This window comes from Amblyomma mixtum, chromosome 8 (assembly GCF_055824585.1).
Source record: "Amblyomma mixtum isolate Tamu chromosome 8, ASM5582458v1, whole genome shotgun sequence".
NCBI classification, from domain to species: domain Eukaryota; kingdom Metazoa; phylum Arthropoda; class Arachnida; order Ixodida; family Ixodidae; genus Amblyomma; species Amblyomma mixtum.
In genome coordinates, this window is record NC_143019.1 from 84,611,104 (window position 1) to 84,683,192 (window position 72,089).

General features: G+C 45.9%; 1 protein-coding gene across 1 annotated transcript; it reads right to left on the minus strand.

Annotated features, from left to right (window-relative positions):
* Positions 1 to 3,510: 3,510 nt before the first annotated feature.
* On the minus strand, positions 3,511 to 31,739 carry LOC149333259 (epoxide hydrolase 4-like). The gene is made up of 7 exons (XM_089558623.1): positions 31,496 to 31,739; positions 20,547 to 21,202; positions 17,078 to 17,202; positions 13,996 to 14,108; positions 8,482 to 8,650; positions 5,682 to 5,818; positions 3,511 to 3,916 (listed from the first exon to the last, which is right to left on the minus strand). Exons 2-7 carry the CDS (start codon positions 20,751 to 20,753, stop codon positions 3,648 to 3,650), a joined length of 1,020 nt encoding a protein of 339 aa, XP_089414749.1. The 5' UTR covers positions 20,754 to 21,202; positions 31,496 to 31,739; the 3' UTR covers positions 3,511 to 3,647.
* Positions 31,740 to 72,089: the final 40,350 nt, after the last annotated feature.

A 72,089-nucleotide genomic window follows, 5' to 3' on the forward strand; every position in this document is an offset into this window, starting at 1 on the left:
CTATTGTCCTCATTGTCCTATTGGCCTTCTGCTACGCCAAGATTGTTTTAGTGCCGAAGCGCTGCTTAGCAAGGTTGGACCCAACCAATAATATTCTGGCTTACGTGACCTTCAGGGTGCTCTTGACCAAGCCTAGCCTATCAACATCTCATGCAGAAAGAACATAAATATTGCCGCGACAGGATTTCAAACATGCGGCGGAGCGAGCAGATCAGATTCACTGGCCCCTGCACGATAGCACTGGCCTATCGCTGGAGCCGATCATGCCTCGTGCTAAGCTAACACACTATCAAGCTTTGAATTGCACATCGTCGTCTTGATCAACTTCCTTCCGTGGCGCGATCAGATCAGATCAGCTTTACCTCCATCAGAGCTTAACCTGAGTCTAACCCGACGATCCAGAAAAACAAAACCATTAGCCAACCAGCCTAAACACGTGTTTTCGCACGTCTAGTCGGTTTAAAGTCGTTAAAAGTGTTTCTTTTTGTTCAGCGCCGCCTGGCGCTGCTGGTGCTGAAGTCACGGCTGGGGCTGTCGGGTGCCCAGTTCTGACAAACAATCTAACCGTTGTGCGCGCACGCAGTCCTTCTATGGAAGGGAAGCGAAGAGACGCATGGAGCCTCGTGCGTCCATGGCTGCGGATCACGGCGCAGTAGAACAGCCTCCCGAAGGCGAAGCCAATGCGCTCCCCTCTCTCACGGTTCATCGCGCTTACGTTGTTATCGATAAAATTTACTTAAATGCAATGAAAAAGACAAAACCGCGTTCTTTAACAGTAAGATGTTTCGTGAATGCCATCTTGCTTCAGATTAGCGTATGTATGTAAAGCTAATGCATGCCGTCAATCAATCAATCAATCAATCAATCAGTGACTCAGTCAGTCAGTCAGTCAGTCAGTCAGTCAGTCAGTCAGTCAGTCAGTCAGTCAGTCAGTCAGTCAGTCAGTCAGTCACCCAGGTAGGCAGTCAAGTACAGGGTACATGATACATGTGTCCAGAAGAAAGTCCCAAAGTCGGTGACTCTAGGGAGGACCTCTGAGGCGGGGAATATTACATATCAAAATATACATGCACGTAATTTGAAAAAGAACAATCAAATGCATCTTGTCGCACAATGAAAGCTACAACAAAAACATTGTTAATGATTTTCTGAGTGTTTCACTTGAAATGTTCTGCAATTTACAAAAATAGGCTTTTTCAGCTGTCAGCGTTGTCAGCGGTGCAGTGCATCAGAATACAGCTAAGGCATGCTAAGCAGTAGGATGGTTCACAAACAATTTGTGTCTAACTTTTTAACTATTACTGCACGTTAGTCTCTTTGCTAATTGATACGCGTGTAAGACAGTAAGAAGATTTTATTGCAGAGAGAGCGACTGTCGTTTCGGAGAGGTATTTGGTCAGTGCTGGTAAGAAAAACTATTTATACGAAAAATCGTTCTCAATTAATTTGGGAACAGGTAGAATGTTGGGTGATTGAAGCAAAGAAAGGGAATTTCTGTGCTGGGACTGTGGTTTATGATGCGTGCCGGTTGATTTTCAATGACTTGCAGGGAATATAAAGATGAAGGGTTGTGTATTTCCCCAAGATGCATAAAATAATAAATGTGGCTGTGAATAAACGAGCAACAGAGATAAATGAGCGTGAGAACAATAAAATGCGGACGAACATTCATTAACACCTGAACGTTACAAAATGACTTCATAGTTTTACAAAAAACGGTCATTTTTCCCATAGTAGTGAATGAGTTATTCGCATGCGTGCAAGCATTTTTTTAACATCTTGTGAGGTATTGTGGCCTCAGTCTTAATTTTATACAGATGCCGAAGTCACGTATTGTCGGCCAACACGACAGATATATTAATCTGGGTGCAAACGCATACTCCTTTTGAGCTGTCACCGTACTTACTTGAAATAAAGCCACGTACCGGAAAGGGCTCCTTTCTCTGTGGGTGAACCCTTTCCCTGTGGGTGGGAGTACCAGCTGTAAATGACGAGCGAGTGGCTGTGCTAAAAATTGCAACTCGCGTGTGAATAGGAAGAGAAACTGGTTGTGCTGTCGGATTCAGGTTTTACTGCTGAGGAAGACGATTGAAGTTGCCTGCGGACTTTTTTTTGTTTTTCTTGCCAATACTTAATTCGTAGAGAGAACCTGTACCTTGAAAATAATGCCTTCCATAGAGCGGCGAGTATAGGATCTGGCAGTTCGAACATTTTCCGCCCCTCTATGTAGAGATTTAGAGCATTTTGTGGTGGGCTTTTTGTGCACAGGAAGAACTTCTATATTCAGGGTTGATAACGAGACTTCCCTGCAACCCTCGGTGATGAAACATAGTCCTTAAGGAAGACAATGAAGACTATCCCCTCGCCTCATTGCTGAAGAATCCGCTCTTCAAATGCGATTGAAGAGCAGAAATCCAAAACTTTTGCTTATCTGTGGTACAAAGAGCATCCATTTATAGAAGATACATTTTAAATAGTACTGGTAATAAAGAACCATTCTGAAAATGAACAGGATTCTTTATAGATTTCTCTCTGTAGCATTTCACTGCGCCTACCCATGCATCCGCCTCGTATGCTGTGGTGCTTAGTAGGGGCGCTGGAATAGGACGCGCAGGTTTGCCGGCGTGTCCCTGGAGGTCGACTAGCGGACGCCAACGGCTCAAAACTGAGGAGTGCTCTGATAACACCTAACGCTGTGAAACACGTTCTATACTAAACTTCCTAGAACGTAAAATGGTTTGCGCGCAATAAACGAAAGCTATTCATTCCAGAGCCTAACTACGTCAAACAAGATCACCTGTGTATTCAAGGATTTAAAGGATTGCGGACATTCGGATCTATCCGCAATTAATTTTCTGCGCATGCCCATGATTATACGCTATAAAGAAACAAATACAAATGAAAGATCATATATTTGTGACAACATCAAATTCCACCCCTCTATAGCTGTTTTCTCCATATCCCATGACACCCGTGATAACCAAGAATTCTCTGGAGGCGCACACGTTTCATATTTGGATTGGACATTTTTTGGCCTAAACAAGAAAGAACTGTTAGTACTAGCTTTACTGCCAAAAGCTGCTTTCAGTAACCATACCTAGCAGTACCCAATGGAAGACTTGCCCAGGACCCAAACAAAGAAAAGTGTACATATAGTAAGATACAACTTGAAAGGGAGCATTTGGTAGCAATGCGGCCCACTGGGTTCTGTTCAACTACACTGGCTAGTAAAAACAGTAACGTAATCAACGTTCTAATACTTGATTTTGTGAAACAAGGCCGAGGCATTACAATGCTTGATGTTATAATTTCTTCTTGCATTAAGCTTCTTGTTTAGGTAAAAAAAGCTGCAAAAAAAAGTAGACAAATATTTTTCCGCGACGGATTTTAGTGTTACGGTCAGTTCTGTGGGCGGAGCTTCACTTTTGAGTTCTACTGTAGCCGGCAATAGTGTGTCTAAGGAACTGGCCATTGTGGTATTGAAACCGTAAACAAAAGAAGACGCAGGTACACTGGTAATATAATAAATTATTTTTTGCTCTTTATTCAGCAATCATTGCAGCGGGAAATGGTGACTCAAATCCGAAAGTGACAGTTTCTTCCTGAGTGGCAATTAAGTAAACAAAGGCGAGGGTCGGTGACATGTATTATTTCTCCTCAAGCAGGAAATGCTTGATCTGCTGGTTAACGTACTTAGGTCTTTCGCGGTGCGCCCAGTGTCCGGCGTCGGCAATGTACTCTACCCTCCCCCCCTTCGCGTAGTCCAGGCTAAGTGCGGCAAGAGCCTCCGTCAGTGCGAAGTCTCGGCGGCCCCACACCACCAGGGCGGGCACGCCCAGTCGGCGAAGCTTAGGGGCACCACTCGACCGCTTCCCGAAGGAGGCACGGTAGTAGTTGACAGGACCGGTCAGGGCACCTGCAAGCCGGTTTCAAAGGCAGAACCAAGATAATCTTTCTCAAAAGACTGACGACTGCATCCCGATTCTGTTTAGAAAGAGATCCAATGGTTGCAAATAAATCGAAAAGATGTCTTTTTGGTTTCCCAGTTATGACTAGAAACGCCCATGCACAAAATGACCGATAAACATAAGAGAGCGTACTAGCAATAAAGTGAGCTGGCGTTGCTGGGAAGCTGGTGCATTGACATGCGAAGACTGAAGCGCTAATAAATGTTACACTGAAGATAGTAAACATGGCCGCAGATCTATCGTTATCTCTCTTCATTGAGATATTACACAGCAAGAATGATCACTGTCGTGTTCATCTATCCTTCCAATAAGTCGCTTAAGCAGCTTTATGTAATAGACTCCCGCTCAGCGTATGCAATCTGGAATATGTAATCTATGAGTTCTCTACGGACAACAGATAAGGAAACAGACCCGATGTGACGTCATAAACATCACGCGAAAATAATTCGAAAAGCAGGTGGAAACCATGCGGGTTACCAAAAGATTTCTGTATACAGTCTAGCCCGGTTATAACGAAGTCGGCGGGAATCAGAAATCACTTCGCTATATCCGCTATTTCGTTATATGCGGACTACGTAGGATCTCACTAGCGTTCGCCGTGCTCCCAACCTGGAACAGTGCGACACTACGCTCAGTTGTCCGTTCACCAGCTAGACCAAGTCGAATAACTCTGTCCTTATAAACAGCATACAACGATCCGCGATAACGATAAAAATAAGCCACGCTTCCAACATACCCAATGCTGCCGCGCTTTCTCCCTGCCTTGCGCACCGCGGCACCGACATAAAACAAAGCGCGCGCTGCCATACCTCCTGCAGACTGCAGTCCAGCCGTGGTGCCGACTGCCTGGGAGAAATAGAGAACCGCGATTGGCCAAGACGGCCGCTCTCTGCGACGTCATCGAAAAAAAAAAATCGTCTCTGTTCTTTTTTTACATTTTTCCCCTGCGCGGCGTGCTCTACCGCTCTACGTCGTGACGCCGTTCAAGGACGGCGCAACACGAGACCGGCGTGCCATGCGATGCTGTGAAGCAACCTTTCGCTCCGCAGGAGAGCAGACGACGCCACGAAAGGACGCCGTCAGCCGAATTTTGCTCTTATTTTCGCGGAAAAAATCGCCTCAAGCACGCAAAATTGTGTTGATTGGAAGATTATTTTTCGGTTGGTATTAAATCTCTTCGTTATATCCGCTAACGCGCTCTTATTTACTTCGTTAAAACCGGACCCAAAATGTATTGAAAATGCAAAAATGGGAATGGGAAATTGAAATCCCTTCGTTATAACCACTAATTCGCTATAAGTGGCTTCGTTATAAACGGGCTAGACTGTATTTCTCCTCATCTCGTGTGCTCTGTATTGCAATAATTCTGTTTGCGCAACTCATAGCCAACCGGCGGTGAGTACGCGCTGATTGGTTGAGACGCTGCGGGCGAGAGCACAGCTGTCAGGAATGTGGCGCCATCTGGCACCGTCAAGGCAATTTGCGCATGCGCATTGGCTGCTCGCAGGCTCCCGGCATTCGGTAACGGTAAAATGGTACACGGTATGCTAGAGGTGTCTAATATATCTGCACGTCGTATATCGACTCTGTTCCCGTAGCGTGTACGGGCCTGCGTAGAGCGACTCTACCCTGCCACTGCATGTAGGCAATTTTCTAATGAGCAACGCAAACTTCCAGTTGACCGCTGCGGCACTGTTTAAAGTGAGTGCGTACCTGGTTTTCCGAAGATGTACTTGAAGGCCTCCCTCTCCTCCTCGTCGTAGCACGAGTGCACCCTGTCCAGAGCCTGCAGGTCGTTGGCGCTTAAGAAGGCCTCGGGTAGCCAGGACACTTGGAAAAACACGAAGTACCTGCGCCGGGAAAGGAATTTCGGGATGGGAAAATATTTGCAGATATTCTACTTCCAAAACGTTAATACTATGACGTTAATCGTTGCACAAGCACCGGAAAATGTGGCACTGTCATTTAATGTTGATAGCCCGGCGAGCGACAGTTTCACGCTAGATTGCCTCATACAGCTACAGGGAACATGGACACAAGGACAGGGTGGCACAAAGGTTGACAGTGAATTTAATAACAAATTAGGCCCCTGAAATGATTCTCAAAAACCTGCGAAAGAACACGAATTTACACAGCTGTGTGCTGAGAAATGCGCGGGAAACGTTTGTAATTTCTAATATTTAAGAATTTTTTTCACGATGAGTCAAAGGTGCGACTTCAGACAACCATTATTAGCGCCATGGTTATCTTAGGAGGAGGCAGGTGACACCTGCTAGATTTCCGCCACTCCAACCAGGGTGCAACAAAAAGGGGAGGTGATATATACGGTTGCCGCTGAGTAGCATGGGCTCCTTGGCAGGGTTACGCTAGATTGTCTGAACCTAATTTTCATTTAAGACACCAAGGAAAACTACCTTCGTCTCATAGTGCGGAGGGGGTAATCCTGTTTATGAAATTGATTGAACTGATACGGCTCTTACGCACGGAAAGCTACAGATGTAATTACAATTAGCATGCGAGTTTTGATTGATACACAAACTCTTAGTAATTAGTGCCTCGACTGTTTCTTGTTTGCCGTCATTCAATTTACTATGACGATTGAACGATCTTTATAGCTTGCAAAAACCTACCGTTAAAATTGCCTCGAATTTTCTTCGCGTGTCATGTATATGCATGGCATGATCTAGCGGCAGCATTCACCGCCGTTCTCTGCAACCATCTCCACCGGAGATTTCAATTGCTTTTGAACGCTGTTTGAATGTGCTTTAGAAGCCGGCGGCGTGTCTGCAACTTTCTCTGGGTAGAAATAAATTCGTTAAACTAGCAACGCTTTGTGGAATGAAGTACGCTTATAAAGGCATAAAGCATAACTTTCATCATGACTACTTCTCGGCACACAGCCATGAGTTGATAAGCACTAGTGTTTACCAGCTGCGTTCTTACCAAACGCAACAATTCTGGATCAAAAAATTTTTCAACGGAAAAGAGTTTATGAAAGCAGTTTCTTCATAAATTCTATGATTTCACTATAACAATTATTATACATGCAGATCTCCTCTCGGCGGGCTTCCATTTTTTTCCCTATTAAGGTTTTGCTACCCGCAGAAACCTTGCCTATTGATTTTACATGGCAATCTTAAACTGCTCGATGCGAGCAAAGGAAAAACTTTAAAAGAATTGTGTTGCAACTCACTGCAAGAATGGACCATTGCTTTCTATATTTACATAACTGTACCTTGCATTATTAAAACATTCAAAACATTTGCCCTATAATGTTGGACATGACCAAAGGAAAAGAACCTTATTTGTCAGTACAACTGCGTGCGGTAGTGCGTTCACAAATACGCTCGGTTCATGTCATGGTGTCTTTCGTGATTTCTATTTACGAAGTAAGCTGTTTTCTCCGCACCTACAAAACGCAGAAATGTGCAAACCGGTTCGTAAGAGAGGCACAGTGGCGCGTTGTTCCGTTTCAAATTCATTCCGCAGTGATACAGCATTGTGGAGATAGAAATCCGTCTGCTTGAGAACATTCTCTGCAGCCGCTTTCATGAGAGTTCACGGCTCCCGGCGGCGACGATGGCAATGCCCCCCAGTTTGTTCGGAGAGACGAAGTTCTGCTCTCTAGCTCGGCCACGAGCGAATGCGAGTGTGCTTATAAGCAACGCGCTATGGCGCCGGCGCATTCAGACGTATGCAGAAGCGTATCGTTATCCGCTAGGATGAAGCTCTTCATCCGCATTCCTTTCCCACGGAGCCCTTCGGCGCGAAGACAATAACTCCGTTGGCAGGGCACGGTGTCTGACCTTGGTTGACGCCCGCACCTCCACCCGGGCCTGTGTGTCTGTGACATCCCTTGAGGTCGAAGAAGAGATAGTGGGGGAATTGGTACTGGTTCATTGTGAAACAAAAGCGCGAAGAAGACGGGGACAGCGGGGAAGACAACAAAACGAGCGCAATAGAGCGCTCGTTTTGTCGTCTTCACTGTTCTCCTCGTCTTATTCGCGCTGTTGTTTCATAATGTCTCTTGTAGGCGGTTCCCGAAGACTGGGCAGGCGACCAAACCGAAGTGATTGGACCGTATTAAAAGAAATATATTCCTCAGCTATCGACATGAGGACCGATCACCCCTTCAAAAAGGCCAAAGTGCTAAATTTTGGCGCCTTCCTCGTTCTTGTAACCACGCATATCAAGCATTTTTTAGCTCTCTCTTAAACTCGGCCCGTCTCTGCCTCCGCGACAGCCTCCCGATGTTCGAGTACCTGCAGCTCAGTGTGTGACTTGGCCCGTTGCTACCTTTTTGGTCGCTACCGCAGAGGAGCCAACGCCACACCATGAATCATTCCGTGGAATCCCTTCTCGCATATGTCCTTGTTTGCGAAAAGTCGGGAAGAAGGTTACACGAACAGTTCTTGGAACCATTCAGGCACAATGCTGTGGTCCACGGGTAGTTGACTGCGCGGGCATGTTTAGCAGCAGGCAACAATCTAAGCGATACGCCTGACGCACTCACCATGACTTCTTAATCTGGTCAAGACTGTGCTGAAGCTGATGCTGCATGGCCAGAGGATGGGGTCCGTTGATTACAACGAGCTTGTCCACCATTTCCCCGTGCTTGTTAGCGAAGGTCCAGGCTATCACAGCGCCCCAGTCGTGGCCGACGATCATGACTTTGTCTCGTCCTGTGAAGATATCAAACAGCCATCAGGAAGTAGTCTTTGCGTCATACTGCTTCCAACGCCACTCTTGTGGCTTAATGGCTCCGTGTTAACAATTTAACATATCCCCAGTAAACCCCCTTGCTAACTTAACGGCAGTAACATCTCACAAAGAGTCGCACAGCCCCACATCAGCGGTACCGTGTTGATCGCGTTGACAGTGTTTTTGTGTTCGCTCCCTTTCATCATGATATGATTTAGTTAAACTGGTAATGTGCAGTGCTCTTTAATTCTGACTATGGGTATAGAGCACCTATCAGTGTTGTAACGCAGGTATGATATGACTACACTCAAGTAGGATTCCACCTCCCTTCACTTAGCAAGGCGAGGGAGGTGCACAGGGCTTGTCATCTATAACTTCTTGGTTGAATCAAGAACATAACCTGAGAGTAAAATGTAATCTACTTTACCATCAGCATAACTACTCCCACTGCAGTACGAAAGCGTCTCCTATATCTGTCGAATTAACAAGGTCCTGCGCCAGCTGTGGCTACGTTACCCCCGCGAACTTTCCTGTCTCATGCGCTCACCTGACTTTGCGGCCCACCCTACTAAGCTTGCCGTTTCTTGAAATACCTTGTGTTACCCTTAAAGAACATCGATTACCTCGCCTTCGCATACATGTCCTGCCCATGCCCATTTCTTTTTCTCTATGTGGCCGATGATATTTTTAACTCACGTTCCTTTCTTCCTCTGTCTAAACGGTCCACATATAATATTAATTTAATAGCTCGCTGCGTTGTCTTCATTTTAAGTTCACCTGTATTCGTTAGGATCTACGTTTCTTCCCCATAATCAAATGCCGGTGTATTATAAAGCTGTTATACTTGGCTCTTTACGAATACTGCCATTCAGGATCCGAGAGTACCTGCCAAATACACTCTATCTCATTCCCCCATTTAATTGATTCTCGTGGTCCGGATATGAGGTCACTACCTGTCCAAAGTAGATGTACTCGTATTTTCTTAGCACTCCCAAAGCTTGCCTACCTATCGAAACTTTTATTCCCTCTCCAGAGTGTTGAATGTAATTTAGTTCTCTCCATATTATTTTTAGGCAGATTGTTTATACATATCGTTGTTCATGCTTAGTAGTTTTGTTGGCTGACTTACTAACAAGACACTGGTCATCATCGAATCGCAGATTTAAAAGGCATTCTTAATGCATCCCCGCTCTTCCCAATTGAGATCTGGTATTACCGCCATTAAACACTAGGTGACTAGTACGGGAGAGATCATGTCTCTCTACCAGAGGCTCTTCCTTATAAGGTTTTTATTGCTTTATTTAGGGAGGTATACAGTGGCTCTGCAGTCGCTATGGATCGTTTCTGTCATTTTTACATATTAATCTCCTACATCCTCTTTCCGTAAGGCCTGAGTGAATATGGACTATTGTCGAATAGCCTTTGCGAAAGTCAGCCGGGTGCTTCGGTTCATTCTCTAGAGCTGCTCAGATTCTATTGCTTACTTCAGTAAATGTTTTAATATAATCTTGGCGTTCTTCTAACATTACTGAACACACGATGTCACCAAGCAATGCTTATACAGTGTTGACAGTTTTTGGACACAATCTCCCCACTCTCCTTCAGTGACGACATTGAATTTACTGAAGGAATAAGGCAGCTTTATCCAAAGAGTGCTATGCCACATGTTATTTTTCGGTTCCGCAAGGAGGTTCAGAGACCAATTTTCTAAGCATTTCGCACGAGACCAGGAGAACACCAAGCCAGAAGAAAGCTTCTGCACATTGTATCACAGGTGAGTACCCGGAGGCAGTGAGGATCGAACTGCCAACCTACCGTATCTCTAGTCTGTATATCTGTAGTTTCCTGACTCTCAACCGCTACTTTCCCTTTTGCATTGCTGCTAACGCTTTTTTTTACTTCCTGTTTCATTATCGATTGGATGTCGAATTTCTGTACGCTGCTGGCTCGGTAATTATTCTGCTGGAAACGCCTTCATACGCGCGCCCTACCGCGATAGACAGAGCCGATCGACGACCGCAGGAGTCACATTATCTTGTACTGTCTGTGTGTGTCATATGACCCTGCGGAGAAAAATATGAAGAAAATCTTCCTCGCTGATATAAGCAAACATTTGGTCTCGTGTACATACGCCGTGCGTGTTGATGCACGGTGTCGGGCGGCGTCAGGTGAACGGTGCCCGAGGGCCGCCATGACTACGACATGGTGTCAGTAATACGCCTATTGTCCGCAAAAGCGAGTGCTCTGAATGAAAAACTAAAACGCCTTTTTGCGCGCCATTCGTACTGAAACTTTCTATATGAGCCGCTCGTATAGAATTATGGGAATATGTGTCCATAGGGTATCAAAATGTATATAGAAATCCATATCTTATCTGGGTATGGAGTTTATAAGCAATCCACATAACTTCTACGCGGTTTCCATACAATGTACTCTCGGGGACAGAAGTGGTATACTCCACGCGGCGAGAGCCGGAGCAACGGAAAACTGCGGCATTTCGGCGAACTAAAGCACGAAACATTGAAACGAGCCAAGCGACATCCCTCCTGATAGTAAAGGTCCCACATTGGCTGTCTCGATTCCAGATGCCGCCTGTAGATGGTGTTGGAACGCAGTTTTGCGTTGCTCCGGCTTCCGCCGCGTGGAGTATACCACTTTTGTCCCCGATAGTATATAATGTCATACGCAGTCCGTAAGCTTCCATAATTGTTTCCATATAGTCCACACCGACTCCATATGCTCCTACTGACTCCATAAATTTCTATGGGATCATGTAACTCGTCATATGGAAACTTTTAGTAGGGGTGGTATCCCTGGGTGTATGGCATCAGATAATGGTCCACATTTTGCACGCATTTGGTATGAGATTTCATTACAAAATCTTTGGCTTGCTCCATGTCACAGTGAGTTGGCGGCACCCTCAAGGCAACGGAGAGTTCTTAACTATGGCACATACGGGTAAACCAATTGAGCAGGAATCCGAGGACCCGCACCTCACTCTTTTGTTCTAGAGAGCAAACGCCTAGAATTCCCGGACAGTCACGCTGAAAGCGTTATGGGGAGGCACGTTGAGAAACGACTACCATGCTGCGCCTAAAGTTCGAAATTACGGACATGCGCAGCTGTAAAAGAGTCGCTCTAAACGAAAACACAGACGTGTCACTTCATCAAACGCCACCTAGCTAGTGCTCTTTCAAAGTTGAAGCCTGGCAATCTAGTTTGGCTATCAGACCTTATCCTCAAGGATACAGTCGTCAGAGCTGCACCAAATCCCATATCACACTTAACAGAAACAGCTGATGGGGTCATCTTCCGGACGAATCGCAGGATGCTGAACCGTCTGCGTGAAAAGATCTCGACATCGGTTCAAGTAATTTTTCCTTCAGCTGGATAGTATCAGATCCGGCCGGATAACAAGGGAATACAGAAAGGCTGATGCCTCGGTACAAAAGCAACGCAAAGTGTAGACTACTAACGAGGATAACAGATAGGCATGGCATCGATTACAGAAACATGAATTATTCCTGTTATTCTCTGGTCGACTGAATTGTGTCACGAAATGTTGGTGCTGTTTTCTCGCAGCAGAAATTATCGCTTGCAGTTCGAAGCGTTGTAGTCATGGATGCTAGACAAGGGCGGATGTGCTCAGAATCCGATCATACGCGTTGCAATACGCAGAAGCCGCACAAGTCACGTGACTTTGTAATTGCTATGTCTTTCAAATATACTTGAGGGAGCAAAATATAACGGGTCTTCTTTCCTCGCCGTCGCGAGGAGATGGACTACCGGACTAGGCGGCCCACCCACATGTTCTGAGAATATCGAACAAATGAAGATGTTTTTAATCAATCAATCAATCGCCTCCTTTCTCCGCCGAGCGAAGCATTGCACTGTGACGGACAGTTTCGGGACAACAGCCCCTATGCGCGCTACGACTGCTCCAATTACGGCTCCGATTACTTCGGTTACTGGATAGATCTATGTAAAACTATTCAAAAATTGTAACTCAGCCATGTTTATCATGACACAGACTTCATTGTTTGTTAAGGCGCAAGTAAAATGTTTGCCAATAACAAATTTCTTCTCGATTTTTCTCTCCGTTTTTTTAAACCAAACTAGGTTTTCTGTACTATCAGCAAGAAATTAAACGCGAACAATACAACTTGATCCACGAACAGCAAAACAACAAATTTTTATGCAGGGGAGCTCTGCACTACAGGAGTGTAATATCGCTTCGAAAGCGCGAAGACTCTTCTACAGAAGTGTTAATCAACCCGGCTTGTATTTTGTCTCTAGGGGCTAATATTTTGGTGTATTTGTGTTGGTGCCTCAGTTTTCTTGTTCGCGTTTCATTCGTTGCTGATAGTACATTGTAGCTTCTTACATCGTTTACCTTGCGCATAGTGATTGCGCAGCTCTGCCCGTTCTTTTGTATCTGCGGGGTTAGTGGCTTTCATGCTTTGGTGTTGCTCAATCAAATCTTTCGTCTTCTGAGAAAGCCTACGAGTATAATGTGTATTTACTCTACCGCCTACTTGTATTGCGCACCCTCTAATGATACCTGTGAGATTATTATTCATTTCTTCAACACAAAAGTATCACTTGCGGTTTTTACAGCGAGAGCTGTAATAGCTGATTGCAAGCCATTCAGTAGAAGGAATTTAGGCGGTACAACGGCAGCCATATAACGCGTTACGCGTTTTTTTTTATTGGCTGGTTATCAGGAAATGAAAGGCGCGGTAAGTCTCATATCTCGGTGGACACCGTCTACCGCGCCGCGAGGTAACGGAAGAAGTTGGGAATGAAAGAAGTAAGACAGAAAGAGGTGCCGTATTGAAAGGCTCCGGAATAATTCCGACCACCTGGGGATCGTTTAAAGTGCACTGACATCGCACAGCACAAGGGAGCCTTTTGCGTTCCGCCTTCAAAAAAACGCGACCGCCACGGTCACGTTTGAACCCAGGTACTCGGGCACAGTAACCGAGCGTGCTAACCATTGAGCCATCCTGGCGAGTATTCGCTGTCAAAACCCTCCACTGGTTTTAATAAAAGAAAGGCGTATAGTATCCTCACTTTCTATGAAATAGTGCCGTGATAAAAACGTGATAAAAAGTGATAACGACGAGTGGCGATGGCTGCGAGCATGAACAAACAAACGTTACAAAGCTTCGCGACCATTGAAAGTTGCATACCGAGAGTAGGTATTTTCGGGAAGCTTACCGCGGCGCTCATTCGCAGCGAACTCGCTAAATTTAAAGTCGTGGTAGTCGGTAGTTTAAGTTGAGGTGAAGAGACAGTTCTGGTCTCGACGATGTTCATGTCTCACCTAGGGACTTAATGAGTCCATGAACGTCTTCGATGAGCTTGGAGACGCGGTAGTCCTCGACGCGAGTCGGCTTCGAGGACTGCCCATATCCGCGCAGGTCGGGAACCACGAGCCTGCAAGTAGGAAGGCGAAACGCTCGAAGTATGCCACACTCAAACACGCAAGCAGAAGGAAGTAAACCGGGTTTCCTTCCTTAACGCCGACCATGGTACAGGGCTTGACCGTTCTGCATGCCCACGTTTGCACCCCTTTGCTCCAAGCTGTGCGTATTATCCTGACTTCGACTCTATGGCGACGTCTCTCACTCACATCGTCGCCTGTTCACTCTAATCCGCTGTTGTCAGGAGTCCATGGGCATTAGATATGTGTTCTTTTAGTTTTTGTACTACGACCTCTTCACCTGCACAACACTTTACTTTGGATGTCTTATCGGCCCACTTTCTTGGTCGTGGAATGTTTACTCTGAGATATATTCACTTCCTATGTGTCACTTGGTACAAAATCGCAGGCCATAAAAAGAACATCGTGTGACATAATTCCATTATATTTTGGCCATGAGATAGCATTCCAAGCTGCTCATACCTTTGCCTAAAGTGAATGGCAGGGACAGTGAATCCCAGGTTGCTCGGCCCGAACTTTCCCTGTACGCCACCTCATATGGTTCGCAGGCGGAGGCTTTTGCACGTACGAACCTGGTCTGTTGACGTTACTCCCCGCCTTGTGGCATCACTACCAGCCTGGTGATTTCACTTCCCTCCAGTCAATGAGCATTTTCTAGTCTGCTGACATTGCTAATGATGTCACTGTACTCCTAGCGAAACAGCATTTTTCTGAACAATGCCGGACTGTCGTCGAGGGCTTTTTGCCCCAGTGAGGCTTCTATGACATCGCTTAATTAAGTGAACAGGTGCCTTTTCCCCCCGCATCTCAGTGGAACTAGCTGAGCAGGACCAAATGGAGAAGGTTTTTCTTCAACAAAAACCCCTCTTATTAATTAAACGGGAACTAAGGAAAACTCTGTTCAATTTCAGTTCCACGTAAAAAGCGATTCGTTGGCTCTTTGCACATTCTGATGCTTGTTCGGCACCAACAGACGCATTAATTGCTGAGAGAAATTGCGTTTAAATATTTTCACGCCCCTAAATTCAAACTCGTGGAGTATACACCCAAAAGGACTTCCCGATTGCTGTTGTCAACTGACTGACATTGTTCCTCTAGAATCCATGCTCAAAAAAAAACTCCCAATGTATACAATGTACTTGCGAAATCGCCCAGTGCTCAGACAGCTGTACAGAACTGTTCGGCCTTCTCTATCTCATAAAATCTAACCTAAATGCCTTTAAAAAGTGAAAGTACCACATCTGCCGTTGGAATGCTAATTTATAAATATATAGATAGAGGCAACAGTCAGCCTGCCCTCAGTGTCCCTTTTGAAAAATACGAACACACCCATAAATGTGCCACCTGAACAATGCGTGTTTTGAGAATTTTTATGTTGCCACATTTCAAATGCTTAATAATACAGCACATTTTTTATTCATGTACGTTGGCGCCTAAAGTTCATATTTTCTGTCTTCAGGGACGATAGATCGTGGCGTGCCTAAAACGCACATGCTTAGAAAGGATCCGAGGCTGTGCTTTCTAATGCCGACGTTTTGAAGCTTGCAATATATTATTTCCTCAAAACGGGCTATCAGCAGTGTGTAAGAATGTTACGTTTTGTGTGTTTAACCCGGCATTTTAATAATGGGAACAACTGCATCGATAATATAACAAAAATTCTTGCGAGTGACTATCCGTATGTTAGTGTGTTTTCATCAAATAAGTGTGTTTCGAAAGCCACAGCTTCCTTCGATGCAGTACCGAAAAAACGTCCCATCTGTTCAGCATTGCAGCCTTCATTGTACTCACAGTACCCTGACCATGCATGCTTGAGGCCCTTGAAGCTTGCTTCTTGTTACGCTGTCTGAGCGTTACGTGCAACGGAAGCCCAGGCGAGTTTCATAGGTTGCGAATATCCAGCTTGTGTACGGACAAGCGAGTGCTTTTTGCATCTGTCTTCCTTCATCTTTGCTATGCTAGCATCGGATATCTTGACAGTTTGAGCACACGGCTGAAATCTCCAGCAGCCATTGAAAAGTTCATCTCGTTCCCCGCCTCAAGCATTACCTCTACTCTGAAATGGTGCGTCAGCTTTGATGCGCATAAACGCTGCCCATGAGAACTGTGAATGCGCAACGTAACGCCATTTCCGGTATACTACTCACACCCTATGTGCAGTCAACCGGACTTACTTTTAGCTAAAACCACTTTTTTTTTACTATTTGCTCCCCATGCAGTGCACACTTTGCACCAGGGGCAGTATTCTTTAAGCCGTCGAGTTTTCGATGCCCATTTCGCGTGCATTCGGTCTCCTGTTAAATGGACACTCAGATATACGAGCGGCTTTGAAGGATCTATGGCAAGCGACCCGGCCATTAGGTGGTTGGCGATCAAATCTCACCATTGGCAGCATATCGCAGCCAAAACCAGCCAGTAGTCAGGTCAGGTCGCTTGCTTTTGACAAAGCGTCTCGACGTACCTTACCTTTGGCTGCATATTGCATTCAATTTAAGCTAGTGGTGAGGTACGGTCGCCAACCCCCCAAAGTCCGAGTCGCTTTCCACAGAAGCTTGAAAGGCGTGCGTAAATCTGGGTGACAATTGACAGGGGACCGTAGAGAGGCGAAGTGGGCCACGGAAAACGGATAGCTTGTGCAATACGGCCCCTGGCATGCATAATCGCTTTGGGCATTTCATGCTATACGCGGCGATACTGAAAGGAAAACACTGTACAGTTCGCACTGACAGATATTCGCAACGCGAGAAATATTTTATGGTTTGTCACGTACAGCCCATGGGCAGTATATTGAAATTTAGTCCAGCTAAGGGAGGACGGACAGCAGCAAAGAGTGCTTTAAGTTCTCGTTCGTACAGTAACAATAAAAGAACCCATTGCTCACGACAGGAACGTCGCTAACCTACACTGCTGGCTGGGGAAATATCGGATGAAGGTAGGGCAAGGGAATAGACGTAGGCCTTACCAGAAGTCGTTCTTGAGGCCGAGTATCTGGTGCTTCCATGAGAACCAGCAGTCCGGAAAACCATGCAGCAGAAGGACCAAGGGCTTGTCCCGCCTTCCCGCCGACACGTAGTGCAGAGTCACATCCTGGGATGCAAATAAATGCTTTTGCTGGTGGAGCGTAGCTTAGCAGCTTAGCAGATTAATCCGTGTGAGCCGATTAGCATTAGCGGTTGAAAAGTCTAGAGTGGTAGGAGGGCCGGGTGCGGAAACCTCTTCTTTGTCCGCAGCTAGGCCGGCAACGCAGACTAGTGCACTGCACGGGCTCGTGCCGGCCCGAAAGCCCGGGCCCGGCCCGGCCCGCGGGCCGGGCCGGGCCGAGACATGATTAGTTTAGCCGGGCCTGGGCCGGGCCCGGGCCTGAAGTTGCGGGCCCGGGCCGGGCTCGGGCTTAAAGCTGCGGACCCGAGCCGGGCTTGGGTCTATATAGAAATGGCTGGTGTCCGACTATTCATTCACTATGCAGAGTGAAGTACACAACTGTGGCATTGGAGCAGCGATGCGGATGAGCTCTGGGTTATAGTACGGGCTGAGAAAAAACGAAGCTTTATTCTTTGACTTATTTATTTCCTTATTTCCACGCCGTGGTGGCTTAGTGGTGAAGGCGCTTGATTACTGAGCCAGGGAACCAGGGTTTGCTCCTAGCCTCGGCGGCCGCATTTCTATTCAGGCGACCAGCGTAACAGCCATGTACCATCTTTCTCAAAAGTAACCAGGCTAGCTTGTGTAGTCGAGCCCTTGCCACTTTACGATCCTAAAGACCAAAAGTTGTTGAAAGGTAAGAAGACCCCCAGTCCTTGCCTTTAACGACCATTACAGCTTCAAGGAAGTTGTAAGGGCTCCACTGTACGAGCTAGAAGCAAACCATGCAGCCTGGTGACTTTTGACAAAGACTGTACTTTGTAGTATCATTGCTCGTTGAAGAAACCCAGGTGGGCGAAATGATCCGGAGCCCTCTGCTTCGGTGTCTCTCACAGCCTGACTCCCCTTGGGCTCTTAAGCCCCAAAAACATAGCTTTTATTTTATAGCTATATTTTTCTCATGTGAGAAAATTCACAAACTAAAGCACGTTTGGTTTTCTTTTTGATCATCTGACCGGAACGTCTCATAAATGAAATAGCCACAAAATCTCATGAGAGTTTGTAAATCTCATCTCATAACCACATCTATCCCTCCTCGCTTCTTCAGCCTGGTTGACATGACAAATGTTTTGCCCTGTAAGTTATCACGAGGTTCGTGCGTTATCTTCTGCTCCACCAGCCAGAGAAAAATTTAACCGGTCTTAATTGGCCACTGATCGTTCGTCATCCCAAAACATACCTGTACACTATCAAAAATGCATTCATGAAGGACATATTAGTTTAGGACGCTTATAGTCTTCAAACCACGAACCGTGAAATACTCAAGCCTTTTAGCTTTTCGTTTCTGCTGTAAGGAGACCAGTTCGGCTATGAGTTCAGCCTGCGAGATCGCATTCACTAAAAAAAAATGTCATTCCACTGCTTGCTAGGCAGCTTTAATGTTTATACTTCGCGGGCGCCAAAATATAACTGATTAAAATCATGGGGGAATGCAAAGTAGTCTATTACGCGTGTATGCAGCCCTTTTTATTTGGCTCTCGGAACTTCCGAGTTTATCTTTGCGCACCTACACGAGATCACTGTCCAAAAGAGGGCCTGGCGAGCATTACTCGTAATCACTTTCTTCTGAGTTAAAAAGAACCAATTTCTGCAAGCGAAACTGTGGTTTCATAACCTCTGTCGGCCAGTTTCTTATCGGTCTAGTAGCAGTCTACTTGCTCAGAGTGAGCAGTATACCTCAAGCGTTACTCTGAAACGGGCCGGGCCGGGCCCGAGCTGGGCTTCACTCCGGGATTCACGGGTCGGGCCGGGCTCGCTAGAGCGATAATTTAGCGGGCCTGGGCCGGGCCCGGGCTTGAAGCCACGGGCCTGGGCCGGGCTCGGGCTTCAGATCTCGGGCCCGGGCCGGGCTTGGGCCTCAGATTGAGGCCCGTGCAGTGCTCTAACGCAGACGTCCTCGCAACAAGAAAATAGATACTGATATCAACCTGTATATTGGCTCTAATAACATAGACATAGCGTCACAAGTAAAGAGCCTGGGCGTCATTTTCCACAAGAATATGTGTTGGAACTCGCAGGTCACCCATATTTGTTCTAAACTCGCTCGCACAGTCGGCTTGTTGTCGCGGATACGGTTTCTTTTGCCTCAAAACATTAAATTGCTACTTTATAATTCATTGCTTTTTTTCCCACGCTGAGCTACTGTTTTCTGATCTGAGGCACTACCACACCAACTAATAATAACATTCTTTTTAGGTTACAGAAAAAAGCAATACGTATCATTAAAAATGCCAACTTGAACACCCACACAAAACAAATCTTTGATGAATTGCAGCTTTTACCTGTCACCGCATTGCAAAACTCAATGCTTAGTTCACGCTACCGCCGCGGCATATCCAAAAATGACACATACCTCAAAGATCTTGCTTCATTAACATTGCGAACCAATGTGTATAACACACGTAGCACTGACCGCTGGGCAGTTCCTCGAACCCGAAGAAATTACGGGCGTCAAATGTTAAAATACTGTTTGCCAACTACTATTATCTCGGAATGTATCTCCTCACTCTGAATGAAGATTTAAAGTCATTCGTTTTCTCTTTTGTTTCTTTTGTGTTCTTCAGAATTTTTCCTATTGCTTTGTGCTCCTTCCTAATATAGTGATCACCACAGCTGTTTCTGCCAAGTGTTTGTTAGTAGGGTGTAGGTCTCGTCAAGTCCCCTGAGGGCTTTTTGCCTGCACCCGCAGCGTTGCAATGTACGTTGTGATGTTGAAATAAATTTGGTTTGATTTGAAGGTAACACGTAACTGTGCTTGCGTCTACTGTATATAATACTAGAGGCAAGTGTGGAGGCGAAAATTAGAAGCCCTAAGGCCAACTGACACATAGGTAAGCTGTTCTAGCTGTACGGCATAAGGTCACGTGCATGGGCGCTTTTACCTGTGAACTGCGTTATTTCTTCTGAGGGGATTAGTGCTTACCATTTTTCCCAGCCGTCCACCACTGCGCGAGGAATGGTATGATGACTGCTAGGGATCTACGAGTGTAAAGTCGACAACGACCGATTCCGCATATATTGGCATTGATTAACCCCTTTGCGCAATAGCGTAATACCTTTACGGTGCAGCGTAAGTGTCCCCGCCAATTGTTTTGCTTTTCTTTTACGTCTGCCTGGATCTTACATTGTCGAATAAGCGGTGGGTTTTTTCGCTGCAAGGACTTTGCCGACATTGCATAAAGGAGGATAGAGGAGCTCCCGAAGTGGATAAGCTGATGTCAGATAACCGCTTTCAAAATATTTACAACTGCCGGGAGTTGGTGCCTCGAACACCATGCAAGCGGACTTACCTCAAGGGTGACAAACTCATGAGTGCCCAAAGCAGGGTCTCGGAGACACTCGGGTTCTTCGTTGCGTTCCATTGGTTTCAGGATGTCCTTTCCGCTCATCAGGATTTCAAAGGCCAGGCTCACAAACAGAAGCACGGTGCGAATGGCTCCGATGGAGAGGAAAAGAAAGGCACTAGCGATGCGACGTAACGTCCCAGCCGACGCCATCACTGTCCACTGTTTTCAAGTCTGTCTAGGAGGCTGAAACTAGAACTGCGCGCAGAAATGACACACTAGACTAACAACTGTACAAGTTCACGGCGATCAGATGTGACGACTGTGAACCGCAGAACAATTTCAAGGTTTCAAATTTATAGTTTGTCCAAAGTCCTTGGGCAACCACACAAATAGTTCGGCGTAGTCCTTTGCTGCCGTCTACGTCAAACACTGTTTCTCTTCTGTTCAGGATTGTGAATCAAATCCGATTGTAGGGCACTGGTGTACGCCGCACGAAGTGAATCACACGCACTGTCCCTCACAGATAGGAACGCGCGCACACGTTGCACTATCTTCGTTTTTTGTCCTCTTGCGAGCCGGTCGACGCCACTCGAACGTAGTCCAACGCAGCGACAATCTCTTTGATTACGCCATGCAACGTGCGGGCTTCAGTTACTCCCCTGGAACAAAGAAAAACGATGTGATTAGACTCCAGCCCAGCCCGTACGGTGCGTTCGTACTACACAGGGGTTGCACAGCGTGCAATGGTCGCGTTACGCCCCAAGGCCGCTTTGGCGTCCTCCTCGCCGTTTTGTCGACGGGAGGTTCGAGTGTACTCATTGGTTTCGTGTCTTGGTAACAGCAGATAAGGGAGCAGTTATTGCGTTCGGGGCGCTCCCCCACCTCCAGAGGGCGCTCCTTCAGTGCTGGCAGTCTATCTCCTTCGGTACCTTCTAATCTCTCCTAGGTCACTGCAGTTGAAAGTAGCTAGCAAATGCACGTGTGCGATAAGATGTGACCTTTATCTACTGCCATTGTCAGCTGCACACGCTTCGGCAGGACTCGCAGAGCTGCCCGTCAAGAAGAGTAAATGGAGAGCTCAGGGGCAGCAGAAGGCAGTGCATAGCTGAAGTTAAGATAAACCGTTAAACATGAAGGGCACAAGTGGGTAAAAAATGTTCTGTCTTATTTATAAACATTATACAACGAAGAAGTCCCGAAAACAAGATAAAATTTTTGTTTATCTTATAAGACCGTCGAAGCGTGCACAATAAAAATAATGCGAAGACACGAGGACTCCCTTACACCCAGCACTAAACATCCTGCGCCTAAAGCATCCAGGGGTGCTCTTACTGTAGCGCAGTAAAAGCGCGAAACCATCGCGAATGCGTGTTATTCGCCACCTTGCTCTACTTACAGGAAAGTGGCCGCAAATAAATACCACTGCGAGAAAGGGCAAAAGCTTCAAGTTTAGGCACAATACGACACTATTATATTTTTGTACTTGGTAAACATTGAAACCACGCTTCTTTCTGGGCATCTTGTCTAACCGGCAGAAGAAGACGCATTCATAGCCACCAAAATCAGATTTCAGCAATTTTCGTCTCTCGATTCAAATCTACACCGAAAAGGAGACTCCAACCAATATTATTTTTTAAATCAATTGCGGTATACCCAAGCCTCCGGGATCCTCGTAACAGAAATAATTTGCATAATACCTATGTCTAACATCATCCATGCAGTATATGCACACAGGAGTGCGTCTACTCTTGGTCAGTTGCTTTTTTCACTTTACGTCAATGACTTGCCTTCGATATTAACGTTCACTTATGCGTGGCGCCACCGCTACAAAGGAAAGCTAAAGAGAAAGGAAAGGTCTCCGTACCAAGACAAATCCTTCAAATGCGAACCTTCTAGGAAAGAATTGCGCTCTTGTGGACTTTAATAAATAATTACTGCCTTATTTCGAAGTACTATTTGACATAGGGGGATTGCTAGAAACACGTTTCATGGTTTAAATGTACTTAATAAGCGAATTATTTTCGTAAGTATCGCTTAAATCCCTGTACGGATACCAATATAGATGCAGAAGCAGCACGAATAGAAAGAGACAGGATTGCCGTTTTATTTGGCTTCCAACAAACCGAAAGGCAAACTGTGGGGAAACGGTGCCCCGAAGAGACGCATCGGTTGTAAAGCATGAATTCTCCGTCCTTTGCAGGCACCACCCACAGCGTTGCTTCATTGACAGCAATAAAGCAATCGCGACAGCCGCGCAGCCGAGGAGCACCTGTTGCAAATGCCGAATAGCAGGTCGATCACTTCTAGATTGCTGTCTCTTCCCGCTGTTATTGCAGCGGCATTTTTTGCAGGTGTGCTAGGAGCTTGCGAAAATACGGCCGTTTTGCTCTTATTATTTTGTTTCATGCTCTTAAATCTACGTTTTGTACGATGTTCGAACTTAGTTTGATCTTCATCTTATTTCTGTTATTGTTTTGCGGAGCCATTTATTACCTTAGTAGGGCTCTACCAGCCCTGCTGGCGCTGATTTTGACGTCGGTACTATACGACACTCCAGACGGAAAAAAACATTCTGAAAATGCTTTTAAAAGCGGCTGGGCAGCACGATGAAGTCTGCAGCTTTCTAAACGTTATGACAGCCAGATTATGGAGAAACAGAAGAAAAACATTTTAAATGCGCAACGCAAGCTGATGTACAAAAATTCAATGTCTAATTAAAAAAAGAATAAGAATCTTTGAGCCGGTTAGTTTAAGAAATCGGTACGTTAAAAATTCGAGACAATGGACTATTGCTCCATATTGTGCAATTAGTCACTGTTGTCTGAAAAACAAGTTATCAGGCTTTCGTTCCTAATTCTGTATGATGCTACAAAATATTGTTATCGCTTAGAAAAAACGTGCAGATTACAGCTGTAGTGACAATATTGTATTTTCAGCCTCAAATGAAACGCGAACAATTAAACTGAAACGTGACCTGCTCAACTTTAAGATCCAAACTGTCCACAAATATTTTTTAATCCTTTTTCTCCCGTTTCAGTTGTTTTGCTCGCATTTCATTTGACGCTGATGGCCCCTCGCCGTTGTAGTGCAGTCGCCTGCATCCTTTAGTTTGCAATGAAATGTGTTTATAGGAGAGCGCAGGAGCCTCATTGCTGCGGAAAGCCAGTGTCTTCTGATGAACGGTGTCACACATGTGAAGAAACTAGCCGAGGATAGGGATTCCAAACCGCGGCGGAGCGAGCCGATCAGTTTAGCCGCCCGGTGCTTCAGACCACTACTCACAGTGAATATCCCGCTTGTAAAACTGCCAGTCTTTCACGCTGTGGTTTTTAAGGTGTTGTATTCATCATTTTCAACCTGTGCGCGTAGAAGCACAACAATACGAGCATGCAACAAGCCACACGAAGCAATGGGATATTTGAAGCAGCGAAAGTCAGATAAAATATCCAGGGCTGATGCAATGTCACGGATAGTGGTAATTGAACGACTTAAAAATGTTTACGCCTCTGTGTTCTTTAATTCCACGTATTCTTTCCTACCGCACCGCGTAAAAAACTCAGTGTGCCATTGGCTCCTGCCGCTGTCCTCCACTGCATCATCGCTCCTATGTTCTACAACTGATCTCTTTCTTAAACATAGAGCAAAAGTAGGTAGAGTAGTCGCGGTCACTCGCGCAACAGCTGATGGTAACGAGAGCTTCGAAGATGCGGGGGGTTCAGCCTAAGCGCGATGATCAAGATTTCGACAAAAGAAATGTCTGCGTCCGAATAATTGCTACAATCTTCAGTTATTACTGCATTGCACCTGCACGAGAGGAGGAAGGGCCTGAGTATGCTGGGGAAAACAGAAGGGTGCCGTAGGAAAAGAGAGAGACAGAGCGGTCTACGCTGTCTTCGAACACATTCTTTTCTGCGAAAATGTTGGCGATTTGTTGAACGAAATGTGCAAGCTTTTTTAGTGCGTATATAAGAAACCTCTATTTCACAAAAGCACCTGAAAACTTTTACATTGAGCTCATGCCACACACTTCAACGGTCGCAGAACAGCAGCCTCATCTGCTATGAAAGACATTTATGCGTGATTAATTAGTGTCTTTTTCAGCTGAAGCTCTTTCATCAACAAAAGTTCCGCTGCAAGGCCCCTTAATAAAACAAGAGGAATTAGAAGTGACCGCATCAGGCAATACTTCCGAGGGCCACCGTAGATGTTCGCGATGTTAATCTTTACTTAATGAACTCGAAATGATTGTGTTTTTCGGGCCTCGAAGTGACCTTGCCATTCTGTCGAGTAGGAATTTTAAATGTAACCGGTATCACTGCCTTCGGGAAGACCGAGCTAGACGAGTCGTAAAAGCATATTGTCACGTCACATGCACGATCATGGACTACCGTGTTGGAAAGGTCTGAGACGCTGTCAAGGTGCGTATTTCTTCATGCTGGTGAAGGGAAGAACATAAACCACGTTCTCCTTTCCTCGCATACTACAAAGAGCTGGTTAAGACAAACTTCAGCGTCTCGAGAAAAATAAACGATTCCGTTTTTCTTCTCTAAAATATACATGGCGTTGCCAGCTATCTGCTAAGATTATCTGCGTATTTCACCATGACCGGCCATTCCTTTTACCACTTGATCGCGAGGTCTCTTCCTTGCCGTTCCGGCAGTAAGCAAAGGGCTCATAGAAGAGAAGTACAGTGGCTTAAAAAGAAATATAGGTTATCAACAGGTGGAATCTCTTTGTTGTCGATCTATTGTACAAAATATAGATACAAATAAAGGCAAGGCTTTTGAGATTAACGTTACGCAGTTAAACAATTCATTCATACTTCAGAGTTCCCTCGGACTGTGCAACCAACACCGACATCTGGACTTATTTCAGTGCAAGCGCCTCCGTGATATCAAAAGACGCCGAGTTACTGCGGAAAGCGTTCAAGGTAACTGTCATATCTTTCAGATATTAAAAAAGTGCAACATTTTTGTGAGGTCAGCGAGCCATTTGTCACTCAGCTGTGATACAATCTTTCGCTTATTTTAAGTGATGAGCACCACGCGTACTTGCGAGGTCACATTTTTTTTTTCGGAGATAGCTTTGTTTGCACAGAAGTATTCATTAGTGTGCTTGTGCATGAAATAAGTGTGGCCCAGTGAGAAGTTGTTTCCCGAATTTACTTTAAAAGTGGTACATCGATGGTACACTCCTAATTTCTTTTTCACCTTATGGGTTTTTCAGGTGAAAGGGATACATAGAAGCGCATGCATGAGTAATTCCCCAGTACAAGACCTGCAAATTCCAACAGGCGGTTATTTGCGATCCCGTTAGAATAAAACCTCCATAAGTAGTGTCTGTGCGGAACCTGGAGAGTTCTAAAAAACAGGCGAATATTTGCGCACAAAACCTTTCAATTCTGTGCCATTTGTGACGCGAGTTGATAAAGATGCCACTCCCATGGGAGTTGTTTCAGCAGGATGCAGTCTCTCGACTGGCGCGTTTATAGAGCATAACGCCAAGCGGGCCGCTTCATTTCGATGGCGGCACCAACTGGACGCAAAGACGGAAACATTTCTACTTCTCCACATGTCACCTGTTATATTGTCCTTGTCAAAGTCCACCTCACCCAGTTCATTCACTCAACGAGGCTGCGCTTTCTACCGTTATAATGTATCCGTTCGAGCCGAGTCAGCGCAGAGGCAGTAAATATTTCAGTGGGAAAAGGCAATAACGGCGGCAGAAAAATCACATCTCTGTGTGCAAGCGGATGTGTGTTATCACTGAACTCATCGGAATCATGCCACACCACTCAAGCTTAGGACAGCTTTAGCAACAAAACGGACTTTAATTAGATCGCGCACTCTAGAGCTTCGTGGAATTCTTAAACTTAAAAGCATAAAAAACTATCACGATGGAAACAAACGCAAACAACGTGTTACCTACGTGCTGCGCTGTTCAATTTTTTTTTCCGCCTTTAAGGGGTGTTAAAAAAAAAAAGACATTAGAGCCGTCCTAGAATGAGTCACGGACAACTGTAGCCCGTTTCTGCTGCCACTGAAGCAGAAACGTGTTTGAAAGGAATACGAACAGCGGAGAACCTAGGCTTCGCTCTGTTAGCGTTTCTTTCCATCGTGATAGTACGTATCGTCCTTTATCTTTCATAATCAGTCCTGAAGACAATCTGCGTTCCAACGACACGCAATTACAGGCTTCCGCATAGAAAATCAGAGGACCAGAGAGAACGAATTGAAGTTGGCCTTGAACCAAAGATTGTATCGCAATCTGACGGAAAATATGTTAGTTTCACCAGTAACGTGGCTTTCACAAGCTAGAAAAAGAAACAAATTGGAACAGAGTTGTCACCTCCACGTGCCGGTAGATAGATACATAGAGAAAGGGTCGAATTTGCAGTTAAACTGCGGTGAGCCGACACAGTTTTGGCGCGGGATCTCAGAGGCTCGGCTACATCACTATTCAGTTGAAAACGGTAATCACGGTGTCCTCGGTTCACTTATTATGCTCTTGATAGAATTGCGGGAAAGTATATAAACATCAATTTTCCAAAAATACTTTCGCAACTCTCTTTCAATTCTGTTTCATCGCCAATACTGACACACTGTATTTATTTTGGCAGTAAAAGAGATATATTATCAGCGCAAGCGAATGACACACACACCTGGGGAGGGGGGGGTGGAGTGGGGGGGGACAAATGTGAGACCTGCTGCCAATGACGAGGCGCCTTCGAGTGCAGAATGAAAGTATATATTGGTTTGGTTAATGGGGTTTAACGTCCCAAAAGCGACCAAGGCTATGAGAGACGCCGTAGTGGAGGGCTCCGGAAATTTCGACCACCTGGGGTTCTTTAATGTGCACTGACATCGCACAGTACACGGGCCTCTAGAATTTCTCCTACAAAGAAATTCTAGCGCCGCGGCCGGGATCGAACCCGCGTCTTTTGGGTCAGCAGCCGAGCACCATAACCGCTGAGCCACCACGGTGGGGTAGAAAGTATATATGTAATGTGAGTGAAAGTAAACTTAGTCTAGCGAATGTCCTGTCGCGATATATGTAGTAGTGTGCGCCTGTGTTCGTAGTGTGGTGTCTGCAAGTTTATTAGAAAAGGCAATTTAGGAAGCCATTACAACTCCCCCAACTAAATGTATTAACGAGACTGGAAGAATAAGGGCTGGGGTCGGTGACTCAAGAACAAGACAATAACTGGACTGTATTCCGGGATTACTGGAAGATGGACTAACGGCTACCAGGAAAGAGCACCTTTCCTTGTGGATAACGAACAACTCTAAGAGCGGGATTTTGCTGTGGTTTTTGGAAGAGAACAGCCTCCATGAGCTACTGTAGATTAGCTTATTGACAGCCTCTTTCTAAGCCACATGACAAGTCTTCGAACTAAAATTAAAACAGAGAGATGATTACGCTAGTGGCTAACAGGAACTTTGAGCGCAGCTCTTCAGGCGCGGCAGCTACTACCTGCAATGGCTGGCAGGTGGCGTGTTACGCCGACTACCCAAGCCGACGACGAGGGAGAACGCATGAACAGGCGCCTAGTAGCTAAGCTCTAAAGATATAAGACAGCATAGATCGCGTTATGATTCCGCAAACAATATTTGCGCATTGTGAGAGAGAAACCAGCGTGCTCCATGAGAAGTGTGACCTCAGACTCGAAGTCTAATATTTTAAACTTTACCGCACGCAACAGTTAGTGCGTTTGCCTAGTGTCCTAGATTGTAGAACTGTTCAAATGTCGGCGCTGAGAAAAATATATCCATCAATAAGAGAGTGACTCTGAATTCTGAGCTGCAATAAACTTTTTGAATCACAAAATATCTTAATATCTTTACTTTCTTAGGCTTAGGCACGTGTCGGTTATTGTCCTCTAAAGCAGAAGCAATTAATCGCAGGTAATGAATGTTGGCTTCATCCTGTTCTCGAAAGCTAACCTTGTCATGAAAAACATTCTGCGCACCTGTAGAATACAGAGGTTCGAGGTTTGCAGCGTTTTCTCTACAACTCCGGATACGATCACCTGTGCGCTCCTTATCGGAGTTTACAGCCAGGGTTGGCGGAAAGCTAAGCAGCAGTGCGCTGAATTAATCTTTTATCAAAATACCACATCTCATCCAAGTTGTTGACGCCGACTGTCTAGTTTCTCTGTCCTATAAGCGGCCTCACAAAACCTTTTTAAGCTTCACAGCCGTGTTTGTGGCTCCTTAAGGATATCGACATGTTTCTTTCCTCGTCGAATGCGACCCCAAATGGCCTTGCGAGTCTGAGCACATTAAATGGCTGCTTTCGCTCGGAAGGGTTCCGGCGACCACTAATTTTGCTCGGGAATTTCCGCGATGTGTTCGCGCAAAAAAGCACCCATGGAAGTTTCTCTGCCGAAGGTGTATTGCTGCCCGCGATCAGGAAAGGCGGCATGTGATTCTCCTTTTGTCTTCTTTTTGTTGGTTTCTGTCCCGCGCACGATAAACCGAGAACAGGAAGCGCTACGTCCGGTGTCCTTATCCGTGTGCACGTACTGGCATAAATGCTACTTTATGGCTGCCACAGCCCGGTAAGAATAGCGCAAGAAGGATGAAAAACCTATACACGTGGCGCTAGCACAACAGATGTTGTGTTTTAACTTTCCAAGCGATTTCCTTCAGTCTGAGACAATCTAAACAGCCCAGAACAACCTCCCTCTAAAGGACCTGCACTTCGGCTGTCATTTCAAGGTCTTAAAATTCAGTACCTTAGTTTTAACGCATCATTTTAGGCACAGTTTTGAAATAATCGGAGCACGTACAATTTTTGAGATTTTCAAAACTCCTATCTGTTAAATGCTCTAATGGTCCGATACAGTGCCTTTGAAATAAAATACCATATGCCAATAGAAAATTGCCACTCACTAGCATTAGAACGTTATTAAAATAAGAAATCTGGGGCTATTTTGCAGAAATTGTCTGTTAGGTTTCAAAACTATATTTAATAGAGTATATTGCTCAACAACAAGTGCGTGAATAACTTCTAAGAATTTTCCCGCTACATAAGCTTTTAAGATAACCATTTATCTACTCTATACAACGAAATCATCTTTCTCACAGTGAAATGGTAAAGAAATGCCTGATTGAATGCTTTAGGAGCATACAGGGACGCGCACATGTCAGTACCGGATGTCAGTATCGTATTCCTAGCAATCTTAGCAAATGAAAAATGATTTTGTGCGCAAATTGGGCATGCTGTTTCTATACGAATGGTATGAACACTAAAGACAAGTTCACTCAAGAAATATACTTTTTTTTTTACTGATAGAGTGATTGCTATTTCCTCGAAGATGCTGAGTCCTGCATCGAACCAGCTTCTGCACTCAGTGTTTAATAGAGGCTCTCTGCACCACCATCCGTCTGTACAATAATAACATTAATAAAAAGAATAAGGCCAGTTGTCGATGCATGGTATTAAATATAGTACATATATGCATCACGTTATCTTCGTCATTAAATCTCTTCTCTACGTGCAAACCTACGACTTAGAATCTTTTGATTTTATGCGATTTAATGTTCCAAAGCGACTCGGGCTATGCGGGACGCCATAGCGCATGGCTCAGAGTAGTTTCGACCACCTGGGGTTCTTTAACGTCCTCTGGCATCGCACAGCACATGAGCCTCTGGCATTTCTTCTCCATCGAAATGCGACCGCCACGGCCGGAATCGAACCCGCGTCTTTTGGGTCAGCAGCCGAGCATCATAACCACTGAGCCAGAGCCGCTCTGTGCGTTCATGTTCCAAAATGACAGGAGGCAAAGAACAGTTTGGTTCGCTTTTGCAACTCAAATTGGGACACAAAATTTGAAATTCAAAAAGTGTAAGATACTTTTACGGAAATATTGAAGTTAATCGTCCGTTCTTCTGGTATGCAGCAGAATCTTTCTTTTGAACTGTTTCCATCAATCGCATCGAACAGCTAAGACTCGAATAGAAAAGCGATAGGAAACGCTTTTGAGGCTAGCAAAAAGGTTAATGAAAAAAAAAATTCAAGACTGCTGTCAGGTGACCGACGGGTCTATTGATGGTTGTAATGAAATCTTGCGTTATCTGAAATAATTGCATTCATAAAAGATTTCTACCTCAAAAATTCTTTTGTCCAGAATTGTTGGGTTTCGTTATCTTGGACGGGATACCATTCAACTGAGATGGTTTGTTTGGTCTTTTATGCACATAATGCTTGCTTTAGTTTGAATTGAAAATATACAATCGCGAGGTACCGAAGTTATGTTACATTTGTTTCCGTCATACCTCTTCATTTTCTACTCCTGCAAATTTACCAGCGGCAGTGGAATTTAAAATCTCCAGTAACGGTAACATTACTGACGGAACAACACCTTTTAACTCCGAAAATGGTGACGAAACGTATTATTCGAAGCGAAGGTTTACGGGATGCGTCTTCTGTAAAAAAAAGAACTATTCTGTCGCTACCACGCGGCCCTGACGCCTTGCAGTATTACGAGCAAATCAAAAGTAGGTCCCCTATACATTCAGGCAATTCAGGGTACTGTCTCCCGTAACTCCATCAGAACAGTTTTTTTTTTCGTGAACCCTCATTACGTAAACATTTCCTGGTGACAGTGCATACTACATCCGCAAACTGGCTTTTTATCTCTGCACACGTGATCTCGTAAGGGAAGAGTCTGTCATCAAATTTAAGACCAACTCATAGCGTGCGCTGGAAAGGCTAGCACTGCTCTTTCGGTATTCCGCATGGTTCGATTAAACATCATTAAGAACGAAAAACTTTCTCGTTTGACAGGCCGGAGTATAGGCGAGAATTAATGCTCTTGATCCCGATTATGCAGCCCGTGCTCTTCGCACTTAAAAATAGGCGTGAGGCTAGCGTAAGCGTCAATGCAAAAAAAAAAAATTAACTCCGATTAGCTCAGAAACGAATTGCGTAACGGAACGTGTACTCACTACGTCCGGTGAATCCGTTCTATTCCGAACAGGCGAACCGCGTCAACCGCGGCGGTCCGTAATGTGCACATCGGCGGAATGCGCCGCTCTCACACGTGCGTCGGCGAACCCCTGCGCTGGATTTGTTTTCGTTCAGCGCCTCCTGACGCTGCCAGCTGGAGAGAGGGACAGCGGGGGCTGTCGGACGCGCGCATTTGGCGCGGAATCAAGCTGTGCCGCGCGCGCGTGGACATTTTCGAGCAGTGGAGCGAAGCGACCAGCGCACACACGCGCGCTTTCGTCGCTGTGAATCACTTTATACGGACGAACCGGTTCCCAAAGGCGTACCCGAGTCCGCTCACTCGCTCACGTCGTTATCGATAGAAGGAAATGAAAACAAACCGAGAGGGACGAAAACAAGGTCGTTTTTGCAGGAAGGCTTTTCCTGAACTGGATATTGCTCTGGGCAGTTTGGGAGGAGCACACGGGGTCGCCGGGTAACGTTTCATCTGTTTTCGTCCTGTCTTTCGCGCAAGTACGTACCCCTTTCAAAATATATTTATAGGCTTTGTGGGATATTGATTTGATTTGATTTATTTGAGTTTAACTCATTTAACTCGGACTATGAGGGACGCCGTAGCGAAGGGCTCCGAAAATTTCGATCACCTGGGTTTCTTTAAAGTGCACTGACATCGCACAATACGCGGGCCTCCAGAATTTCGCCTCCATCGAAGTTCAGCCGCCGCGGCCGGGATCGAGTAAAGCGTCCGTTTGCAACGTTTGTACACCATGTGAACGAAGAAATGGTTGTACTCGACAGGTAGCCCCCCTCCAACCTCCTCCCGCCCCTCCACCCTCAATCGAATTTGGTTCAAGATGGTTTACCTAAAAATTGTAAGCCGTGGAGCGGATTCGAACAGATCCTAGAACCATGAAATAATATAAATATATCAAGCGGAAAAATTCCCGAAGGTTCCTGGCGTACAAACTAATGATAGTATTTAAGCATTATGGAGCTTTAGCCTCTTTACGGTTTTTTCACGCGTACAGGATCTCATACTTAGCGTTGCGACGTACCATACTTGCGTTCTAAACACATTTTATATTGCCTTCCCTGTCGCGCTGGTATTGCAGTAACGTGCTTTCATTGCATTAACTAAATTGAAGTAGCAGTTACACGTGCTGCAAAATTCAAGGTTCGGTTTTGCCTAACAGTCATTCCACGCCAAACGTCCCAGACCGCGAAAGCGACCACCACCGATTCTTTATAAAAAAAAAATAAAAAGTTTGTAGTTGGCGATAACGAGAGTGGAGTTTCAGCTAAGTGCTTTTCTCGAAAAAAAATTTAAAAAAAAACAATTCCCTGCATGAGCGCTGCTAGAACTTTCCGCGAAGAAACAAAAGTTGGTTGGACTAAAAAAATTTGATCAAGCGTGGAGCAGGGTACCATGACAAATTTTTGCAAATAATTTCACTTGCTTTTTTTGTTTTACTGACTTCATTAATGAATCGATGTAGGAATTTTTCCTGTTTTCTTCGGTAAGTGAAAAAGCAAAAAAAGCGGCGTTTTAAGAAATTATTTGCATAAATGTCGCTAACGTTTCAGCGAGAATAATTTTCATCTGCTTTGACTGGTTCCTGTACTTTATGCTAAAAATAAATAAAAATTCTTAAACCGATAACCCTTTAGAAAAATTACTTCCAAAGCTCGCGAAAAGCGACTTTCTTTTAAAGTCAGGCCCAAGTTAAGGATCAAGACTCTCCAGATAAAAATACGTGAGATGACTCATAACACACATCAACTTCATTGCATGTATTTTAAAAATTTTATTTCGAGTGAATTTTGCTTCAGGTGAGAAAAAAAAATTGAAGCTTGCAATCAGCCTCCTCGGTAGGTACTGCCGAACTGTGGATTGACTGCGAAACGCGTACAACTATGCTCAATACGAACTGCCACGCACAAGATGTGGCACAACTTTTTCATTTGACAGAGCGCCACAGTGCTAATTAGTGGCATAAAAATAGGTAGCGGCAAGTGCTATTGCCCTCATTATAGCTTTCAACGCGCCCGATGGGAACCAACTGTGATTTCTGCTTTATGCTAAATCAGTTCCCCATGTCAAAGAGCAACTTACTAACACAAATATTCAGTGTACTTTGTTTGCATCGGCAGCTAACTTCAACGATTTCCATCAGTTTTGTTCGAACTACTTCGATAACTGAGCTACTATCACATCTTGTGCGTTTCAGTTAATACGGAGCCCAATAGTGCGTGTTCTGCAGTGAAGATACAGTTCGACAGAATCTGGATTGTGGATTAAAAAATTTTTTTCTCGCCTCAAAGAAAATTTACTCCATTTAAGATTTCGAGATAAGCAACGAAGTTGGTGCCTATTGTGAGCCATCTCACGTATTTTTATCTGGAGGGCCTTGATCCTTAATTTTGCCTGAATCTCAGGAAAAAGGCACTTTTTGCGAACTTTGAAAAATAATATTCCTACAAATTGCTCTGTTGGACAATTTTGATTTATCTTTAGTAAAAGCTACAGCAACTGCTGAAAGGAAAAGGAAATTATTTTGGCTCAGACGTTAACGGCGGTCATGTAAAAAAAATCTTTAATCGCGACATTTTTTTTTTCACTGAATGAAGAAAACGCGGAAAATTCCTACATGGCTTCAATAACAAAATCAGTTGAATGAACAAAGCAAGTGAAATATTTTAAAATAAAATTTGTCATTTCCCTGGACTACATTGCATTATAAAAATTTTCCCTCCAATTAACTTTTGCCTATTCGCGGAAACTTCATACAGCGCTCACGTGAGCAAAATATTTTTTCGAGTAATATACTTCCCTGAAACGGCGCTCATATAATCGCCAACTCCCCAATTTTTTTCAGTGGAATCGGCGGTGGTTGCTTTTGCGGCCTGGAGTGATCCCCGTTCAAAGACCGCTAAGCAAAACATCAAATTCACAAATTTTCGGGTTAGTTCAATACAGTGGTACAAAGTGTTGAAAAACGGAAGGACAAAAAGTAACGGTTGTTCACTTTTCCGCAACTCAGGATTAGAAGTTTTGAATTTATACGGCAGTTATGCATTCAAGTGCCGCTGAAATATGAGGGAGAGCCATTTTGGCGTAGTTACAAAACACGTACTGTTGTGGAAAGAAGTCTAAGACTCCTAAGCAGGGAAAGAAGCGCATAATGCTATTATTAGCCGCCGAATGAAGACCCGCACATGTGGATGTGAATGTCATGCTCACGTTGTTTAATCAGTGGTACTTAAATCACGTGACCGCTGAAAAATATAGCACCCATGAGCCCAACTTCCTTTCCAAGCGTCCTAGAGACTTTTGTCCTATGCATTACACATTGAGGAACCATTTGGTGTTCCATCTCCAGGAACGCAGCTTTTACTAGAGTGGAGTGATCTGTAGCTTGAATTTATCAGCTTGCCAAAATTTCAGTGCAATCTTCTCCAGCGCTGGAGTCCCGGTGAGCTCACTGTGCTGCCACATGCGTGTGCGTGGGTGTGTGTTTCTTTGTTTGTTGGTATTTGTGTGCGTGTGGGCCGGCATACATTTCAATACGGCTGCAAACAGGTACTATAGTCATAACGCATATTCCAATAGCTTACTGAGCTAAGGCCAGTCCTGAGAGCTCAGTTCATTCTGCCCATTGAAGGAAGCTGATCCACTGGCAAGCGCCCTCCGAAGGGAGGCGGTATTGAGGAGGCGGTAATTCTGCGTGTTTTTAATAAGCCCTAGGTGTTCTTGGAGACCCCATAAAAATTTAGGAACAGGTTTTGTCTCGATGACTTCGAAACGCGTGGCACACGCGCACACTATACACCAAGTGCGTATATCGGAGCTGGGCTGCGGAAGCGGCCGTTGTGGCACGGCTTTGCGTGTTGCTTAATATTTTCTCGGCATAAAAGCAGTGCTCCTAGATCCGTCTCTCCTGCTTCCTCGTTCTAGTCAGCGGTACGAACGCAGAATGTCTAAAGGCAAGTCACCGCATAATAAGCTTTAAGTTGCAAGTTAGAGCTTCACCGTGTGTATGTGTGTCGTCCTTACGTGTAGTCCAGTGAAGTGCAGTGTCTCGTGTCTTCTCGTTGCCACAACCGATTTAGATCTTCGTTTCTGGGTAGGTGCACAAGAGCTGCCGGTGTTTTTGTCTGCACGTGCTGATCTTAGCCACGATGCAGTGCCACCCTGGCCGCCCAAGTCGTATCATCGGTTTCTTTCATGTTTTCGGCGTTCTTCATCGCAATGACTAGCAGCTGCCGGAGCCCCAATTTCTAAATCCTGGAGTAGCAATCATTAAACATCCAATACGGTTGCTTCTGCGTCCAGCAGCAGTTGTTTTTTAGATCTTAGCGTGCTCCCTTCCGACCTTCGGGGGCTGTAAATACATATCTAGTAAATTACCGTTCTGTAGACCTTGGGGCGATGGTCGCCACAGTCCTGCGCTTCATCGATTATGGCCGTTGGCGTGTCGTACCGATGAGAATATTTACCATATCTTCCTGCATCCGTGAGAGCACCTCTCCTCCTTCTTTGTGGACGCGTTGCGAGCGTCATCCTGGCGGGGATGTGTCTTGCCGGACGCTGAGGGGCTCACATGTTTGGCATTTCCCCTTGACTGGTGCGACATTGCATCTACGTTAGTACTGCACACAGTCGCCGTACAGTGGATAAAGATGACATTTCCTGCGCTATCTAGGTTGACGAAACCGCAGGCCGTCACCTCTGAGTTACTTGGCAGTGCAGGCCGCCATGACTCAATGGCTATGGCGTTCAGCGGCTGAGCCTACACTCTTAGAAAAAAGGTAGTAGTACGTACTAACTTTTGGTGTAGTAACTGGTTGTCACATATTTTACTACTCTGTTAGCAACTGCAGGTAGTAACAGGAAGGTAGTAACGACTGCTACCTGCAGTTACTAACGGGAAGCTTGTAGTATTTGCTAAGAAAATGAATAGAAACTCGCATACGTTGCTAGATTCATCGTAAGGTGTGCTGGCGCGGCTTGTCAAATTTACGCGTACTCGAAAAATAAAAAAAAGCTTCACACTCAATTTTACTAATTCCGGAACCCAGACAGAGCTATGAGAACGTGCTGGCCGTAAATCACACACTTAGGTTTAAGCTTATCGCTCATTACATGTAGAAATTACGCAAGGGGATGGCATCAAAAACCTTACCGTGCGCACTCAAAGGTTCAGAATGCAGGAAAAGCACAAATCAGAAAGAGTCACAGTCGCGCATTGCACGTGCACATGGAGGGAAATCTTTTCAGTTTAATGTACTCTGTAAATCAGACTCTCAATTACGGGTTAGTGGCTCTTAGCGGTTGAGCTAAGATACCAGCGTTAATTATGAAGTTGAGATTGTAGAACCAGCTTAGTCTACCTAATCATATGCCCCTGCAGAAATGTTTAATTATAAAACCAATTTATTAGCACGCCAATCTTTGCCAGTTTATATTCTTTTACTTTATTTTAGGGTTAAAGGAACGTTTACTAACTAGGTGGTAACTAGCGTCCATAGGTAGTAAAAAGGTAGCAAGGGCTACTTTTACTAGCTACACGTGGAAGAGCGTAGTAAATAGCTGATAAAATGTAGTAAAACGAAGTCAGAGTTAGTAAATGCTGCACTTACTACCTTTTTAGTATCTTTTTTTAAGTGTAAGACCACGGATCGAAGCCGGGCAGCAGCAACTACCATACCATACATACCAATTCACCATATGATACATACCATACCATACCAAACCATACCATACCATACCATACCATACCATACCATACCATACCATACCATACCATACCATACCATACCATACCATACCATTTGACCGCTCCCTGAACAAGATATTTTCTCACTGATTGTCCATTATGGGAATACTTTTAAAGGATGTCGTAAGTACAGCCCTGCACGGGCGCGGGCTACGCCGGGAGGGAAGATGATCTGATGCGCCTGCCCTGGGACAAGCCTGATTGAATTTGTGGGCCCGGACCCGAACATAGAGGGCATTTGTCCGTCTGTGGATTGATTATTTCAGGACTAAGTACAGGTGGGCCGCTCCAGTAGTGGCAGTAATGAGACTGTGCCATCATATGGTCCAAGAAAAAAAGATTTCTATACCATTATTTCCTTCTTTTCTGCTGTCTGCTACAGCTGAATTTTCCTCAGGCAAGAAAACGGTGCATTTTTTTAGCCTGCTGCACGGAACGTCTAGAAAGTGAAAGAGGTCCGTAAGAAAAAAATAAACAGGAGAAAACCGCGAGAACACTGAAACACCTTAAATTTCTTATGCGATAGTGTTACTAAAAGGTGCATTTTAAAGAAACACGTAAAAAGCTGGAATAGTAAAAATTTCGCGGTAACTAGAGGAGGGCTTGATGGAACGCTTCTACTCGCACAACTAAAAGGCAGGGCGCAAAGAAAATGACGCATTAAAAAGGCAGCCAGAAGGAAATGCAATGTTTAATCAGTTCACGTTTGCAAAAGATGTACCCTAAGGTGCCTAAGGCAGAAGTGACGAGAGAAATGGTGAAGGACTCGAAAGAAGCTTATAGCCAGAGAAAATAATACACAAAACAGACAGAATAGCTAATGCAGTGCGGTTTAATAATAAAACCAGCGCACTCAGTTGATCGAGTGAGCCACGAACTGCTTAAGGCAATGTCATTCTTTACAAGTGTGACAGATTGCGTGCTCATGCATTTCCCTCCGGCCTCGTTTATGTGAAGGGCTTGAAGAATTCCCTTCGCTTCTTTTGTGTTCAGGCCTTCCACTGGTACCGTTACTTCCAGCTCGGATATGCATGCTGGTTTGTAAGGACACAGACTGCGATGTTCGCCCAGATGGCTGTCTATCCTAACGGCTGAAACTTTCACTTTGTTCTTGGGCAGTCTTTCGTTGAGACAACGGCCAGTTTGTCTCCAGATAGTGCTTGCCACAGGGCAGGGGGATCTTATAAACGACTCCCTTCCGACAGCTGACGGTTTTGGTTCGATGTGGTTTAGTGTCCGCACGGCTGTCTTTCTTGCCGTTGTTGACTACGCGGCAGAGCCTTCCCCGCTTGTCAGGCGCCTTCAGCACAACCGAGATACTGGTTCCTTTCTACATTTTTTAAGGCGGTGCGGCAATACGTGCAACTAAGGAAACGCTGCCCGCCGTTTGTTTGGCTTAGTCCCTCCGTTGTCTTTAGGCCGATTCCCGTTGTAGACCTCTTTTAGGAAGCCCTCGGCTTCGGCGGCTATCACACACGTCGGATAGCTAGACCTCCTCAGCTATGCCCCCGGCTCATTTGGGCTGTCCTGAATCTTGTGAGAGCACGACATAATGAGGGCACGACGCATGCAGTTCAGTATTGTACTTTTTTTTACTAATTTTCAATGAACTAAATGATACAGCAAATTTTCTTTTTTTGGAACGAGGCCTATACATCCAGCACAACGGGTGTCGCCACATTTCCTTTGACGGCTTTTGTCAAGTCTACCCATATTCGTGTGTTGCCCTGTTCGCGTCATCCACTTGCGTTTTTTATTTCGCTCTGATTATTTTTCATTGTCATCGCTTCACGCGGCTACAGCCGACAGGTGGCACTAGCAGCGCAAGAAAAACGGAGGATAAATGAATGTATCAATATCCCATACAGTAATTGAGTTCACTTGCAAGTCTAGCTTGTGTCCTGTTGCATCTCCACTGTCGATGTCTTTTTATGCTATTTACCATGTCTGGAAATCACTACACGGTGAGAAGTGCCATTGGGGAAGAGCATATTGGTCTAAGCAACATCGAGTGTGTTAAAGCCTACTACGTAATAAGCAGGCTCCTTTCCTTTCGGTTCTCATTTAAAGACGACCAATGCAACCATGAATTCAACCTGCGAAATCGTGTTCAATAAAACAAGGAATGTTATTTTTGCGGATGCGAAGAGATTTTAGTTTAGACATCGCGGGATAAAAAAAAGAACTCCGGTGAAAAACGTAAAGTTAAATTTATAGTTGGTTATTTTGCGTCTATGAAACCCTTTTCATATCGCACTCATAAATTCAGAACTCCTCAGAGACAAGATCACTATTAGAAAATCTGAGTAGGCAAGCTAGCCTCATCATACCCTCATTTTATGTTGTGCACTCCATTTTCTCCGAGCGTTATTGCAATTTGAGCGCCTTTCTTGACTGTTTCTCTACTCCTGCAGAAACATTCTACTCGCACAGAATGAGAAGTTTACCTCTCGCGCAGCAGCGGGTACGGGCCCAAGCCGGACCCAGCCTCGGGATCACGCTGACCTTGGCGGGCGAGGCCCGGGCTTCAAGTCGCACGAGCCTGGCGCAGGCTGAGGCCTGGGGATACGTTCCATGCAGTGTTCTTGTCAGAAGCAAATGTGTCGAATAACGTTATATATCTAAAGGGTCAGCGGCTAGAGTTCCAGTCGTTACGCAATGCTTTCCGATCTACGGCAATTCGGTTGTCTTGCCGGCAAAAGCGCACAGTGTGTCATCCGAAGGCTAAGCTACCAAAACAGTGGCGTAGAAGTCTTCGATTCCGCCGTCTTGGGAAAAAGAGCGCGGAAAGACGAAGTATTTAGAAAGAACAGACACTGCAAGCGCTGACTCGTAGCTTAGCACTTATTGTCGCACATGTCGCAGAAAATCCGGCGCCACCGTCGGCGTCGTCGGAGTCGTTGGTCGCGAGTGAAAAATCCACGAAAAAAACCCCCAGAGAAGCAACTAGAAGACAGATGAGACACCTAGGCCACGTTGTTCTTTAAGTGCCACCTGTCATGGTGGTGAATTCGCTCACTATCCGAGGGTCAGGTTGTGATGAGCTACCTAGGCCACGTGACCTGTTGGCGTCTTCACAACCTGCCCACCGGATAGTGAGCCAAATGAACACTATGGCAGGTGGTAGTTAAATTAACGATTGGTCGCTTGCGAAGAGCAACCAGGGTCTCGCAAAGCCCACCGGTAGGAGCACCTGCAATCGCAGAGAAGTGCTTTATCGCTTAACAGGCGCACCACTGCACCAGAAGTTGTATAAGACTCCCAGGGATCTATGAATGTCAAGTAGAGAATGGCCAGCTCTGCATGTATTGGAAATAACTGATTCCGCTATCGCGTCATGCCCTAAAAGCGGAGTTTAAGTGTCGCCTCCAATGTTTGACAGAACGCAGGATAAGCACATACTGTGGAAAAAAATTGCCTACACGAAACAACATAACAGAATAAATCAATGTGGCGTGTCTAGATGTGTAAACTCCCTGTTATGTAGAACCACTGATGGGAAACTAAACATTTGTGCTTGTTGTTGCAGATATCATAGGCCTCTGACATCTGCCTGGCAGGCTGGTTAGAATGCGGAATGAAAATTGTGGTTTGGTCAAGAAAAAGGTCACCCGCGCAGCATTCACTACAGTGGGCTGCTAAATTTGAACAAGGCAATTTTCCCAAAGATTTAGAAAATCGCCTCCTGCAAATCTGGAACAGTGGTATTGAATGCCGTGAATGTCAGCCAGTTTTGTGTCTTCTCACCTGTTTTCTCCTGAAAGCTCCTGAACCAACAAAATGATTGGTAGCCAGTATGTCTGTTTTGGGGTGATATAAAATGATCTGATATTGCTTTTTTTAGAAAAAGTTATTGCGAAGTCAACAATAAAAATGTTCCACGATTGATAGTATTACCAGGCAAATTCGCAGGAAGACTCCGTAGATGCCAACTGCAGTGGCAAGATCAGCTGCCCTCAGTTAGGTTCTTTCATATTCTGTTGTATTAAAAGTGCGCTTAGTGTGTGAACGAAGCCGCAGTGAGAGTTTATGAATGACCAAAACCTACAAATAAAAAGGGATGGACTAGTTACCGTGGTCAGGCCAAATGTGAATTTCGGCGCGCTAGCGCTTTCAGTTCCGGTTTGAGCCTCTGTTTTCCACGTCAAGAGGGCTTCAACAGAGTTCGCCTAAATGAGTGAGTGGGGACCTTAATGCCAGTGCACTGAAACTTAAGCTCCACCTTAGCGGTGTGACGCGATGGCGTCTATGGGTTAATGTCCATATATGTGGAATAGATCATTCTCTACTTTACATTTATAGATCGCTGGAAGTTCTCTTACCACTCCTGGCGGACTGGTGTAGTGATTAAGCGATGCGCCACTGCCCTGCGCTGGCAGGTGCTGCCATGGGTGGTTCTTGTGTGACCTAGGTTGCTTTTCCCGAGCAGCCTGTCGTGACCAGTCATTAATTTGAATTTGAAAGCAAGCACCTGCACGAGATTTGCTGCTTGCGTGCTCTGTGCACAATCCAGTCCTAAGAATGCGCATAAATACTTAGGTTACTTACATAGAAAAATTACGGAGAGCACTAAAAACCACTTGCCTCTTAAGACGCTTGAAATGTTTTTTTTTGCAGCGATTTTGCCTGCACCTCCTGTACTGTAAGCGAAAAATTCAACAAATGAAAAAAACTTACGTGCTTTGAAACCGAAACCAGTTTTTATTTTGATTTCCTTTTTATTTGAAATTTATTCTTAAAATTTTTGCTCTTCCTTTCTACTGACACACATACTGGCCTGCCCTGCCTGCCCTGCCTGCCCTGCCTGCCCTGCCTGCCCTGCCTGCCCTGCCTGCCCTGCCTGCCCTGCCTGCCCTGCCTGCCCTGCCTGCCCTGCCTGCCCTGCCTGCCCTGCCTGCCCTGCCTGCCCTGCCTGCCCTGCCTGCCCTGCCTGCCCTGCCTGCCCTGCCTGCCCTGCCTGCCCTGCCTGCCCTGCCTGCCCTGCCTGCCCTGCCTGCCCTGCCTGCCCTGCCTGCCCTGCCTGCCCTGCCTGCCCTGCCTGCCCTGCCTGCCCTGCCTGCCCTGCCTGTAATTAAACTCAGTCATTCAGTTAGTGAGCCAAACAATCAATTAAACGACTTTGTTTCGCAACTTGACAACGCGAAATTTCCTGAAGGTAAGAAGATTTTGGTACAGGCCCTTCAACGGGTAGGACTTCCACGAATGCTATAGAAGCCACACTAGACAGAAGCAAACCACGGGGCTTTAAACTTTTGGCAAAGGCTGTACTTCCTGTGTAATATGCATAGCTGTGAAATTCTACCACTGAAGATTTAATACGTCTACCTGCTATAAATATTTCATACAGCATAATTTTGGCATGCTTATAACTTATGCGTTTGTGAAATATATGAAGTTTTTGAAACATATAAACTTTGTTGTTGTTTTTCTTCGGAAAAATTTTGGTATTTCTTATGACAATACGAAAAATGTAGTGTAAAGTCACAACAAAGACTGTGTGCTTGTTGTTATTTATTTTTTAAACTCGCAGACGGTTAGAGGATAGAATTAACGTTATGGGGCTCCAATATATAACAGATTACAAAGAAAATGCGCTTCATCGCTGGCAAGTACAAAAGCCGAAAAAATAAAAGCAGCAGTTTCCAGATAAACTGGAAAGTCATGGCTCCTGTAGTTAAGTCAGTGCTTTCAAAGAACATCCCTCTTTTAAGATTTAACAAATACAGATCTCACTGAAAAAGTTCGTTTGAACTTGATCCTTGAGTTTTACCACTCTACGACAGCCACGTGGCTTGGAGCTTAAAACTTTTTACCCAATGTTTGTATATATCTGTAGGCAGTCAAATATATACGTGACGCTTCTGAGAACAGCACTTTCTTCTGGCGAGTCTCCGCTCTCGTCCACTTTTACCAGCTTGATATCATCCGTTCTCTCGTTGAATAAAGACGTCCAGAGTGCTTATGCAATGCTTGGGTTGCTTTAAGGAAAACAAACATACGCTCCGCGAATTACGCGCGCCGAATAAATATTACGCTGAGAGGGGTCAGCTCCAGGGTAAATATGCAGATGCGGGTATGAGTGCACCCACCCAAGATCCCAGTGCTCCTTCATAATTGAAGATTGGAAACTATTTACTCACGGGCGGTCAAAAACACAACTATCCTGTTTGAGCACGCTCCGACCCTATTTCGGATGAAGCAATTGTTTGCATGTTATTTGACTCGTTTAATATGCGTTCGTCACGCACGTGCCCAGGAACACGGCGTCCGTTAGAGCATTCGCTTTGTTAGTTCACCGTTATCTTTTTTTGCTAGAGGGGGGGGGGGGGGGGGGGGGGGGGGGGCGCTTCAACAGTGAATAATTTCCCTTCTGGGCACAAGGCATCAGAAAGCGACCCGATGACTATATCACCTACTCCAACTGAATTTTTTGTCGGCTTGCAGCACGTTAGGCGTGAGCCTAGGTTGATCCTATATTTTTTTTTCTTGCATGGTTTTGAGCCCAAAACAAGCCCGAAATAATTAAAGGCCCGCACACACATTTCTTCGTCGCGCAGTTCGTCTCTTCTTCTTTACAGCCCCCGGTGCATTGTTTTTAGCATTTTTGTGCTCCGCTGCTACTTAGAAATGTGAGATGTTATGTGTATACCGGGTCCTAAAAAATCATCGGGTGATACATCTTCGATATTTCTTAAAACATTAAAATATGTAAACAAACGATAATGAAGGATAAATACAGTGTAAAAATCATTTCATGGAACCCTGCCTAGAACTGAAACACAAGCAAAAAACCGCTTTTTAAGTTCTCTCACATATAAAGGCACAGTTCGAATCCGTACAGTTCCGCAGCTTATTACTTCCGCAAAGGCAAACCGCTTTCAGAGGGATGATTAATGAAGTTAGCCACCTTGAGCTGAAATCTGCGCGCTGCTTCATCGTCTAGATTGTGCAGAGGTCCGTTCTCGATGCGACAGTGTAGTTTTGTACAGATTAAATGACTGAGAAAGGAAAGCGTATTCCTGTTTTGAAGCGAAACCTCATACGCGATTGCCAATAAATTAAGACTCAACTAATGACACCATTTTACACGCACAGAGGGTCCTTCGCTTTATCGAAGAGAAAACATGTGCCTGTTGTTATCAAATTTATTACAGATAAGTACAAAGAATCTTTTTTTTCTGAGTCTTCCTTGTTAAAAAACAGGACTTTCCTCTCTGCGAGGACTTCCACCACGAAAAACATTCGAAAAAAGCTAAGAATACACTAAACACCTGCATAAGCCGCAACTTCCACACAAAAAAATTCATATTGATAGCAAATCATACGGTTTTAATAAAGGTGATGATGTTGGTTTTGAGATCGGATCCTCGGATACCATCGTGTATTCACACGTACCCTCCATCTGGCAATACGTCCCGGTCGCCTACTCCTGGCCAAAAACCAATAGGGATAAGCGAGGAAGAATGGCGCTACTTGATCGCAATCGCAGTTTTGTATTTTAAATTTTTTTCTCATTTATCTACAATAAAGCCTATGTGAGCATTAAACAGGAGGGAAACATCACGTGAGTAAATTATGAACAGAATACAGCAATAGTATAACGGCCTTTAAATGAGCTTGATACGAACGCATCATAAAAACTAGTTTAAACAATTAACATTTCGACCATTATGAACACAATAGTATAACTGCATTGAAACAAGCAAGGAAATACATCACGTGCAAAGGTTAAGTGAAAACCTAAGAAAATATAAAGGATTGAAAATAAAACAAGAAATTTGCACACATAGACTGTTAGGACTTTCATTGCAGAGGTAAATTTACCTGGATAGATTGTGTTATTAACATGGCCAAGGATGACATGGATTTATTTTGTTATCATGTCTGAAGAGTAGAAAACCACGGCATTAGTGCGGGCAAATGGGGGTGTTCAGCGTTTTTATTGAAGTCACGACGAGTAAATGTAAGGCCTAATAATCAAAGCGGAATAAGATGTGAGTTTAGACTCTAATTTATGTAAAAAAAGGCAGGATGTGATAGCTTACGTCTGCTTTACAGCACAGGAATTTCAGCGATGGGAATTATGTTGTGCGATGAACTGACTGGCTATGCTTTGCAAGCTCGCTGATCTGTTAATACGATGCACTTGACGAGTGTTCCAAATTAACTGTCCATATCCAAGCTTCGGTTTACTTTTAGTTTCGTTTCAAGACTTAGCGTCCCAAAGCGACTCAGGCTATGGGGAACACCGTAGTGGAGGGCTTCGGTAATTTCTACCACCTAGGACTCTTTAACGCGCACTGACACTGCACAGTACACGAGTCTCTATCATTACAACTCCATCGAAATGCGATCGCCGCGGCTGTGGTTAAAACTGTGTCTTTCGGGTCAGCAGCCGAGCTCTTAACCACTGAGCCACCATGGCGGCCGTATTCAAGCTTTGGCCTCACCAGTGTAGCATAAGCAATTGGTCATATATCATTGTTAACTTTGGAACCTCGGACGAACTAACTCAGACGGTACTTGTATGTGCCCTTAAGGAAAAATTAGGCGTTACATACACTCGTAAGTACTTCCAAGATTCTACACGGTTCATTTCAATGCTGCTGATTGAGAAGGTATGTGCCACAACATGAATGCTTGTGAAGCGCGTTATTTTGGTCTCTTTAATGTTAAAATACTACATCCTTTTTTATACCTTTGCTGAAGGAATACAAGCCGTGCTTCGCTTCTTCCTAGAAGGTTCGTCAAACACCCATCACGCAGCACCGCATCATCACCTATGACGACGCTCGCCCTATACGACAGCAGCCTTACCGTGTTTCTGCTAAAGAACGGGCAGTTATTCAAACCCAGGTTCAGGAAATGCTTGATGATGGCGTTGTTCAACCTTCCCAAAGCCCGTGGTCTTCGCCTGTCGTCCTCGTTCGGAAGAAGGACGGCACTCTCCGATTTTGTGTCGACTATCGCAAACTGAACAGTGTGACCAAAAAGGACGTCTACCCGTTGCCGCGCATTGACGATTCGCTGGATAGATTACGGCGCGCTAAGTACTTCTCATCTATTGACTTGAAGAGCGGCTATTGGCAAATTGAAGTAGATGAACGGGACCGCGAAAAAACCGCTTTTGTGACTCCAGATGGCCTCTATGAATTCAAAGTGCTTCCTTTCGGTTTGTGCTCCGCCCCGGCTACGTTTCAAAGGATGATGGACACCGTCCTCACAGGCCTCAAATGGCAAAGCTGTCTTGTCTACTTGGACGACGTCGTCGTTTTTTCGGAAACGTTTGATCAACATCTCCAGCGCCTGCGGGCTGTCCTCGACGCTCTCCGCTCGGCTGACCTTACCCTGAAGCCCCAGAAGTGTCATTTCGGTTACGAAGAGCTCAAATTTCTGGGTCACGTTGTGAGCGCTGAGGGAGTGCGGCCGGACCCCGAAAAGACTGCCGCCGTCGCGCGCTTTCCCGTTCCAACCGACAAGAAAGCTGTCCAGCGCTTCCTGGGTCTCTGTGCGTACTATCGGCGCTTTATTGCGGACTTTCCCACGATTGCCGAGCCGTTGACGCGTCTCACCAGGAATACCACCTCCTTTGTCTGGACCTCTGAGCAACAGACCGCTTTCTCTACGCTCCGCCAGCGCCTTCAAACATCTCCCGTTCTTGCGCTCTTCGACGAAGATGCCGATACCGAGGTTCACACCGACGCCAGTAACATCGGTCTTGGAGCTGTCCTTGTTCAACACCAAGAGGGCCTTGAGAGGGTTATCGCCTATGCTAGCCGTACTCTCTCCCGCGCCGAGAGCAATTACTCCACGTCTGAAAAAGAATGTCTTGCGGTCGTGTGGGCCACCATGAAGTTTCGCCCTTATCTATACGGCCGCCCATTCAAAGTCGTAACCGATCACCACTGCCTATGCTGGCTGGCAAATTTGCGAGACCCATCTGGACGCTTGGCACGCTGGAGCTTACGGCTCCAGGAATTTGACATCACTATTGTCTACAAGTCCGGCCGCAGACACGAAGATGCCGACACACTGTCGCGTGCACCAGTTGATCCTGGCGACGCAGCGCCCGATGACGACAGCGGATTCCTTGGTACGCTCACCGCCTCCGACCTACTGACCCGGCAGAGGGCGGACTCGGAACTTCGCCCTCTCATTGACGGCCTTGAAGGTAGCGATACGGCTATACCTCGCCACTTCTCTCGACGTCTTGGCTCCTTCTGTTTGCGGCAAGGCCTCTTGTACAAGAAGAACTCGAGAGGGAACGATAGACCTTACCTTCTGGTCATTCCAGCCGATCTCCGAGGTGACGTTCTTTTCGCCTGCCACGATGAGCCCACATCTGGCCACTTGGGTTTTTCACGTACGCTCGCCAGAGTGCGGAACATGTACTACTGGCCTGGACTTTCTGATGATGTCAAACGCTACGTTAAAAGCTGCCGAGAATGCCAGCGCCGGAAAACGCCACCACTTAAGCCGGCGGGTTTTCTCAAGCCCGTTACAGCCCCTCGCGCTCCGTTCGACCAGATCGGTATGGACCTCCTCGGCCCTTTCCCTTTGTCGCAGGCCGGCAATAAGTGGATCATAGTTGCTACCGACTATTTGACTCGCTACGCCGAGACCAAGGCGATCCCTCGTGGCACAGCTTCCGAAGTCGCGGAGTTTTTCATGCACAACATCGTCTTGCGACACGGCGCCCCATCGCACGTCATTACAGACAGGGGGACGGCGTTTACAGCGCAGCTAATCGACCACATCTTTCGGCTGAGCTGCACAACGCACCGCAAGACCACAGCCTACCATCCGCAGAGCAATGGCTTGACCGAAAGATTGAACAGGACCCTTTCGGACATGTTGTCCATGTACGTAGATGTCCAGCACAAAACTTGGGATGAGGTCCTGCCGTATGTCACCTTCGCCTATAACACCGCCCTGCAGGAAACTACGCGCTTTACACCGTTCCGCCTTGTGTACGGACGTGAAGTTCAGAGCATGCTTGATGCCATGCTCCCGTGCCCAGAGGATGACCAACTCGACCCAGACGCCCAACAATTTGCCCAACGTGCTGAAGAAGCCCGTCAGCTGGCCCGCGTGCACATCGGGCAACAGCAGAGCACCGACGCGCGCCGTTACAACCTTCGCCACCGACAGGTTGACTACAAACCCGGTGACCAAGTCTGGGTATGGACTCCTGTCCGTCGCCAAGGCTTGTGCGAGAAACTGCTCTGCCGCTATTTTGGCCCTTACAGAGTGATCCGGCGTGTGAGTGACGTAAACTATGAAGTGGTTCCGGACGGTGTTGCGCAACCCCGACGCCGACAGCCCAGCTCTGACATTGTGCACGTTGTACGGCTTAAACCGTACTATACTCGGTGACGCAGACGTGTTGATGTCTTGGAACGGTTCACTTGCGGAACTTTGCTCGTTTTTTGTTTATTTTTTTTGTTACGTCGACAGCGCTCTTTTTTCATAAGGGGGGGAATAATGCCACCTAGCATTGCCAGGTGGCGCATAGCTGCTGACGACGACGAAGAAGGGCTCGCGCCGTGTGGAATCTGTCGCCCTTGCTGCCCCAGCTTGCGTGGCCTTGTCTGTCTTCGCACTTGTTATTAAAGCCCCCCTTCGTCAACAAGTACGTTACAATATACATGCCAGACCTGAATGACGTGGATGTCTGAGGTTTCACGTGGGAATGTCGCATGCACCGCCATCAAGACGCTTTAGAGCATTATAGATTATAATACCGGTAATTTTCTAGCTATTAATAAATGGCACCACCTTTCCAGACGTCTTCTTAAGGAAAATAAGGTGTCCGGATTTATTAGGGCGCAAGCACTTATCAATGGGTACCAACCGGGAGAGGAAAATCGTCCTTTGTTGCGTTGTATTTTTGCCTAGCGCGAGCACTCCGTCCTGTGGCACTGCCCACTCTTCGTCATGCTCTACCTGGCACTAATCCGGTGGTTCTGACTCGAGCAAAGTCGTATTTTGTGTGTACGCCGCTGGCTTCGCGCGAGCGCTTCGTTCCGCGGCACTGCCCGCTCACCGCCGTCTTCTACACAGCAATAATCCGTGCTTTTGGACTGATTAGAATATAGTAAACATTCTCTGCAGTTTTTTTTACCCATCATATTCATCTTCGGCGCGTCTACTCTAGTAATCTCACTCTATGGTTTAAGGGATATTTAAGCGGGCTATCAATCAATCACGCAATTCAAACAAGCCTAGGCTGTATGCAGAACAGTTGCTTCCGCATGTTCATCTGCACTGAAGTCTACAGCAGCCTCTATTTTTCACTGGAACCCTCTCGCTGATTTTGTAGACTATACACTGTGGTGGCTCAGGGGTTGTGGCGCTCGGCTACTGACCCGAAAGACGCAGGTTCGACCCCTGCAACTGCAATTGCATTTCAATGGAGGCAGCATGCTACAGGTCCATATATTTTGCAATGTCAGTGCATGCAAGAACTCTAGGTGGTTGAGATTATTCGGAGACCTCCAGTACAGAGTCCCTCATAGCCTGAATGCGCTACTTTGAGATGTTAATCGCCACGAAACCTATAAAAATAAACCACTTGGAACCATTTGGAAGAAACAGCAAGCACTTGTGGAGTATAATAAATCCTTGCAACAAAAGGATGTGCCAATGCTTGCAGCCACTGCAGACCCTTTTCCCGATCATCTTTGTGCCACGGTACGAAATACTCTCCTCAAATTATTTTTTTCTTCATCCAATGCTGGCCAAAGTCCCAAACATCATTAATATATTCACAATTCAATGGATCCCCCCATTTTAATCTCAAATGGCATCATATTGGCTATGACGGGCCGGCTCTTTCAAGCATTCGTGCTGGTTTTATGAACAAGATCCTTCTTACAAAGCAGTGCGCACATGAGACGCCAGCCGGTCTTTTTTCTCTTATTGTTTTGGTGCCAACTCGCAGATTGTATTCGTGCCCATCTTTTATGTCCCATGTATGCAGTTTTCAAGATGGATCCGGTTTCCTGCAGCGCCCCTGGCAAACCATGTTACGAATACGGAAGTTATTTACAACTGGCCATATGAACACTCCTAGTGATACCGTGTTAGAGGCCCCCGCATCGCAGTTCTCTACTTGCGTATCAAAGAAAGAACATTACAATTTTTAGAGGCGCTGCGTTACATGTCTGCAGCATCAGGACTTGCGGAAAGCTGTTATTGGGAACATTGGAGAATCTGCAGCCGAGAGGACTTCCCTTCTCCCACACGTTAGCGTGAGGGGGTGGGAAGGTGGCAGTCATGGGTTTCACTGTACACGGTTTATTTTTTCAGTCGAATACATGGTCCAGGAGAGAAAAAAAAACAGCTATTGCGGCTTGACGAAGCCCCCAACCCTATGTTGCTTCGATAGCAGTTGGGTGGAAAGAAACATTTCTAACCCCCCCTCCCACCTCCCTGACCACGCCCCCCCCCCCCCCCCCCCCAAAAAAAAAAGCAGACAGTACGCGAAAAAAAATTGTCAGCATGCCTGGCTCCTTACAATACGCGCACTTCTGAGTTTTGAGTCACCACTTTTCTGCGCGCCTATTAGAGAGGGAGCAGTTAGTCTGCTGCGCGACTAAAGGTCCGGTACCTCAGCCATCGGGCGCCAACATCTGGTCATTCCAGGATACTGAGTATGATCAAATAGGGCACTCATCTTTGGAGCCATAGAGTACGCTAGTGAAGTCGCGAGATTTGGACTAAAACTCGCCTGGTCGAATTAAACCATCGTAACGTGAAATTCTATACGGCGACCAAGAACAAAGCAAAAACAAGATGTTTCGACTTCGACTTCGAGATGTTTCAACCAAAACGCTGCCTGCAAGAAGACGCAGGTGCGTTGCACTCCGACTATTTACCCTTTTATTCGGTACGTCCATATTGTAATCTCTGTAACGGCCTCCACTGAAGGAAAAAAGCTCTTCCCGCTGATCTGCAATAGTCCAAACAACTGCATACGTTCCCTTCGATAAGCAGTTTTTAACCCTGTTTTGACGTATCGAGCATGGCACTGGTTCTGCTAAAAAACGCCGTTATATGAGGACCACTTGTTCCACGGCGCTCTGTGTCGTTGTCTTCTCTAGTGTGTGTGTGTGCGTGCGTGCGTCTGTGGTTGCTTGCGTCTGCGCGTTTGTGGGTGTGTGCGCGTGTTCTTGGCACTTTTAATTATTTAAAATGAAGGCTACCACCTCGTCCAACAAGAACTGTTCCACGAATTTCCGTGCCATTCAGTGCTGACTCGGCTGGGAACTCACAGGAGGCATCAAAAGGTGGCTTCGGAATGCTGTCACAGACTCCTCTCAAAAAGCTGTCCTCTCTAAAAGAAGTACTATTTGTTTCACGGAATATCGTGTGGTTCAGTTCTGCCGCGGCTGCGCAGCCTCAGAAGGCATATTGGAAATATCGGCGGAAAAACCTGATAAAGCTTTAAAGCAAGAAAATGGGCATACCTTCATGCCAGTCTGATAAGTTAATCTCAGCCCGCTACAGAAAAATGCAGCGTTTCACCAACCAACCAGCTGTCGAACGCCGGAGTGAACATATACTGTGCAATGATGAGTTTGGTGAAATCCGCTAGGTTGCTTGGCTGCTTCGGTGAATATTTGCTTCACACAACTGTTTTCAGGAACATGGAGGCGATTCCGGCGTGGTCATAGGTGTAGTTCGCTTCTAATAGGATGACCTGGTCGGCTGCTATAGTCTGCTACCATTCAACAAGGCACCGTGGTTGCGCACCGCAACCTTGAAATCGAAGCCCGGCACTAAGCGAAATTGCAGCCGAGAACCCATATAGGACTTCCATTCTTTTTGTTGTTCAGTTGTCAGGCTCGTAACGTTTTGTGGAGTTGCGAACATCCGGCCTGAAGAACGTGTTCCAGAAGGAGCTTTCGGCGTAAGAAGTCATTTACTATTACTTCCGACGATAATTTCCAGCGCAGCTGAAGAGGTTTTCATAAATATAGTTACGTTTTATTTTTTTTTTCACTTATACGAATACGTTTCAAACAGAAGTTCACTTCCAGTTCAGATTTTGGCTCGGGCTCACTTCCGACGTTCAATTCGGCGTTACGTTTTGCCGCGACTTAAGGACGATGTTAATGTCAGATAGCTAAGAAAGGGTGGTAAAAAGCAATTCATGGTCCGAAACAACGTGCCAAAGGCAAACGGAGATTACAGCGCATATTTGGGAAAGTTGGCAGGGAACCATCATTTTGAGCACAAAACACGATTCACAAAAAGAGAAAGGAAGTAAATTAGGGCGATCGCTCAAAAAGAATTGAAATGAATATTGCCGAAGATGATGGGGCTCGTATGACAAATCTGTTGAGAGCAGGTATATGGAGGCGGGAAGCAGCTTACCCAGTGCGTCATAAAGAGCGCTTGCACTTTTATTTTTGAGACTTATTGTGCACTAGTTCAACGAACTATATAAAGCTCCTCAAAGGAACAGATATGTGAAGCGTGATTTAGCCCTTAACCTAATCTCGGTTACCAGAATCCTTACATGGCCGACCACCGGGCTCACAGTCTCTGTATTGATCCGACGGGCTCCGTCATAGTATTGAAATTTTCCCAAGCGACCGAATTATTTACCCCTTCAAAGGAGAGCGCACGCGCCCAGGTAGTGTTCGTGGCTTGCGGGTCGTCAGTCACAGATGCTCTAAGGAGTCCCTGCTTCGCTTAGCCGGTGGTTCGGCATGCTCGCTGGCCTGTGTCCGGAGCGCCTCTTCCACAAGGTCCGAGCGATGCTGGCGGATGATCTTCCAACCGTCCGTCTCCAACACGTGGCCGATGTGCGCGCCGACAAACTCGAGGGCGCGCCTCCGTAGCTCCAGGGCGCTGTGAGAGTCGGCCAGCAGCAGCATTTCCGCGGCTGTGTCGACCGTGAGGCGCGAGAGTAGCGCCACCTGGCAGGCGACCTTAAGCCGCTCCAGCTGGTACTTGTCGGCCGCCGCGAGGAGCGGCCAAGGCTTATCAATGCTGTCAGGAACGTGTCCTGTGTAGACGAACCGTAGCAGAGCAGCGAACACGTCGTACTCGACGTCCGTCACGAACACCTCTCCGAGGGCTCGCTCTTGCATCGGGTGCTCGAACATTGCCCGAAACACGGGCGACCGGGCGGCCAGAATGTTCCTGTGTGCGCTGAAGCTGCCTCCGTCCACCCGCAGAGTGACGTCACTGTTGCATTTGCTGTCCAGAAGCCAGCCCAGGTCTTCCGAGAGGCGGCTTTCTGGAATCGCTGCCGCGCCGTTCTTCTGCACAGGTACGATGGTGGAACTCTCCAAGGCGGTGAGTTCACACTTGAGGGTCAGGGTGTCACCAGGCATTAGCCTGCCGGCACCCAGCTGCAGGGATCTTCTGCTGATGAATTTTGGAAACCCCCATCCGGCGTTCTTCCGAGAGAAAATTCGTGTCCGGGTCTGTTTCGAGTTTAGTGCCTCCTTTTGGCCGTCGATAATGGAAAACGTCGCCTCCGCGCACACCCGCCTGCCGTTGCAGGACACCAGGAAGATTGAAACGAAGTCTTTGCAGCTTTCGTTGCCGCCTCGAGGAAACAACTTGAGGCGCCAGGCGACACTTTTTCGCTCCCCTGCGGTGAACGTGGAGCTCAGCAGTGCTTGCGAGGTGTTCTCACGGCAGAGGCTGAAATTCGTGATGGTCCACAGGAAACATATTTTGACAGTCCTCTGGTCGGTGAGACAGGCGCCCTCTTCAGCTGGTGTGGTTACAACGCCTTCCCGAATTGGCAGGGGTTGCGCTTCGTCGCCCGGCTCCATGTCTGCTGGAAAGGCTATGGATGGTGCGCAGCCTACAAACAAATGGCGGCTCTCATCGGTGTGACCACCCGCAACAGCAGCTTGGAGCCGGCGCCCTTCTTTACGGAACAATGGTGGCCATCGTGCTAGTCTCTTCTTCCTTCACTCTGAGTGTGACTGATGGTGTTGGGAAATTTTCATGAAAGCCACACTGAATTTAAAACCCAAGCTTCAATTAAACACATACTTAGCAAAAAAAAAAAAACAGGCAAGCTAAGATGCCTATGTAGTGCGCGACTTTCATATTGTTTATTTTAAAGGAGTATAGACAAAGACAGAAAAAAGTTAAATGCATAGAATAGTTGGGAAGACCCTCATTCCAGGAGCCCTTTAGTTTTTGCACCCGCTCTTGCCCCACATCTAATTTCGGTGGCATGTTTTCTTCTCTACAATATTGTGTAAGACACCACTATGCATGGATCACCACATCAAATTCGCCTACGACCGCTAAATTATGTATAATATTTTTTTTCTGTCACGCTGTTTCAGGTTCGGTTCAACAACGGAATATGACAGTGATCTCAAAGTGTGCTTACAGGCCGCGTGAGGCATGAAAAAACTGCTGTATAATCCCTGCTTCTACATTCGTTGCAATTCCGGCCCTTGTGGCAGGCTGGCTTCACAACTGTAGTGAATTAAAACGACGGAGCAGTGATTATATCGCTGTTTTTATATGTCTCGCGTGAGTTATAACTACACTGTGACGCCACAGTCCTAGATCGGCTATTGAAACCGAAACCGAAACAGCCCGAGACAGGAATTCGATTCTAAGTTATTTAGGCATCGTACGAAAATACAAACTGGTAAATCATGTATAATAATGTCTTATTCATCATGCGTTAACGCCCATGTATGTCGGATCGGTCACTCTCAACTTTACTTTCATAGATGCCTACGAGTCTTCATGCCACTCCTGGAGCAGGGGCATGTAAGTTAATGATTGGTCGCAAAGAGACAGCTCTGGAAGAGCAACCTGTGTCTCCGAAGCGCCATCGACGGCAGCACCTGTTATCGCAGGGCAGTGGCGCAACGCTTAAGCGCTGAAACACTGGACCAGCAGTAGTATGAGGACTTGCAGGGAAATGTGAATGTTAAGTAGAGAATTACAAATTCCTTATGTGTGGCCCTTCACCATTTAACGGTATCGCGTCATACCATTGAGGCGGACCTTAATTGTGTCCTCCAATTTCTTCACACAGCAATCAAAATACACATGCGGAAGCGTCAAATTTGGCCCCAAAGTGGTTAAGAACCAGGAATACAGCTTGCAAGTACATATAATCTGTTGTTCTTTAGGCTAAACTCCACACTCTCTCCTGCGCAAATTCTGGATCCTCTGTGAGAAATAAAGCAGTCCGTAGCTGCACACTGCACACGGATGAGTTCTTCGTTCGTCCTGCCTTCTCTGTACAAGTATGTAGTTTAAAGAATGATAAAACTGACCCACACCAAAGCATTAATTCCATTCAAAACTTCCGTCAAAGAAGCGAGCGGTCGAATAAGGTCAGTTGGGTGAAGACTGCGAATAGGAAAACTGCGGACACTGTGAAGAATCCGCCTCTAAGTGATTATTATCACGGCCAAGGGTATGCGCCATTTTCCGTGAGTGCAGCAACAACATCTGATTTGAAAACATCTGAAATTCTTGAACATATTGGCCCTGTGAAGAGCTTAATGTTTTAATTCATCCCCGAACACCAGGTGCAATGGAAGACAACGGCCGTCGTGCTGTAGAGCTCGGGGTGTGAGTTTTGCTGCAGAGACTAACTTCATCGGATACGTGCCTTTGACCATCACAGGACTATGTTCGCAGTTATGAACCAGCTAGTTCAATTAGCTAAATAAATCTCATATTTAGAGTTCGTTCGGGTATAAAAAACAAAGAGAAATCCAATTTTTTATATTTTGGCATTGCGATAACATTCTAAGCTTTTGAGGCTGGAAGTGACTGTTGTCGGTTTGTGAGACCCACATTGCTCTTCCCAACTTCTTCCCGTCCATTACTTGCCACATGCCGCGGTCGGCTGGTGGAGGGTGCTCACAGACGAAACCGGACTAGTGACGTTACTGTGGGCCTGGTGAAGGCACTGGACGCGTCATTTCTCACCAGCCGATGGGCCTTCTCCGCTTTGGTGACGCTGTTGATTACGTCACTGCCCGCCAGACAAGCAGGATTTTTTGAGACGATATGCCTGGCGGTCACCGCCGACTTTTTCCTCTGGCGAGGCTTTTGTGCTATCGCATAACAGCGTGTCGTGAAGAAGCGTGGTTATGGCATGTACAGCCTTTGTCAAAAGTTTGGAGCCCATGGGGTTTGCTTCTGAGCCTCACTGTGTGGTTCGTGATGGATCTCCAGCGCTCCAAATTTCCTCTGGGTAAGAAGATTTCTGGTTCTGCCTTCTTCAATGGGTAGGACTACCCAGAATGCTTCAGGAGTCTCACTGCAAGGCTAAGAAGCAAACCCTCTGGGCTCTAAACTTTTGACAAAGACTGTACGTATACTTCAAGACAGCCATGCCTGCATCCCTGCCTTGAAGCTTCTAGCTGTTAGTGCTGCTGTTTGCGATCAAAATCTAATTCGACGTGGCGCGAGCAAAAGTCGGTAACTGCGTGCGTAAACTCAGGCAGGAAATGATTATGTAGGACACCTCCAGCGAACAAAACGACCGAAACTGACTCAAAATAAACACGCAACAAAGCAAAGACTACACCTATGTTTTATGCATTGGGTCCTCAGATACTGGCGCCCCTGTGAAAAATGTTGCGCTCCGTATTAAACGCCCTGAGCCGTGTTAATTTGTCAGGGTTCAAAAATTCTGCTCCGCGAACCACTGGCTATTTCACCTCAACCACCACCACAAATTGTCTTATGGTGGTCTGCGTTTTTTTATAAATAATTTAATATCCTAAAATTCTTTGAATTCTTTACAATCAGCGAGAAACTGCAGTCGGCTACAGCAAAACATTGTCGTCGCAGTGAGATGAACAGTCGATTTGAGCGGCTACGCCATGTGGCGAAATGCGACGACCAGTGTTCCTGCGAGGAGCCAAGCTCGGAGCTTGGGTGGGTCTCGCGGTACCCCAGATCATGCAGCCTCTCAAATCGACCGCTAAGTTCGCAGTGAAGAAAGTTCTGTTGCAGTAGACTGCAGTTCTTCGCCGATTCCGAACAATCTAGGGATGTTCTTATTTCAAATTATTAAATCGGAAAGCGCACACTACCGTAAGCCACCTTGTGGTGGGTTGTCGAGCCCAAATGAGCCAGCAAAATTTTTAGAATCTCGAGAGATAAATACGGAGGTACAGGACCCTGCTGCAGAGGGTATCAGATAGTTTTTCGTTTTTTCATTAGGAACTGCAATGAGCAGATCTGCGTCTAAAGGAAAAGAACTGCCTTTTAAATACTTTAAAATGGACTTCTTCAGAAGCTGCTTTTACCATCCCTTCTCTAGTACTTAAGAATACTAAGGTCATATCTTTCAAAATACTGTGTGGTACATTACGGCAATTATTACAGACCGCTGTGATTCCTGCAGAGTGGGCACTGACAAAAAAAAAATTCAGTTTTTAAACGTGGTGCAGAAGCTCTTGGGAAAGTTAGACTCATCTAGCTCCCGTCAATATTGCTTCGTACACTGGGAGGACGACGAAGTGTTTTGAACGAAGACGACGCTGTGGTGCGAGCTTGTGGGCTGTGCATTTTTCTGATTTTCAAACATTTATTTTCTATTATTTTATTTTTCTCTCTTTCAGTCAGTGCAAAATTGAACCGTTCCATGTGTTGCATTCTAATTTGCACATGCAGATATACCGTCCAGTCTTCGATGTCCCAGCTAACAGGACCCCTTTCGTTGCGTCGTCCAGTCTGTCAGCCTATATCCTATTACTACTCCTTTTGCACTAAAAATGCTTCCTTTTCCAGCAGTTCTCCGCCTGTGTCTTGCCCACTCCCCCGTAGTGGGTATGTGCCATTTTATTTGAGGCCAACCAACCAACCGTCCCAAGCCGTCAATCCTATGCCTAGCAGATTGGCTTTGCTACTTATAGCCATCACGTAAAAATTTGTGGAGGTGCACTGTCATTCTGGACGGCCTGTATCAATTTAAAGTCATGCCTTTCAGCCTCTGCAATGACCCTGCGACCTTCGAGCGCATGATGGCATGACGGAGCATGATTGCGAGGCTTCAAATGGACGACGTCTCTCTTCTACTTGGATGACATGATAGGCTTTTCGTTCATATTCCAAAGTCACCCACACCGCCTTTCAGCCATCCTTGCCGTCTTCCGCCGCGGCAGTCTTCAGCTGAGCTCGAAGAAATATACCTTCGGCCGCCGTCAGCTCAAGGTTCTTGGCCACTTGATCTATTCTGCTGGAACCAACCCGACCACGATAAAGTCTGCGCCGTGCGTTCCTTTCCTACTCCGCGTTCCCCTTGTGATGTGCACAGCTTCCTCGGGCTGTGCTCATATTTCCACCGGTTCATCGAGAACATTGCGGAAGGAGCCCGCCCTTTTACCACGTTTCTCAAGAAGGACGTCCCGTTCTCTAGGGGGCCCGCTGAAAGCTGCCGCCTTCAGAGCCCTTATCAGTGCCCTCACCGCTCTACCTGTCATGGCTCACTTTGATACTTCAGCCCCTACGAAACTTCGTACCGACGTGAGCGGCCATGTTACTTGCTCAGCGGGACCGCCACCAGCCTCACGTCCTTGCGCACGCCAGCTGTCTCCTTTCCGTGCCAGAGCGCAACTATTCTATCACCGAGCGGGAATGAATTGCCAAATTCCGCCCTATACTTGTATGGACACCCTTTCTATGTTATAACAGATTATCATGATTATGTTGACTTTCTTCGCTCAAAGATCCTACTGGCCGGCTGGGGCGCTGGGTCTTCGCCTTCAGGAATATGCATTTTCTGTCGTTGTATGTCCGGCCGCTTGCACCAAGACTCGGATTGCTTGGCCCGTCACCCTATCGATCCGCCTTCCTCCGACGGATGCCAGGCTGACGCCTGCCTTTTATCCATCTAGGACAGCCGAAACATTGCGCAAGAACAGCGCTTGGATTTCTCGCTACGCTCCCTCATCGACCGCCTCACCGCCAACCATTCTGATGCTTCCCTCGCCCCGTTCGCGCTCCACGAGAACATCCTGTACAGGCGCAATACAGTATGCGGCCTGGTGGCTCTAATCTCTTGCTCGTGGGCCCTCAACACCAGCGCTGCAGCGTCCTGCAAAAGCTCCATGATGTTCCGACGGCAGGTCATCTTGGCGTATCCCGCACACACGACAGCGTGCGCCGCCGCTTCTTTTGGCCAGGTCTCTAGCGTTCTGTCCGACGCTGGAAGACGTCCTTTCTCTCTTCCGGACACTGTCAGTCGATTCCCATCCCGGTAGACCTGTTTTCCCGAGTCGGCCTCGACCTGCTCGGCCCTTTTCCGGTGTCTGCCATGGGAAAAAAATGGATCGCTATCGCGATGGACTACTCGACGCGCTACGCTATCACATGAGCCATCCCAACCAGCTCTACCACTGACGTAGCTTTCTCCTGCACGACGTCATACTCCACCACGATGCTGCTCGTCACCTGCTCACCGATCGCGGCCACTGCTTTCTTTCTTAAGGGGTCGCCGAACTTCTCTGCTCCTGCTCCGTCTTTCATCAATTCGCCACGGCATGCCACCCACCGACGAACGGGCTCACCGAACGTCTGAACCGTACCCTCACCGCCATAATTTCCATGTACGTCTCAGACCATCAATGGGACTTGGATATTAGCCTGCCATTTGTGACATTCGCCTACAATTCCACGCTTCACGATACAGCTTGTTTTCTCTTTTTTATCTTCTGTTTGACCGCGATCCATTGCTGTCTTTCGACAGTGTATTCCTCGCCACCGCCTCCACGAGTACTTATGCTCAGTACGCCATCGCCCGCGCCGACGCTTCCCGTCTTGTCACCCACCAGCGGTTGTCGACATCACAACTCAGAAACGCCGTCATGACTGTCGCAGTCGCGAAGTCACCTACTCTCCTGACTCCCTTGCGTTGCTCTGGGTTCCGTGCCTCAGTGTGGGCCTGTATGAAAAACTGCTGCCGCGATATACCGGCCGTCACCGTGTCGTACGTCCAGCGACCGCGGTGGCGCACGAAATCCCCTCGCTACGTCTACCGTCCCCGCTACGTACGCTGGGAGGACGACGAAATGTTTGGAACGAAGACGACGTGGTGGTTCGCGCTTCTGTGCAGAACGACTGCACCAAGCTGTCAATCCTCTGCCCAGCAGATTACCACTGCTGCTTAAAGCCAACGCGTAAAAATAGGTTATAAATTACTTAATCGCGTTATTTCGCCTAAAATTCGCGGTAATCTCTAGCTTGCTAACTTGTTCGCTCGTAACCAGCACGGCTACAGGAAAGTTTATTCCTTTGAAGCCCAACTGCTCGAGGTAACATCTGATCAGAATATTAACATGGAGAAAATTCAGGAAGTGTGACTGCAATTAAATTCTTTTTAGGTAGTTTAATTTAATACCCAATTGCTTTCAGATCTCCGAATTGTCATCCTTTCGTCTTGAGCCTAACATTAAAAAAGTTTTCTAAACTCTCTTTCACTCCGTGAACAGTTGACATTCGGTAATTACACATCGCCATCCTTTCTTCATATCAAGCGTTCAACAAGGCAGTGTTGTCGGTCCTTTATTGTCCCTTACGCGTATTAATGATCGCCCAACTAAAATATCAATCTGTATGTCTTTGTTTGTCGATGATCGTATGATTTTCGCAGAAATAAAATCCACTAGCAACAACAATCTGTGTGCGTTTGTTCGTCCCTGATCGCCTCATTTCCGCTGAAGTTAAATGCACTGGTGACTATAACATTCTTCAAAAGGATGTTAATAAAACTGCAAAGTATGACTCAACCGAGCAGGCTTATTGCGACCCGAAGCGCGAGTAGCGTGCCGAAGAAAACAGCGCGAAACAATAATGATGAGTATGCACTGGTGAAAAGGATGATGACACATGCAGACTCACACAATATTATAATACTATTTACAGGTGATGTGAATATCGACTCGGGACGCTTCCAGCTTGTTTAAATACACAAGACGAGCTGGTCAGTCTTAGTAATTCGAACGCATTTTTTCAGCTCAAAATTACAGAGCACGTAGGAAAGAGACACATGCAAGGCAGACGTGCGTCTCTTCCCTCCTTTTTTTGCTTTACTGAATTTTTTCGACGGCCCGTACTATATAGGCTAGTGACGACGAGACCCCGGTCGTGGGAGGTGATTAGCTAGCAACTCTCGCAATTAAAACAAAAAGCGCCATAGTTCCTCTTAACTCTGCACAATATTAACATCGTTCCAACAGAGAGTCAAAGCAGTCCTGCTCCTCTAGAGTGCCTGCAGGCACCTGTACTTACATGGCATTTGCACACTTCACAAAGTAATTGCAAATGCACCGATAGCATAGAACAACATTAGGATAAGCACAACCAAAAGGGTCATAATACTGCCGCAGATATTCATAGCTCGGGAAGGGCAGCTTAAAGCCAAATCCTTAGATGAAACCGTGGAATGCTTTTAGGTTCTTAAAGTCGTAATCGGTATATCTGCACTCTAGCTACCATGCACTCCACTGCGTTGTGTGAATGCATATAGTATAACATTGTGTCAATACATATAGTATGTAATAGATGTGCAAAATGTTTGAGCCACAGGATTTATTCTTGTGAACGAGGGCATCGGCCCTAATGTCGCTGCAAACACTGCAGCCTGGTTTAATTTTTTTATTCATTTCAGCGTGTAATGTTCTTTGTGCGCTAGGCCCTTCATTGTCAACTACGCAGGTTAGAAACAGCATTATCGGATGGCTTCCATTCTAGGGAATGCCATTTCTGCCGGCAGGAGGAATACATCAGTACGCGCTTATGAAATATTCACCACTGAGCCCGGTAGAGAATGTAAAACCAGTCGTACACGCTGGTTTGATGGTCTCTAATTTGAATATATTTTATTTTACATTTGTTCAGGTTTTCGCGACAAAGGAAGACTAAGCACTCAGAGCCCGGATCAAGCGCTCACTCGCATTGGAGTCTGGTGTGGAGAAAGTCAGGCTGAATACTATGCCTGAGGTCAGGTCTCGGAGATGTGGCCGGCTGTATGCTGCTACAATATAAAAAAATTATATCATGAGATATTTCGTCTGCACTGTGCATCTTCTTAGTTTAAAGGCTTCAATTATTCAGTCTATTGCACCGGTGTCGTGGTAACTCAGCAACGCTACAGGCATGCATGTCGGGACCTGTCTTTCCTGGTGACTCCACTATAAACGTGTTTGCGCTAATAGCAACATGATTTTTTTTAATACATAGCGGCAATAGCCTCTTACTGCGTGCGTGGATCACCGGCTAGCTCTTTCTCACATGCCTGTATTTACCGAGGGCTGGCGCTGAAATAAACAGTCCCGCGAGATTCGTGATAACCTTGGTGTATATATTTTTCGGGGAAGCAGCTGGCTCAATAACATAACCTCTACCTCCCTGTACATAACTAACAAAATAGAGTCGATGTCCGCATCAAAGTAGCGATTTCAAAATCTTCAAAAATACACTCGATTCTAGCTCCACATTCGTACACAACCTTCGGGGCAGCGGTTCGCACAACGCATCAGTGCTGTCAACGGTGTCTCCGAAGGCCAGAAATGACGTTGGTCCTTGGGGTGTCACTTGTTGTGCACAGCGCGAACTGGTCTCTGTAAACGGTTTATAGCGCAAGCAATCAGGCGTTGGCTTCCTCTAAAAACACTCGAGTGGAAAAATTTACCGATCAATCAGAAAGGAATTATTGTCATTTTATTGCACTCAAACAGCGCAAGGCCACACGCCAAACATAGTGTAAAAGGATGCACTGCATGTAATATTTGCAGGCCAGCTTACGCAGGATATATAGACAGTAACGCTTCAATATTAAATTTACCTTTGAGACACTTTTAGAATACTGCATTCGTTTTATAATTTACCTGAAAAGGGCAGAAAGTTCAGGTATTTTTCTACGGGTGTGCTGTCGACATACGTATTTTTCTTATATGCTCCGGATGCGGTTCCATCTTTCGCGTAAGAAACATTGTTCTTTTGTGAACTGGTTCTTAAAACAGAGCCAACTAATGACGCAATACCTACTAGAAACGTCAGCCATCCAAAGGGTTTCAGTTAAATTATTTGTCAGAGACTATCGCTTAAGCCCAATTTCTCACCAAACTTTCCAGCTGCCTCTTGCAAAGTAATTTTGTGAATTTACATTAGTTCTGCATCAGGGCTTTGCGGACAGAAGCTGCACTCAAGAAGCCTGCATTGTTGCTGGTGGTATTGCAACAAACAAAGAAAAAGGATTTTTCAATTTCCTCTTGTCTACAAAAGCCTTCAACAAAAATACTTCGCTTTCGATTTTGGGAAAACTAATTTAGGAACTGAAAGGCCAAGCGCTGTCGGTAAGAGCCTCTGTTTTGCAGGTAACAACATTACGAACGGATCGGGTTTTAGTGTGTGGGCATTTTCTAAAAGTATAAGCACCAGAGAGTTTAGAATTTAGAACAAAAAGTTGCTCATATCTTTAAAGGAATGATACATAGGCAGCAGAGAACCAAGCAGTAAATATGAAAGGCAACTCCTCTTTGAAACGAAAACAAAGTGTCATTCATAATATTCTCCCCTAATATAGGTCGCCCTCTGGACGCCACAGAATAGCGACCCTTCATTTATTGTCACAGATTAACACCTTTGAGGATACAAATAAATAAGTGAAGAAACAAATAGATAAATATGCGCAAGAATCTCAAAGCTGTTCTTGACTTCAATACATTTCTGTACGCTGAATTTTTCTTTATCAAAGCTCATGTCCATAGCATTACACATCTTCAATCGCAAATGGGGTGGTTGTGTTCATTGTTTTCGTCTTTTGGCTTGCACCAAAACTGTTCTTGAATTTAAGTAGCTTTATACAAGCGATGAGAGATCGCAGCTCCAAAAGAACGAGTAGTTGCCTTCTCGGCTGTTTATTTCCAGGTCACTTTGTTTTTCAGGGGAACTGTATTTTAGCAAATGTAGCGCACCTTACGCAGAAAGTAGACAATTGGTTAAAATTTTGAATGAAATTTGTCATTATAAAAAGTTATTCAGATTTTTAACAAAATTTCGATCCAAGGAGCGTCCGAGGGTACAGATGAACACAAGACAAAAAAGGAGGTTCTCTGCACGGACTGAAGTACATTAAAAATACTGCGATGTATATTCATAGCATGTAAAAAGTACGCAGCTGTGGTTGCTCGGAGGAACTGCAAAACTGCTTTCCCTAAATTTCATGCATTTTGACAAATAAAGTTGTTAGGGCCCTACACTAACTTGTACTAAAGACAGAATAGAGCGCACAACATTCACTTAAAATCTACTGCGAGCAGGATGTTAGCTGCTTCTGGTTGAGAATCTACTGGTTCAGAAAATACTGAAGCTTTTAAACTGGGAAAACGACGAAAACAACAAAGCTGGATTGCACTGCCAAGAAAACTTCTTTAAATGATGAATAATTTCAAGAGCGAAAGCAAAGAACCTGCTCTCGTCCTGTCTATGTGCCTTTCTTTATGTCGTGTTTTAGAGCAATTGCTTATGGCTTTAAAAAACAGTAATTAACACACCCGACAACAACTCTTGCAAGGAGTTCATATGCAATGAGCGACTAGATGAGGCGTTTTCCCAAGGCCCAAAGCGACCTTTCTCGCCAGCACCTCATTTGAAACAGGCAAAGTGTAAATATTCCCTTAGTACACTATACAAACAAACACAGCTCAGCGCCCTCTATTATTTTGTCCAATCAAACAAAGTAGGAGTATTGCAAAAGGACTGACAGCAACTTTCCAGTATGCCGCGTCGCTTTTTGCCTAGTGTACCACCATGGGAACGTCGAGCAGCCATCAGAACTCCGCTTCTCACTACTGTAGTGCAGGCCACACTGGTGCACGCGGATTGCTCTCCCCAAAAGCGCCAGGGGCAGGTGTTACGCCGCGGGGCCTAACTCAAAACAACGGCGGGCTGTCCGCTGTCGAAGACGGCTCCTGACGGACCGATGCGTGTAATGGCCTTAAGGCCCAATCAGTCATTATTATCAGGCACTCCTCTCGGAAAGCGCCCGCAGGCCCTCTCCCTGCGCTGCACAGAGCTTTTTTCCGATCTTCAGCTGCTCACAGGGCACGTTTCAGCAGAAGACTCCTAACACTGAACAAAGACTTTCACACTGAACTCTCTCGCTCGAAAATGATTCTTTGCTTAGAAACGTTGCTCTGTAACTGAAGACGGAACCCTTTGGAGTGTCTAGAAATATAATTCATGTAGAAACTTTGATAGCGAAAAACTCTCAAAGCTACTAACATCGGTTGCTTTACCAGGCCTGTTTGGTTTTCTCAAGAAGTGCTCCTTACATCGAATTCGCGCATGTTCATTTATAAATTCAGTGTTTCAGAGTTCTGCAGACAGTGGCCAGAGCGAACTAAATTTTCAGCCTCATGGGCGTGTGCTGTAGCTCCATTTCATTTTGGCTCTCGTACTCATCAGAATTATATCCCGCGAAATCTGCTCAAACTCATCCAGCTGACGCGGCTGCCACCATATGCTCCATGGTCTTAAAATAATCCCTCTAGGTGCTTTCACAGGGTCTCAAAAGAAGCTATACGCTTACGGGGTGCGATGACCACCCTGGACCCTTGTAGGGCGCCTCTCACAGTTTCAGTAACAACTGACTTCATGCCTTTTGACTTCCGGGTTTGAAGGGATGCTAAATGTTCGGTCATAACCTTTATTCTAGTTAATCTGCCAACAGCCTGCAAGTAGACGCAAAAGCTGGAGCTCACGTGCGTGGCATAGGTAGTTTAATGTGAGCTGCCTAAAAAAAAGTGACTATTTCAAAACTGAAATAAACGCAAATTAATTTTTGAATGAGCGTCATCTCTTATCATACCATGCACAGAAGTGCAACAGAGAATTGAATTTTATGCCAGAAAACTATAAGCTTGTCGAGAAGCTGGAAGAACATTCTTGAAAAAATTCACGTCCATTGCATCTATTTTATGTAGGTCAGGTTCATGGCTTTCAAGATGGGCCTAAACACTTTACAGCTCTCACGAAACTGGTACACAAAGGTTACAGGAGAAGGCGGACCTGCGAAGGGTAACTCGCCCCGCACGAGCAGTCTGAGTTGAAGCAAGTTCTCATTGATTTTTCAAACTGTCCCTCTCCCGTTACCAGTCACGGCCCGCTCAGCGGCCGCAGGATGCGAGAACGTGTACATGATCAAGGATGTGTTTGTGTATGCACAAGCATAGGACTAGTTAATTTAAAGGTTTGCGATCGATGTTGGTGATCGAAGGTCGATGGTGTTGATCTTGACGCCGCCTGGTGGTTAGTTAATCCGGCGACACGTGGCGGAACAGGCTGGACGAGTTTTACGGCATAGAGTGTAGTTTATTGCGCGGCTGCTCATCAGCGGTCTGTCCTCCGATCCCTCCTTCGCGCTAAAAGCTGCCCTTAATTTCTTTCCTCGCAATCTGGGGACCCTTTTTGTAACCAAAAGAAAATCCGCTTGTCAGAGCCAATAAGAATTTTGTTCAAACTCACGGAGCCAATGGCACGCCGGTGCTCTTGGGACTGTTGACTCGCGAGCACAGCGTGAATATTGTGAAGGCGTTGCGTATTTTTGTTTGAAGTTACGGCGCAGAGGCACAAACGCGCAAAAACGCACGCGAAAACACAGCGGAGGCGAACACACTGTCCGAACCACACGCACTGCCCTAGTCGCGCTCCCACCCTTCGCTGCTCGTCCGTCGTGTGGTGTGCTGTAAAAACCAATAAATTTATAAGCCGTCCACCCCTCGAATCCCTATGGTTCCGCGAGTCGGCTGCGTCTTGTGGGCAAAAGGCGACCTTGCAAGGCCTGGCCCTTTCGCTGCCTGTCAACCCTCGTTGCTATCTGCTGCGTTTTAAGGCGAAAGCTTTTAACGGCTCACACTGTCGTCCGTTAAGAAAGCGTGTCACACGCTTTCAACTCGGCACTAAAAACGATAGAAGAAAACCAATGGTTGCTTCAGACAGAGCAGGAAAAAATGAACATATAAGCCATGTTTGATGACTGTAGATTAATTAATTAATTATGAGCAATAATGTCGAAATTGCGTCAAAATAACGCGGACGTACAGTCTTTGTCAAAAATAACCAGGCTGCATGTTTTGCTTCTAGCTCGTACAGTGGAGCTCTTAAAGCTTTCCTGAAGCTGAAATCGTTGTTAAAGGTAAGGACTGGGGGTCTTCTTACCTTCCAACAACTTTTGATGTTTAGGAAAGTCAGAAGGGCTCCACTATACAAGCTAGAAGTAAACCGTGCAGCCTGGTTACTTTTGACAAGGACGGTACATATAGCCTCGGGAACGCTGGGACGCCACATCCACCGGAAGTCGTCACGGCATAGTGTCCTCGGTTTTCGCCCCTAAACACTTTAGTTGCCAAAGTGTCCTCGCAATTTTGTTTACAACGAACTCATTTCGGCAAGGTGCAATGGCGGAGCCCCGAAAAAAAGCAAACATGCAGAAAACAAGAAAAATACGGCTACCGGCTTCGGTGTGCTCACGCGATGAGCCCCTGTGCAATAACCCGGCAGCTCAACTGGACAAAACAACGAACAGACGCGGCTCGCCAGTGAATCGATACTTTGAAGAAAACGCTACCGCACGATTCCCGGTCAACACTCCAGCCGATCAACGCACTGAATCCCCCACCGTGCGGTAGGAACGCACACCACTGCACAAGCAATCATCTCCGTGAGGACCCCTCTGGCTTTCCTCGGATCATGGGGTTGTCACAGTGCCCAGTGAATCATTCATTCCCCTCTTCATCCCCGCTTTCTTCCCTCTCCCCCTCTCCAGAGCAAAGTAACAGGCCAGTGGATCGTCCTTCAGGTCATGACCTTTCTGCTTTTGTTTTTTAGTAAACCTGCCTCTTTTTCCTCGGGCGTCCAAGAAGCCAGTGATGCAACTCTGAAGCGTTTAAGCTGAACAGAATACAATTACGTTCTCAGTTTTACATCACGCTTTGAAAAAGCGGTAATGTTTCCCCTGTGCCGGCCATCCAACCATGTGCAGTGAACAAATTGCAAACCTAATCCAATTACTTTCTCCTTCTTTCAAGAACGTCGACGAGTAGCTAAAAAAGAAGGAAAGATAAACCGACACCTCTATCGAGGATCAAAGCATGATTCTTTCACTAGCGTAGGCGCGAAATAAAAATTTACATGACTGAGAGCTCAGCAAGCCAAGCGCGAAAATGCCAAAGTGTTATGGCCCGCACAGTATTCTGAAGCACTGGAAAGAAAGCAGCTGAAAGGCGAACAGCGCGGAAACTCATTTAAGAGTGCACAGGTGGCGTAACACTGTGTTCGTTCTTGGGTGCTCGCGCGCCTACGTCCATTGTCCTGGCATGACGAGTATGAGCAGCTCGCAAACTTTGTTGGCGCTTCTAATATCATCTGTTGCCGCTCATACTCAGGCGCCAACCTTTTATTTCAAAGCGCTAGCTCTCCGTGCGAAGGCTCGCCGAAAAGACGTATTATTTCTTCATGTTATAGCTGTTATCGCCGAAAAGTTATCGCTGTTTCCTTAATTTCTGAGGTCTTACGTCTTGCCAGTTTAAGTCCTCTTGCAACTGGCACGATAAACTTTGTAGAAGAAGCCATGTGGTATATTTTTGTTTGATTAGACACTTTGAGTAGAAGTAGGGAATGCGTAAAATATTACGTACGATTGTGGGCAACTCGGAAACATTTATAGGCTACTGGAAATGATGTAGGTGGCGCTTTGAACCCAAGGTAGTGTAAAATTCTTTGCACCGACTGCACGACGTTACAAGGCCGCAACAAAAGCTTAAAAATAGAATTAGAGAACACAAAAGTAAGGACCAGAGCTCCACAAAAGTGTGCAGGAGGGTAGTCAGGCAATGAAAAATACTATTTATAAAATTAACTTTGAGGAAACGGCCTAGATATATAAAACAAATGCAAAGACCAATAGTGGCTCCTAATGGTGTCGCCGTACGAGCAGGACACGCCAATCGTAAGCCAATAAAGAGGCCACGTTGATGAAGCTTAAGTTATCACCTTGCTCATAACCGCACACAGTGCGCTTTGTCTAAGCCAGTTATCATAATGCAGAAAAAAAAACAGCTTTTTGTCACACTACACTCTACGGTTTGTGGTAAGATCAGTTGCTTTTCATGGCAGGAATCCAGAACAGAGCTGTCGTAGTTATTAAGTGTGATTAAGCCGGGTATATTTCTCGTTTTCTAAGCTATAGTCAGCAGATAAGGTCGAAGGCTGAAAAATCAACAATAAAAGAAATATAGATGAGCCCCTAATTGTCGGCAAGCACATTCTAGCCGTTCGTGAGTTTCTGTAATCATATACAGCGCCAGTATACAAAACCGTACGCGCCGCTGCGGTGGTTGAGTGGCTATGGCTATCGGCTGCTGACCTGGAAGACGCGGGTTCGATCCCGGCCGAAGCGGTGGAATTTCTATGGAGGCAAAATTCTAGAGGCCCGTGTGCTGTGCGATGTCAGTGCACGTTAAAGAACCTTCGGTGGTCGAAATTTACGGGGCCTTTCACTACTGCCTACCTCATAGCCTAAGTCGCTTCGGGACGTTAAACACTCAGAAACCAAAAACAAAACCGTACGAGAAACCCACGCTTCTAGCGAAGTAGTGTGCACCCGGAAATGAGCCTGCATATTTGTCCCAGGTCAGCAGAACGGAGTGACTGCTCGACTTCTCCATTAACCTCCCACCATCTACTCGGCGTGTCCTATTCCTACATGAACCTCTGCCACTCCGCTAAGTACACGCCGACAAAAACCGTGGCCGCTTTTGGCGACCTACATCAGTCCTGTTCTGCATAGCGTTCACAACGCTCTCAACCTGCATTCACAACTTGATTCAATAAACCACACCTAAGTTATTCAATTATGGCGCCCCTCATTTCCTGTTTCCAAAACTAAGAGCACGAAATATATTGTACACAGAGTAAATCTGAACATTCAACAGAAAGTCTGCGGAACAAAAACACAAAAACCTACTCCCGAATACGCATATAAAGTCCATTTCAGTAAGCGAAGACTACGAACTAAAGTCACTACTTACCATAAGAATGATGTGACCTCCCTAGGCACTGTGTAAATCGAATCCAGTGAGCAAAGTGCCAGAGGTTAACATCGAAGACGTGTGCTTAACTGTTCTCAGAATTTGCGATGTAAAGCTTTGAGCGCTTCAAAAGGGTTGAGAATTGGGCGAGTTGGTACGAATTCATACTGCTGTGGCACCACGATGACAGGGACGGAGACAGAGTGACGGCAACACAAGTGCTCACTAGCAACTGACAAAATTTAGTAACAGCACAATATATATAGACAAAACCAATGGTTGCATGCATAGTCAGAAGACAGTCACAAAGGTGCCAGGCAATAACACACGTTACATCACGACGAATCTACCTGCTTTAATAGTTTAGCGCTCTTTGAAGATAATCAACCTATATATTTTGAGCTGTTAATACATTTTGTCAGTTGTTAGTGAGCACTTGTGTTGTCGTCACTCTGTCTCCGTCCCTGTCCTCGTGGTGCCACAGCAGTATGAATTTGAGTGCTTCGCTGCCGAGAACCGCTTCTTTTTTCAATGGTCCTCAGTTTTGCCATTTCCCTTTATTTTGAATCAGAACTTTCGTCTTGGCTAGTTGGTGCATTGCTAATTGACGGAACGCACAGAGCGAAAAAACGCCGACAAGAGGGAACACACCAGACGGAACCTGCGCTTGTCCACATCCATTCGCACTGTGTGTTCCCTCAATTTTATTTATTTCCTTCTGCGCCTTTCTGTGCTCCTTCTTTCTAATCTTTAGCTGGTTTTTGTCTTGTGCCTAAATTTTTTTCCGCAACAAAATACACTAACGAACTGATAGCAGGGAAGTAATTGGCTTTGCAATTTTTTTTTTTTACAATATCGCACCAGAGCAGACCTTTCGTTTATGAGCTCCCTATGACGGAGCAATTCAGCAAACTGGTGCATGGTAACATGGTGGTAAGCATAGAACACACCGTGGAATTCACGTGTGCCTGCTAATTAAATGAATTCAGTTTTTTCTTTAGAATATACCTGTATCTCTTTCAACCGTCAAATGTGTCCACAAGAGTTTCCAAACCGCAAAGCTAAGAAAAAACTAGACACCAATGTTTTTCTCGTCGTTTTTTGTGCTATGCAACCTCATGTGAACTGCACACTATCCCGAACCCTCACCCTTCGAAGGTGCCCATAAAGTTGCCGACGAGTTCAAGTCATGTGAGGCGTATAAAAAAAATGACGCGAATGAGATGCGCTACAGCACTGTGCGGTCACTGTTTTGCATTGTTTATCGTGGTTGTTATTTGTAATTTTTTATATTGTTATTTAATTAAAGTGGCATACTGGTATAACAATGCATTCTGTGCGCTGTGTGTGTTTGCATTGCATGGATGGAGCACAGTAAATACATGACACAATGTTTATTGCAATCGTTCTGTGCATGCATATCAGTTACGGCTCCCGCGCTGGAGAAAATGCTTTGTCGTTGGCATTGTCGTTGTCATCAGCGGCGTTCTAAGCTAAGAAGCAGCTGGCCCGCCACCGGCTAAGTCACGTGACCTTGAGTCGTCATCACAACTTGCCCACCATGGGAGGTGGCAAACACCTGCTAACTGGTCTACCAGAACGGCAGATTATATTTCCGTGAAAGTAGATTTACAAAGAGATCGCTCCTCTCTCGTTTTAATTTTCTCCAAGTGTAACGCTAGCATGTCCCAGCGTCTAACACACAGAAACAAGCAGAGACATCTAATTCCATTATGTCTTGGTAAGGAGATAGCATT

Coding starts and splice junctions, on each gene's coding strand:
- LOC149333259 (XM_089558623.1), bottom strand. CDS start 20,753: ATGGCGTCGGCTGGGACGTTACGTCGCATCGCTAGTGCCTTTCTTTTC. Junction 14,109..17,077: donor GGCCTCAAGAACGACTTCTG/GTAAGGCCTACG, acceptor TCCTACTTGCAG/GCTCGTGGTTCCCGACCTGC. Junction 5,819..8,481: donor GACCAGATTAAGAAGTCATG/GTGAGTGCGTCA, acceptor TTCCCGGCGCAG/GTACTTCGTGTTTTTCCAAG.